Here is a 72,089-nt window from a genome sequence, read left to right on the forward strand (position 1 = left end):
TCTGCATAGCAGTGAAAGCTGATCCCATGTCTTCTAATAATGTCTCCCATAGGTAGCATGTAAATTGTAAACAGTAAAGGGCCTAAAACTGATCCTTGAGGCACCCCATACTTTACTGGGCAGATTTGTGAAGGCTGTCCATTAAGATTTACAAACTGGTAGCGGTCAGTTAAGTATGACTTAAACCATTGTAGAGCCTGTCCCTGGACACCTGTAGACTTTAAACGATTTATGAGGATATTGTGGTCAATGGTATCAAATGCCGCACTAAGATCGAGTAAAACTAATAGCGAGACGCACCCTCGGTCAGCAGCTAAGAGTAAATCGTTGGTTATTTTCACTAAGGCGGTTTCTGTACTGTGGTGAGCCCTGAAACCTGACTGAAACACTTCAAAAATATTGTTCGTCTGCAGATAAGAGCATAATTGAGTGGAAACAACTTTTTCTAGTATTTTAGACATAAATGGAAGATTTGAAATAGGCCTATAGTTAGCTAAGTTGTTGGTGTCTAGTTGCGGTTTCTTAATAATAGGCTTAATAACAGCTAGCTTGTAAGAGTTTGGAACATGGCCTATAGATAAAGAAGAGTTGATAATGTTAAGAAGAGGTTCTCCTATAGCAGGTAGCAGCTCTTTCAGTAATTTTGTTGGAATTGAGTCCAGCATACACGTAGCTGGTTTAGAGCTATTTATAATTTTTACTAACTCTTCATGTTCTATGATTTTGAAGCAGTGTAGGTTATTATTATGATTTAATGAAATATTTACAGGATTTGGAGTATAAGCCGGTGCAGAAAGTTTGGCATCTCCTATTTTCTGTCTAAAGCCTTCTATTTTATTACTGAAAAAATTCATGAAGTCATCACTACTAATTTGCGGTGGAGTAGTTTGTTCCAAGGATGACCGATTATTTGCTAATTTAGAGATGGTGTTAAATAAAAATCTAGGATTGTTATGATTATTTTCTATCAGTTTGCGCAGGTGCTCGGTCCTGGCAGATTTTAGAGCCCTCCTATAGCTGGACATACTGTCTTTGTACGCAATTCTAAAGACCTCTAAATTAGTTTTTTTCCATTTACGTTCCAGGGCGCGGGTTGCTGTTTTGAGCGCACGAGTATGACTATTATACCATGGTATAGTTTTAATCTCTCTAGCCTTTTTTAATTTGATGGGTGCCACAGTATTTAGTGTGCTAGTAAAGATGGCATCCATACTGCTGGTTACTACATCAAGATCATTTGAGTTTGCGGGTGCATTACGAAATAGAGAGAGATCAGGTAAGTTATTTATAAATTCATCTTTAGTTGACGGAACAATAGTTCTACTAGGGCGGAGTATTGGAGCGGGTTTGCTGATTTCAGGTAAACATAGCTTATATAGTAAGAGGTAGTGATCTGTAATATCATCACTTTGTGGTATAATGTCTACGTCAATAACCTCGATTCCATAAGACAGAATTAGATCTAATGTATGCTTTAAGCGATGGGTTGGACCCACAACGTTTTGCTTTATCCCAAGTGAGTGTATTAAATCCATAAACGCGAGCCCTAATGTATCATTAGCGTCATCTATGTGGATGTTAAAGTCACCTACAATTAGCATTTTATCAGTTTTGACTAGTAAGTCAGAAATAAAATCAGAAAATTCTTTTAGAAATTTGACATAGGGTCCTGGGGGTCTATATATGGTGATTAAAGCGAGAGATAACATAGGTTTTTGTATAGTATCTGGAAGCTGAACATTAAGCGATAATACTTCAAATGAGCTAAACATAAGTCCGTTTCTCTGTTTAATATTAAGGAAATCACTAAAGATTGATGCAACTCCACCACCACGACCAGTTTGACGAGCCTCATGTTTATATAAGAATCCTGGAGGAGTTGCTTCATTTAAGCTAATATAGTCATTTTGTTTCAGCCAGGTTTCAGTGAGACAGAGTGCATTAAGATTGTTTTCTGTTATTATTTCATTAATGATAAGTTTCATTTTCATTAATTTCATTAATTTCATTAATGATTTTGTTACTTGACCTAATTAACCCTGATAATGTATACTAAAATAAAAGAATATATCATGCCAAAATATTGACTAGGCTGAAAGCATATATTCTTTTGAAGAGAAAACTATGAGTGAAAAAGCTTTAAGGAAAGGTGGTTTGAGAATAGTAGGAAAAATGGAGCTAGAAAACCACAGACAGCGATATAAATGAGAGAGGGCTGGATTGAATAATTACCCATCCCTACAGCACCCTGCAGACAGATGTCCTGTAGTAGAAAATATTCAGGAAACTCATCAGGTTTGGCATTCAGATGAAGGTTTCTTCTCTCTAATTACTTTAAACCCCTGCCCAACTTCCTGTTCTGAGAAGCTTCACAGAGACTGCCAGTGTGGCGACTGCTTTCGTTTGAATATTTGCTAATTGTGCAGCTCTCCAGCAGTTCACATGAGCAGATTCGCAGTGAGAGATATACGTTACCTCCAATTAGAGGTATATTGGTGCCCAAATGCGTATGCATCTACACTGTTCGTTTGTGTTTGTGAAGAAAACCTAGTCGACCTGATCTCAGCGAACTGTCTGTGTCACTTAATGACTGTCATGGGACACTCTGCTGTGTCTCATATCTGTCACTAGATCTGTCTTACTGTCTAACCCTGTCCCAAAGCTGATGCTTGATAGTTTGCAGGGCTCAACATTAAGCCTTGTCATTCACTTAACCAAGGACAAGTAAATCGGTCATTACTTTCTTTAACTGGAAAATGACATTTGTTGCATAAATTTAATTGCTTCTGAAACGATATTCTCTACAATTTTCTATATGAATACTTAAATCAACATATTTGAGGTGTATTTATCTTCTTGAAAACGAATGAAAATAATGAGATTTTGAGGGTTTCATTTTAATGATTCATTAATATGTGTGATTAACTCAAGAAGCATGATTTAAGTGTTTCATCGTATAGAATCATTGACTCACCTGATTCATTTAAAAACAGAGATTCACTGTTTAGAAAAAAGATTATTTAACAATATAGAACAAAAATAGACAGTTAAAATACACTCACTGGCCACTTTATTAGGTACTAGTACCGGGTTGGACCCTTTTTGCCTTCAAAATTGCCTTAATCCTTCGTGGCATAGATTCAACAAGGTACTGGAAATATTCCTCACAAATTTTTTGATCCATATTGACATGATAGCATCAAGCAGCTGCTTCAGATTTGTCTGCTGCATATTCATGATGCCAAGCTCTCGTTGCACCACATCCCAAAGGTGCTCTATTGCATTGAGATCTGGTCTGGTCATTCTCCTCTGACCTCTGTCATCAACATTTGGCATTTGTGGCCACAGAACTGCCAAGTACTGGATATTTTCTCTTTTTCAGACTATTCTCTGTAAACCCCAGAGATGGTTGTGCGTGAAAATTCCAGTAGATCAGGAGTTTCTGAAATACTCAGACCAGCTCGTCTGCCACCAACAACCACACTACGTTCAAAGTCACTTTAATAACCTTTCTTCCCCATTCTGATGCTCTGTTTGAACTGTAGCAGATCTTCTTGACCCTGTCTACTTGCCTAAATGCGTCAAGTTGCTGCTATGTGATCGACTGATTAAACATTTGCGTCCACGTGCAGTTGGACCAAATAATGCAGCCATTGAGTGTATATGTCACTTAATAATAGGTACTCATTTATAAGAAAAATTGTATCCCTGTCAATTTTGCAAATGTGTCAATAATCTTTAAATAGCCCCATCAAAAAATACTCTTGTCCCCGACTAACATTAATGTCGGGCCCTGGTTTAAGCCACTGGCGCCAGTTTGACTGGGTGGACCAGTGCATTCTAGGTTTAGCTTTTCTTTCTGAAAATGAATCTAAATAAATCAGTGTAAATTGAGGCTGATAGGGAATCTTACCAGTAAACAGTAATTTAGCTGACAATAATATTACAAACAGCTACCTATACTCTTATTATTGGGACCTTAACTCTAGAGCAGCCTGGGAATAGTCATAGGTGTTGAGTTGCTGTTTGAGTTTAATTTTTTGGTTACTAGTCTATATCAGTAATTACTGTGCACAACATTCAAGACCTTGAGCTGAGGTTTTACTCCAAAATGTTTATTTTTCTACAGAATGCACATAATATTTTGTAGAATGTTAATAACTGTAACAGTTCTGCCCGCTATTGGCTTTCAATCAAAGCTATTGGCTTTGTATGTACAGGGGGATTTTGCTAATTATTTTATTAGAAATGTGTCCATACTTTATGGTTTAAATGATCATTATCTGACATACTGAACATTTAGACCTATTTAACGATCACTTTGCTTGGGCTTCCTTAGGTGACCTGAAGTAGTTGAACACTAATGCATGTACATACTATATGTGTGTGTAGTGTTTACCTCTTTTAACTGCTAATGTTGTTCAGAATGGCATACTGATTATTTTGTCAACATCAAAGATCTCTCTAGAGTCGCTCTGATGCTGAGATACAGATGTTTCATCTCAAAATTATGAAACCACACAACATGCATCTCTCTCTCTCTCTCTCTCTCTCTCTCTCTCTCTCTCTCTCTCTCTCTCTCTCTCTCTCTCTTTCTCTCTCTCTCCCCTCTTATCCCCTAAACAAATATCATTTGGTGACATTCTCTTCTCTCCCCGGGTTCAAGTAAGCATTAAGCCGTTTTCATTTGTAATTAATTTTTGTGAGGCGCTGAATGCTGTGGGATTACAACTCCCCACTGCTGCTCTTTGTTAAAGAGTCTGATTATTCAGTACAACCACCACACAGAGAGAGTGAGAGACCGTTTATACAGGTACACACAACAGAGCTGGAGTACAGATTGGACCAAGACCAAGACTAGACCCCAAATTTAGACCCCAAGCCCCAGATCTGTCAGTTCAAGAACCAAGGAGGAAAATATTGAATTAATGAGCAATGCATTTTAAAGACAAAGATTAATTGCCTTTTCCCTAAATTTTTTTTCATCAAGAAAGCCAAGAAGAAAGGTTTAGACAGTCATGTCAGCATTTACACACCCTTATGTCTTTTTAAACTAGTGTGACTTTGTTTCTTCTATGGAACAGAACGCACTATATTTTATGTAATGTCTTCTGTCTTTGCTCATACGTTACTTTTTTTAAAGGGCACCTATGATGAAAATAAACTTTTGTAAGCTGTTTAGACAAAACTGTGTGTATGTATAGTGTGTCCACAGTCATATTGGAGAGATACAAACACCATAATATCTCTTTTTTTTAAATTTCCTGATGTTAAAATAGGATCCAAATGCCTCCCATTTTGTGGCCCACCGCGATCTGACGTAGGAGTGTGGTTTGCCTGCTACCGTATTGATTAACAGCCACGTATTAACATGTCTCTGTAGTCAGGAGTACAATCATATCAACAAGACAGGACGTGCGCAAAGCAACTGGGATTAAAAAACTCAAATTAAAATTTGGGATTAAAAATCAAGAATGAGTTTTACAAGTTTAAATCATTTTTAAAACGGTGCGTGTTTGTAATAAATACAGTAAAATTGTGGTAATTCATCACCACAGCAGCATAGTGCTAGCACAATTAAAAAAGAAGACTTAAATCAGGTTTATTTTTGTACATTAACAAAGTATGCCCATATAGCAGTGTATATTAACGTATATTCTGTTACATTTGTCATACAAAAACAGTGCAAAACTAAATATGTGTTTGTTTGCACGCAAAATTTATAATGACATTGTGTGTGACTCATCGTTGCAGAAAGGCTTGAATTAACTTAACAACAAATACATCACGTAACAGTCGGGAAAGTTCTTACTGTAGTAAGAGAGATCTGATTCATTCTTGTCTTGTCTAAACTTTGCTGTTTAATTACATGAAGGCTACACGAACTGACAAGCATGTGGGAATGGTGGGCGGGGAGAACCAGCTCATTTGTAGCTGATCCTACTTTGTGGAATGCTTTGCCCCTCTGTATTTGGTCTATTACATCTCTGTCTGTTTTTAAATCTAAGTTGAAAACTTACCTTTTTGGCATTTTATCAGTGAAAATTGTTTGTTTTTAGCTATAATAACTTTTAGTGAGATTTGTTTGTTTTTAGCTATATTAAATGTTAGTGAAAATTGTTTGTTTTAGCTATAATTTTATACTTGTTCTTTGTAATTTATTGTTCAGCACATTGTCCAACCTTTGGTTGTGTTTAATAGTGCTATATAAATAAAATTAACATTGACATTGACATTTGCATTATAGGCACAGGCGACAAAAACAGCTACAACATTTAAGCAGCTCAAATTCCCCAGATTTAAAAAGCTATAATAAATAGTCTGAGTGATAGGTTTTTTGAGCTAAAACTTTACAGACACATTTTGGAGACACGAAAAACTTAAATTTAATCTTGAAAAAGTGGGTAAAATAGGTGCGTTTTAAAGGGTGTTAAATGTTGTTATTAGTTCCTTCATTGAATGTGAATGGATTCCATAATTTTCAAACTGCAACAGGGACATAATGCTAATATTGAGGCCCACTTCCAATTTTACCCCTTAGCCCTTCCCCTTACCCCTACCCCTCGTTTTGCGCATTCATGCCAGGGGGGAGGGGTGTCCCAATTCTCTTGAAGGCGTAAGGCTAAGGGGAAGGGGTAAATACTACTAAGGGGTAATTTTACTACAAACGAACACGTTTTAATATAATCATAACAGCGTTCTTGTTTAACCGTCATGCTTTAAAAATAACCGCTAAAATAAAATTTTGTGATCTATAATCCATAATCATAACCCCTGTATAGCATTTCCACAACATTCTGACACTCAATGTCCCTTGAATACCCTGTCAGTAATGTCTAGTGGCTGGGAATGGCCTTTTTACAGTGTCTGCTATATTGTTAATGTTGTTTTTTGGTGTGTTTACATAGACGAATATGGCCACTGTGTTAAACACACAGTATTACAATCTTATTGCTTATAGATCATTATGATAACATAAGATATGCCTTCAGTGATTTCCTGAAGAAAAATTCCAAAAAAAAAGCACAACTTTAATTACTGCAGCAGTCGTGATCGTCTGATCTCATATTAAGCAACAGATCGTGATGACATATGATGACGTGTGTAGGTGCTGTAGTGCTGTCCTAATTCTTAGGGGTAAATTTTGAAGCCCTTTCCCTTAACCCTCGGTTGTAAGGGCTAAGGGAAAGGGGCAGGGGTACAAAAATAGAATTGGGATTGAGCCTAAATTGAATGTTGACTTGTGTGTTATGTTTCGTAAAGAAGATTTCTGTACAAATCAAAATCAGACATAGTCTTGAAATTAAATTAAATAAAAATAAAAACATTTGTAATGTGCTTAAATGTGAAAGGACACAATGGAAATAAAATGGGAAGTCGCAGCTTTGTCTCTGCTGTGATTGTTAAAATGCTATGCAGAATAGCCTACAGTATGTCCCGTAATGTTCAAGAATTAAGTCAGTAAATGAAGAGCAGGTGGTCTTTAATGGCCTTTGAACACATTCAACTACAAACACATTAAACCCAAAGCACATTTGTGTAGTCTCAGTACCACATGACGCAAATGCACATGCAAATTCACAGACACAAGTGCATGAAATACAATGGGATGCACATGCAATAGACGGTGTCTGTTCTGAAAAAAGAAAGCAGCCCTGAATTATGCCGTTTAAACGTGAATCATTACTCATTCTCTTTCTGATTTTCACTGTTCACACTCTTTGATCCCAGAACAACACATGGAGCAGCTTTGATATGCATGACTCTTGCTTGGGTTCAGAGGTTACGCTACTGCTTCAGCCTGCCAATTAGAGTATTACCGCCTCTCTGGAACCTCATCTCCTCCTCCTTTTTATCTCCTTAATATTAATTGCCTTCCCTGTGTCATAAATGTCAGCTGAAGAGCACAGAAACCCATAAAAACATGCTTTACCTGTGGCTCCAGTGGGCGGCTGTTGGGTGACGGTGGATGAGGCATGTCTCTGCTGATATGCTTAATTACTGCTTAACTCGTGTAGGCATAGGGGATAATGTGCAGGTCATCGCTCTCCGAGTCCTTCAGTCAGACAAAGAGGGACATTATAGCATCACAGGCTCTGAATTACAGCCCACTTTATCAGTCAGGACTCCCCTCTCGCACTGGTCTCATCAGTTGAGAGCCGCCACATCAAATACGCACACACAAAGTCTCTCACAGGCTGACATTGTTTGCCATTTGCGCACAACCAAACCCATATTCTGTCGCCCAGGGTTCCCTGTTATTCATGCGGCAGCCCATAATCACGTCCCTTTGCACCGTAAGGCATCAATTAAGGCATTATTTATTACCAGTGGTTCTGGTCTAATTCGGCCGTTCAGAATTAGCTCTGATTTCCCTTGACCTTGCCCGCATGTGCCATCTCTTTTTCTGCCTAAATGTAGATAAACGAGTGTGTTCAGTGCCCAAACCAGGAGAGGGCCAGTAGGACAGACTGATCATTAAGCTGAATTTAGTCATTAAACGGTAGTGTTACATCAGTTCACTTTGGTTTACATTGCTGCAATAATTCACAGCAGGCGAACTTAATTTCCCATGCGTTGTACATGGAAAAAAAATAAATCCACTGTATTTTAGAAGGGATATTAGACTTTGCTTTGGCTGTGAAGTAATCATTTAACAGACTCTCAACATATCTGTAAAACAGTGTGTACTTTGTACATGAATAATTTCTGGAACAAAACCAGGAAATAAAAGTTACCGTGACCGATGTTCACCACACAATTTCAGTTTCCCGGAACATGACATCTTTAAACGGCTTCAACTTTCTGAACAGTGTTTTATTTTGTGTCATATAACCATATACTGTAAAAGATATGGACGTAGTATCTGTGACGTCACCTATAGGTTTCTGAACAGCTTAAATGAAGCTACAAGTAGGCGTAGCCAATCATTACCATTCTGTTCGCACGTCATTGCACCAACCGGGGGATACCAAAGCGGCAGAGCTACAGATGCCTGCTTGCATTTTGCTTAGACAGGCTTTTCTTCTGGGAGAAATTAATACTTCATTACCTGTGGCTCGTTTATGTTCTGACCACAAGTACTTGGTTGTACACTATATAAATTAAGTGTTTGGTCTTTTAAAAGCACTGTTGTAATACATTGAGCCAGTAAGCATTGTACTTATGACGTCTTTCCATAGGAGGAAAATGCTAATTACTTACAAACACTTCAAGTATGGTCTGTGTTAGTAAATGCAAGGCTATTTATGAAATGCAGGCATAACACTGTATGACAACTTTTCAAATTACTGTTCTAGAGCCTAGAGCTAATCAATCTTTCAGATTCTGTAGTGCATTCAAGTTCTAAAGAAAAATATAAATGATAATTTATCTTAAGTAAAACAAATACATTCATAGATATGGTATATAATTTCACTCATCTAGGAAATGGAGGCCACGTAAATGGTTTGTGAGCACAATCAAGTGCACACAGCATGCCATATCATCTGATAATTGTAGGAGATAAATCTAAAAGGCAATTGACTGTGTAAAGTCACATAAAACAAAACAAGTTCCTAATAGCATAGAAGGTCAAGGTGCTCCAGGATTGGCCAGCCCAGTTACTAGACATGAACAATAATGAGCATGTCTTTGGTAAGATGGAGCAGGCATCGAAGATGAATCCAAAGAATCTTGATGAACTCGGGGGGTCCTAAAAAAAAGCTTTCTTTGCCATTCCAGATGACTTCATGAAGTCAATAAGTTATCCGAGTCGTTGCAAAGATGTATGGATGCAGTGGTCCAAGATCATGGGAGTCACGCACAATATTAATTCTTTTTCCACTGCACCATGAATTTATATTCTATACTGTACATTATTTCTGTTAAGTGACAAGAATTTTGTCTAAGCAAAGTCAAACCTTACTGTCCTAATAAATATTTTATTTTGGTAAAATAAGCGTAATCTAGAGGCCTTTGCCTTTTTATATAAGCCACTTCTGATAGTAAATGATCAACTAGAAGTCAAGTTATTATTTGTTGTTCCTAAAACTTGGATAGGCAACAAGACTTTTGTCAGGTAGTGTATAGTCTCAAGTTTTATTTTTCATTTTATATTTATTTTGTACTTTAGTATCTCAAAAAGCATTTCAGTTTGGTAAGTACTTGTGACAAAACGATTCTGGCTGTTGAAAATAAACAGAAGAACGAAAGCACTGGCATTTTTTTTTCACATTTCTGTTGTACTGAACCCCTATCAAACCGTGACCCGCAAAACCCCAAAAAGTACGCAGTATACCCTGATTTCTGTGTGCTATTAAGCTTAAAAATACTTGTCTCTCTGTCCATCTTTGTAAATGCACTGTATTTAAAAAAAAAAGTTATATGTTGTTTTTATTTTATGGTGATATTTTTTTAAATTATGTACTCTACAATTGTTCACAGAATTTTGGAGCAGAAAATCTTTTTCCAGATATAGGCTTTCCTGTTTCTACCGCAAAGCAAAATCATGCTATTTTCCATGCTAATGCACCTTCAGCCATTCACAAGGTGCCATTTCCAGCTCTATGGCACCAGGATACAGTCAGACGGATGGTCTAATCAGTCCTAATACTTCTATAGATTAAATGGCGTGCAGAGGGGGAAATTACATGTCGCCGATTGCATTGTGTAGAGCGCTGATTGGTGCGGGACGGGCTCCATTGCAACTAATGGGACGGCTGTGTGCGTATGAACTCATTAGACTGATCAAGTGCCCTCATCGGCTGTCACGTTCAGTAGAGTCTCCTGACAAAACTTCAGGAGAAGAGTGAGGAAAGACTGGAGGAAAGTGAAGAGATGAAAAGAAAGCGAGCTTCTCTCCAGCCCTTCAGTGCAAATGCAAATCCAGCAAATGATCTCTAAAGTCAGAAAAGCACAATTTTTTTTTATTATTATTTGAAGAGAGGAATGAGAGTGTCATTCTTAGATGGCACAGTCTGGACGTGAGGGTGTTTTTATGAGGAGGTATGAAACTGATGAAAGGAACATGGCATTCAGATTTCTGCCTCAGCATGTATTTGCTTCATAGACGCTCAGGGGATGAACTGATTGCAGTGTTTTGAGAATATTAATTGAAAGTTTTCAGTTATTGGCCAGAGAGATGAAAGATTAGATTGTAGGTTTTTTTTTAAGAGTTAAATTGACTGTTGCATTTTGAGACTGACCTGCTATAGAACACATGTGGAGTCATGTTAAACATATGTTTTACAGCATAATTATTTTATTCTCAACCTGATTCAATTAGTTTAATGTTACAAAAATATTATCTATTTATCCATCCATCCATCAATCCATTCAATTGTCTGTTTGTTTGTTCATCCTTCTATTGGCTACTTGTCTGTTTGTATGTCAACCCATCCATCCGTCTACTTGTCTGTCTGTATTTCAATCCATCCATCCATCTACTTGTCTGTTTGTTTGTCCATCCATCCATCCATCCACCCATCCATCCATCTACCTGTCTGTCTGTCAGTCCATCTCTCCATCCATCTACTTGTCTGTTTGTTTGTCTAACTCTTCATCCATTTACTTGTCTGTTTGTTTGTCCATAGACCCACCACCCATTCATCATTCACCACCATATATCATCCATATCCATCCATCCCTTTGTCCATCTATCTATCCATAAATATTCATAGATATCCATCCATCTGTCTATCCATCTATCCATCCATCCATTGATAATTGTAGATATCCATCCATTCATAACCATCCATCCATATATCCATTTATCTATCCATAGATATTCATAAATATCCATCTGTCTTCGCATTTATCCATATATATATCCACCCATCTACTTATCCATTTATCCATCTATCCATAGATATTCATAAATGTTCATCTATCAGTCCATTTATCCATCTATAGATTTATATATGTCCATCTATTTATCTATCTATATATCCATCCATATCCATTATTCATCCATTTATCCATCTGTCTATAGATATTCGTAGATGTCCATCCATCCATTTATCTGTCTATTCATTTATCCATCTATCTATCCATAGATATTCATAGATATTCAATTATCTATCCATTTATCTATCTGTCTATTCATAAATATTCAGAGACATCCAATCATCTATCCATTTATCCATCTATCTATAGATATTCATAGATATCCGTCCATCCATCCATCCATCCATCCCTATATATTCATAGATATCCATCCATTTATCCATCTATCTATCCATAAATATTAAATATCCATCTATATCCAGCCATCTATCAATTGTCAATCTATCTATTCATAGATATTCATACATATCCATCTATCTTACCATCTATCTATCCATTTATCCATAAATCTATCCATAGATATTCATAGATATCATCCATTCATCCATCCATCCATATATATTCATATATATCCATATCCATCTTTTTTTTTTTTTTTTGGCCACGGATACATTTTCACCTTTTCATTAATTGTACCTTAAAACTAAACTAAATAAAACTAATTTAAAATAATTTTTAACTGTAAAAAGCTTTTTTTTTAAAAAAACACAAACAAATGACTATATATGGAACTATACATGTTATTTTAAAGAAATCAATGCTTGAAATATATGTATAATTTGTATATAGCTTTTTCAGTCAAAAAAAAACATAACCTAAAAAAAAGGTTTTATATGCTAGAACCTGACTGGGAACCACATCTTGTTTATTCTTTCTCCTCCTCCTCCTCCTCTTTCTCTCTTCCTTAAAAAGTTTGGAAATTCAGCTTCTTCTCAGTGGAGGGTGAAGTCATGTAGCTGTGCTCGTGTTTTAACTCTCATTAAGACACACAGACCTCGTCCTCACACTAATGAGAGACATGCTGCCTCTTCATATCAACAGGGTCAGTTTGAGGCAGAAAGAGAAGAGAATAAAGATATTAAGCAGTATGGAGCCAAACACGCTCTTATGGAGAAAAAGAACGGATTTTATTTTAAGAACGGTAACAGCAAATGGGACGAGCAGGAAATGAAGGCGAAAGAGGAAGAGCCAGAGAGACTAATGAAAGTGGCCTGAAGCAGAGGGCAGAGAGCGGCACACAGAGACAAACGACTGCACATTCACATGAGGCAGTAATGAGAACTCACACACACACACACACTCTCTCTCTCTCTCTCCTGTACTGTACATTACAGACACTGTTCATCTCAAACCTCTCATTTACTCTATATGACACAATGAACTAGATTCTCTTCCATCTCCGCGAGCTAGAACTAAATCACAGACCTTCACTAACATTCCTGAAGCACATTACTTTCAGTTGTTTACTAATGTGAATGCTGGGTTTTTAGAAGGTCCTGTTGTTTTCAACATTGATAATGGGGCATCAAATTAGCATTTTTTTTTTATGATTTCTGAGAGACTGTGTGGCACTGCAACCTGTGTGACTCACATGGGCAATGCAAAATCTTGGTAGGGCTGCATTTTTTGTGTGTAATATATAGTTATATTTAATATATTTTAAATTAGCTATTTATTTTTATTTTTTACAATTTTTGTTTTAAAATGTTGTTCTTTGTCTTAAATTAGGCAAGTGTGCAAAAAGTATTTTAGCACATCTGGAATGCCCTTTAATGGAGTAGGGCCTTTCTGCAGACTGCATAACAGAGGCATAACATAAAGGGGACCTAACTTGAATTTAGGAGACCCACATGTCAAAACTATGTTGTCGGCAAGATGGCGCAGTACCCCAACCAGTTATTAACGTCTACACCTACTCCACACCTAAAACCAACCGTCACAGTTATTAATGTCTAATTTACCCACCCCAACCCTTAACTTAACCATCATTCTTAATAACGTATACACCTACCCCAACCCTAAACCCAACCATCATTTTTAATTACATATACACCTACCCCAACCCTTAACCCAACCATCACAGTGATTAACGTCTACACCTTCCCCAAACCTAGCCCTAACCTTCACAGTTATTGATATCTGCACCCTCCACAAACCTAAACCTAACCATCACAGTTGTTAACATGACATCTACACCTTCCCTAATCTTAAACCCAACCATCACAGTTATTAACTTCTACACCTACCCCAACCCTAAACCCAACCATCATTCTTATCAACATATACACCTGCCCCAACCCTAAACCCAACTATCACAGTTATTAACGTCTACAGTCCGCAGACAGATACACTTGCTTTTAAGGGACTGTAAACAATGTATAGTTTATTTATTTATTTATTTTTTAATCATTAAAAAACTGGGAAAAAGGATTATAATCATTTCTTTTTTTTGAAAAGAAATCTACCATTTCACTGAAGTAAACGAATAAAAACGAGGAAGAACTTGATATGAAATACATTTTTTCTCAAAAACATGCTTTCTGCAACCTCAGTTTGCCCAGCTCTAAGTCTCATTCAATGTCTTAAATTAGGCAAATCTTGTAAAAGTATTGTAGCACATCAGTGAATGCCCTTTTAGGGGTGATATATACAATGTATTTTTTTTTTTTTTTTTTTTTTTTTTGAGTGAAGAAGTTTGGGAAATCTAACCTCAAATTAATTAATCAATATAATCAAAATTAATCAATATAAAACTTTATCCTTCAAAAAATAATTACAAATCTACCATTCTACCAATCTACCAAGTGGAGAAAAAAAAAAAGAAAGAAAACGCAGAACTTGTTTGCCCAAGTCTCATTCAATTCCTCAAATAAGACAAATGTATGTAAAGTGTTAGCACATCTGGGAATGCTCTTCTTAGGAACAATAAACAATGTATAGTTTTTTTGTGTTTGTTTTTTGAAAATTAGTGAAGAAAATTAATCTTGAATTAATTATTAGTAATCGTTTTTTGTTTTTCATTCCAACAAATAAATCACAAATCTACCATTTTATTGAGATAAAATAAATGAAAATGAAGAAGAACTCATTATGTAATACATTTTTCTCATAAAGAAAACTCAAAAAGAGATTAGAGAGCATTTACCCATACAGAATCTTACTACATCCTCCAGTTTCTCTGATCTTTAGTGCACTTTGCACAATTTCTTTAGCATTTCTTTAATGTTTTTGTGTTAATGACTGATATTTTCAATGAAAAATAGAGTAATGATGCTGAAAATTCTAAAATGTGTTAAAACAGAAAACTGTTTATTTAAAATAGCAATAACATTTTTAAAACTGTATTTTGGATAATGTAAATACAGTCCATATGAGTATCAGACTAAAAACCTCAAACTTCTGAACTATTTTAGTTTATTTTACTTATGTCTTCTTCATTTTCTGTAAATAATAAATTATTAATTCAATGTCTTGCTGTAAGAGACTTATTTTTTATGTGATCAAATTTCCCCCCTCAGGCCAAAAATGTGTATTTTATTTCTAAATTAGGCCAAATTGTCTGCCTAAATTCCTGAAAATCTTAAACTCACAGACAAACTATTGCAGTCTCACACCCTTTCATTCCGTCATGCAGAAATAATTCACGTCGTCTACAGATAATTCACATTTATTTAGCTATCATAGTCTTCCAGCTGTATGTAAACGATGTGATGTGTTGAAGATGCCTTTACAAGCTGTTATAAGCAGATACAAAAAGAGCTGCGCTTGAGCATATCCACTGAGAAGTTTGTTTGATGAAGAAACCATCACGTCTGTAGGCTCCTTTATTGTAGTATTTTTGCTTTGCTGTGGAAGTTTATCGCTGGCTCTTTTCTTCTCTCTCTCTTTCGCTCGTTCTCCATCCTTTCTTGTTTGTAGAGATTGTCCTTGTTTAAAGCACTCATACATCACTCTGTCGCTCGCTGCTGCGCTGAAGTCTTGCTGAGGCTCTGTTTGTAATGCTGGAGTGGTTTTTTGCGCTGTGCTTGTAATATATGCTGTCATCAGTGAGCCGAGCCGCTGCAGTAATCGCCACTGATATGATGATAAAACAGCTCAGTTCAGAACCAACAACAAAAACTTGCAGGCGCACAGGTCAAAGCAAGGTCAGCTGAAAATGGAAATCATTATTATTGTTATTTGTTATTCTTTATTTATTCATTTATTTTTCTCTGTATGAAAACGTATACATCCCTATGCTAATTTTCTGCTCTAAGGTCTAAATGGTGTGCAGTCCTTTACCTGAAGATTTTTGCTCCAGCACATTCATCTCGAAGTTTCAACTATGTGTGAAAATCAAGAAAAGATTAAGTTACAAGTAAAACTCAGTGGTTCTTATTTTAAAATTTATTTAGATATTTATATAGTTAGTACAATACTGATGATAAATCTCAGAAAATGATTTCTAGGGTTGTTCTGACAGCGACACTAGTATCGGTAATACTGGCCAAGAGTGCAAAAATTCTAGCATTGGTATCGGCTAGTATTTAAAACTATAAATCTTTCCGATAATATCTTTTAAAATGAGACTTATTTGATTCAATTCAATTCATGTTGATTTATATAGCGCTTTTTACAATGTAGATTGTGTCAAAGCAGCTTAACATGGTTCTAGTAAAATCCAGATTTCAGAGTTGAAGTTCGCTTTAGTTTAGTTCAATTCAGTGTGGTTTAAATTTCACTACTGAAAGTTCAAACACTGAAGAGCAAATCCACCAAAGCCCAGCTCCACAAGTCCTGATCCAAGCAAGCCAGTGGCAGGGAAAAAAAAAACTTCATCAATTGACAAAGTGAAGGAAAAAAAAAATGCCCGCTAGCTTTGCCTAACACTTAACACACCATTTTATTTTTAAAAAATGTTTGCGGATTTTACTTTTAAAAATAAGTTATTTTTTTCTGAATTATTCATATTCATTTTTTATATTTCTTTATTTTATGCACTGATTTTTATACAGTTCCTGTAAAACGAATAGATTTTTTTTTTCAGTTTACTGTGATAGATTTGTGGCTGAACTTGTTTCAGTAAAGTAGTAAAGTGTCCGATAATGAAAATACTGTATTTCACAGTATATACAGTGAACACAAAAGTTGTGTGTCATGTATTTTATTAATTGACCTTCATTCATTATTAATCATTATTACATGGTTTTCTGGAATACTTGATTTTAGTTGATCAATCACGAATTCAGGCACTACGTCATCTTCCCAAATTTTATATATATATATATATATATATATATATATATATATATATATATATATATATATATATATATATATATATATATATATATATATATATATATATATATGTAGCTGAACTCAGAATTATTAGCCCCTTTTTGATTTTTTGATTTATTTTTTGAAGTATTTCTCAAATAAAAGGAAATTTTCACAGTATGTCTGATAATATTTTTTCTTCTGGGAAAAGTCTTATTTGTTGTATTTTGGCTAGAATAAAAGCAGAATTGTAATTTTTTAAAAACTATTTTAAGGTCAAAATTATCAGCCCTTTTAAGCTATATCTTTTTCAATGGTCTACAGAACAAACCATCATTACACAATTCTTTGCCCAATTACCCTAGCCTGCCTAGTTAACCTAATTAACCCAGTAAAGCCTTTAAATGTCACTATAAGCTGAATTACAGTATTTTGAAAAATATCTAGTAAAATTTTATTTACTGTCATCATTATTGAGTTATTAATACCATTATGTTTATAAATGTGTTGGAAAAATCTCCTCTTCATTAAACTGAAGTTGGGGGAAAAATAAACAGTGGAGCTAATAATTATGACCTCAACTGTGTGTACATTTCCTACTAGCATTTTTTTTAAAGCTGCATTTATGATATTCACCAAATGTGATTTTTATTTTCAAAGAGAATTTAGTGCATTTTCAAATTGTGTGTGCATGTGTGTGTAAACACATTTATAACTTTATCCAGGGTAATGTGGACAAACCACTTCTCTGTGACAGGAATAGTTGGATAGTTGAAGCTAGTTCTATAAATCTTTTTACATGTGAAATGAGTTGTACTTGACTTGTGTTTCATACTCAAGAGACTCAGAAGTTCTGTAACTCTTTTAGGAAGATAAGCAAATCTTACTAAATTCTACAAATTAGATCATATAATTTCATTAGAATTATCCACTAAATCAAAAAGAATTGCCATGAGATAGCACTGGCAATATAACTAGAACACAGCTTGCTATAAAATCCCACCAATGGTAGGGATGCTTTGTCTCTCAGTTGATGTATGGTCAGTGGCAGGGAAAGAGTTCATATGAACATATGAACTCATTTTGCGATTTGTAGATATTTAAAATAAAATCTTTTTTTAAGACTTAATGTGATGTCCAACCAAGACTCCTGGTATTTCTTGTAGTAAGAGAGTGATGGTCAGAGGTCATGTCTGTATGTTGTTCAGGTAGATGTGCAGGGTTAGTCAAGCAGTGCAGAGCATTAAGTCAGTGTGACAGCTTCCCACCATCACACATCTAAGATTTAATGCTGGAAAACCTAGAAGAGGTAGAACAGGGTAAGAGGTGAGCCAGCGTTCACATGTGGGCTTTCTGATGTCTGATGTGTTGTCATGCTGTTTTACTTCTCATTTTCCTCTCTCATTTCTTTGATGACTTCAGTGCCCGGCCTCAAAGAGCTGCCAACTGAAGATACAGTCTAGTTAGCCAATCTCTCTCTCTGGACTTGCATACAAACCACACTGAAATGATTTTTAAGCACAAATTGTGTAAACAAAGTCAGAGCACAGATGTACCAACAGGCATTTGGCTGGCAGCTCAGATGCCACATGAAAATGACCAAACATCCACATTCTCCATAGTAAATTTAACAAATATTGACCTTCATAGTTTATATTTTACAATTCTGTTTGTTTTTAGCTTTAAATAAAAAAAAAGCAGTGCTGATGAGACTTCAGTGTTTGATCGCTTATGGTTTTGAGCATTTCAGAATTGGAAAAAGTGAGCAGGATATATTACAGAAATACAGTTGAAGTCAGAATTATAAGCCCTCCTAGATTATTAGCCCCCAATTTCTGAATAATGGAAAGAAGATTTTTTTCCAACACATTTCTAATCATAATAGTTTTAATAACTCATTTCTGATAACTGATTTCTTTTCTCTTTCCCATGATGACAATACATAATATTTGACTAGATTTCTTTTCAAGAAACTAGTATTCAGTGCAACTTAACGGCTTAACTAGATTAATTAGGCAATTTAGGGTAATTAGGCAAATTATTGTATAACAATGGTTTGTTCTGTAAACTATCAAAAAATATATATAAGGGGGCTAATAATATTGACCTTAAACTGGTTGTTAAAAATTAAAACCTGTTTTTATTCTACCCAAAATAAAACAAATAAGACTTTCTCCAGAAGAAGAAAAAATATTATAGGAAATAATGTGAAAAATTGCTTGTAAATTTTGTAAACGTACCAAATACATTTTGGTAAATATATATAATTTTTTTTACAGTAGATCTAATAATTCTGACTTTAAATGTGTATATATATTGAAGCATTTTGAATACACTATACCAGTGTTTCTCAACTGGTGGGTCGCAACCCAAAAGTGGGTCGTGGAAACATTTTCAGTGGGTCGCAAAGTGTGTGGTAAAAAAAAAAAAAAACAACAAAAGTTTATTTTTTAACTTTTGACTTTTATTTGAATGAAAACCCTACCGTTTGACTTGTGAAATTTCATTCAATTATAGCAACAAATACGTCAAAGAGCAAGTACGAACCTGAATATGTAAAGTATGGACTGTAATATTTCTGTAATTTTATACATTTTGTTAAATGACACCAATAAAATATTGTTTATTTGTAAGTCTTGGTGATTTTCTTATGATTTATCGGTCACTACTTGTGTATGTTAACAAATAAATACAAATTAATTATAATTCCTAAAATTGTATTATAGTTCCTAAAAATTTGGGTCGCGACTTTATGATGTAAAAATGTGCGTCCCATGGCCAAACCAGTTGAGAACCCCTGAACTATTCATGTGTTTGTTTCAATATACCTGTGCTGTTGTGTATTTATGTGTGGGTTATGATTGTATTTAATAATTACACCGGTAGAAGTTCAGTGTCCCTTGTGGAAATATACATTTATATAATCCAGTTTCACATTAACAGTGATATTTATTTAACTGAAACGTTCAATTCTTGGGTTTTTAGAATTGTCATTTCATTGAAAACTATCGCAGGCCAAGTCTAGGAGACTTTTAAACCTTTGTCTTCATGCACTTTCTGATTACCAGGCAGGTTTTTGTGAATTCATTCAGGCTAAAGAAAGTCTTTTGTTGATAAAATTGTGTGGTCAGTAGCTGGGCAGGTTTCTTACGCCTTTACATGTGCTTGTGCACTATTACTGTATGTCAATGAGATCAGGGCTGGAAAATGCAGTTTATCTTGCTGACTTCAATACTTCATTCACATGCTTTGTTCAGACATGTCCACCTCCTAAAAACATATTATAGACAGGACATCTTTGTCTCAGATTAGACTTGCAATTGTCTTGCAAGAGACTCCTGTAGGCCTGTACTTGTGGACTTCTTGAAAACGCTGTATGACTGCAGACTGACCAACACGTCTCAATGAAGACATTCTGCTTGATTAAGTCTTCTGGACTGGGTTCTCATTTATTTATTTTACAACAACACCCTGTCAGAAATACTGGAAGTCTTGATACTGAATTTTGGGTGAGAGTTTTATTAAAGCATCTATAAGGGGAACTTTTCTTTTAGATCTTGTAATGCATATTCATTATCAGCGCAGCTGCTTTGTTTACAGCACTAACCAAGCAAACTCCTGCTGTTCTATAAGCTCCATGGACTAACAAAGAGTGATTTTGCATTTTTATTCAGCCTGTCTACTGTTTTTGGGTTGTATTTTTATTCTTGTTTAGTTTCAGAAAGTTTATATATATATATATATATATATATATATATATATATATATATGTGTGTGTGTGTGTATATATATATATATATATAAATATATATATATATATATTTTTTTTTTTTTTTTTAAATAAATAAATAAATGTAAAAAAATGGAATCAAACAATTCAAGAATCGATCATGAAAAAGCAGTGCTAACCGCTAACTTGTATAAACGTTTTACCTGTTTTTTTCTCTCTCCTATCCTTCCTGCAGAAAACATGAAGGCATCTCTGCAAAGGTCACGGTCGCGGCAGAATATCAATTTAAACTCGACACGAGCACCCACTGCCAAGGAGCCTCATTACGAGAGCGAACCCCATCCGTCTGCAGCCCACAAGCCGACCCACCGGCCTGAGAGAGAGAAAGAAAAAGCCAAAGAGCGAGAGAAGGAAAAAGAGCAAACTCCCATGCTTTGCTCATCCAATGGTGACAGCGACGTCGAGGCCTTGCTCGCCCGCCTGCGTGCCCTATGATGACATCACCTCTTGGGTTTGACCTCTGTAGTCGCTGCGGTGACACGGACACAAAAACGAAACACAAAGCTCACAGTCACCTTTTGCTAATAAATGCCGGCAGGTTATGAGCACACACACACACACACACACACACACACACACACACATATATATATGAAAAGTCTTAACAATTAACCTTTCCCATCCGTCTCCTCTGCCCTTTTACCTCCAACAACAGACTTGTTGTCCACAGAAGTGCGAGTCTTTGTGCCGGTCAGGGCCAGGATGAAGGTCTGCCGCTGTTTTTTTTTTTTTTTTTTTTTTTTTTATTAAGCAGCTAATTACCAGACAGTTTAGCATGACCTTTGGGCTAAGCGCTCGACTTTTTTATGTCATAAACAGTACAGTTATTACTCTTTAAAACGGCTTTGCTGCTCTTTAAAGAGCTCTGATGTGCATATTTTCACTTGAGCAGTTCAGATGTGTCATATATAATTCATATTTTCTGTATCCAGACACATTTTACTCCATATTTTTTTAGCTTCTTTTGCAATATATCTAATTCCTTAAAGGTTTGTTCACTCTAAAATGAATCTTTCATTCATTCGTCCTCTTCTTTTGTTCCAATTCCTGAAGATATGTACTCATCTTCAGAACTTGAGAGACCATCCATTTAAATTCTATGCACTACTGGAAGTTTAATATGATTATTTGATTAATTCCAGGCTTTTACAATCATCAACTAGCTATAGTATTCAAATTCGGTCACTGTAAACGATGTGAGAACCAATGTCCTTTGTCACATGTTACATTTTAGCTTCCTGAAGAACTAACGAGGAGATCTCTCATACACAAAGCAGGTTCTGCTTCTGTTTACGTTAAGTCATCAGAGTATATATGTGGATAAAAACCTGAATTAAATCACATAGAGTTCATATAGAGTTCATCATTTAAAGTGAATACAGACTTTTAGACATTTATATTTTGTTGAAAATCTACATTTGTATTCTGAATATGAACAAAAGTCGTTATCACTTTATTTTGATGTTCCCTTTCATGCATTTTGTTGAACTGAAGTTACGTTGCATCTGCATGCCAACTAATTCTCATTAGATTATAAGTAGACTGTGAGGTTGAGGTTAGGGTTAGTGCAAGTTGACATGTACTTGCAAAGTGTCTTATAGTCAGTCTGTTGAAGGAGCTGTATCAGCAGATATGAAGCAGACAGTCTACTTATACTCAAATGAGAATTAATTGGCATGTAGTTGCATTTGCATTGCAGCTTCTAGTCAACACAATGTGCAATAGGGACCATCAAAAAAAGCCTTCCCAAAAGTCTGTTTGGAACGATATGAAGGAAAGCAATTGATGACAATTAAAATAGGGGTATAGTAACTATAAAATGATGATTATTATCAAAATGAATAACTGTCTTCAGTGTGAATCTCCTTGTTTGTATTCATATATATCTAATCAGATTAATCAAAGAGAAAAAAAGTTTTATTATGCATGAAAATGTTTATAATTAATCATTATTATTAATGTATCATTAATTTGTTCTATTTTTGAAATAAAAATTGAATGTATTAGTTGAGTTGCGTCCCCTCTAGAGTGACGGTACTATGCAAGAGCAGCACTTCTGTATTATAAGAGCCACTGACAGCAGATTCCCATTGGCCAGGAGTATCTGTACTACATAGCAAACCTCAGTAATAATAGTGCACAGTTCTCTAACGCACATTTGTTCTCAGACCTGCTGCTTTTCCAAACAGTTCATCCTTTATTTGTTTTTGTTTGTGATTTCTTTTGTGTTTGTGTCTTTGAGTGCATTTTTTTATTTCTCATTATATAATTGGCGAGTTTTCACATTTATCCTCATGATGTTTTCTGTTCTGCCATTCCTGATATGATTTTCCTCTTTATTGCTCTCAATCAGCCGTGACATCAGAATGAGATTACCTGTGAAATCACATCTCTCTCTCTCTTTCTTGCTCTCTCATTCTCCTCGGACTTACTGCACTCGCATCACCTTTCTGATTCTTTCAAACATCATTCGTCTTATTGGATAGACATTATTAACTTGACATTCTTTGGTGAAATGTTTCAAATAAAATAAGGAAATGCGAAGTACTCTTAGTTTGGCTTTGGAACAGACAAATGTCACTTCTTTTTTTTTTTAAACTCCCTTTACTCTCTCGGTTTGGCTCATTAAAAGGGTGCATATGTTGTTGCACATCCTCTTGTTCATTCAGAAATCTCATTTTCTGCACGGTTACCTGAGAGGCGGCTGAGGTTAGGAAAGGGAGGACGGTGCCTCCTGGAGAGATGAAAGCCTTTGCTACCCACAATCACAGCGTTTATTGAATTGTAAATAATAATTAATGCTGTTTCCAAAAGGCGTACGTTCCAATTTAATTAATCCAGTGAAAATGGGGAAGGCGGTTTTGGCCTCTTCACAGCGCCAGGGCACCGGTATGCATTTGGATTTTTTTTTGGAAATGCTGGATGCACAAAATAAAACACTAATAGCAGAATAACTTGTTGCCTTTTGTGTTTTTAACCAGCGTCATACTGTAATCAAATGAAAATTTTGAAAATAAAATAAAAATACAGCCATATTATTTATAAGCTAACTAAGCTCTTATCTAATAACTATTTAAATGTTTTTTTTTTTTTTTTCTTTTGCCAATACCGAATTTAGAACTAAATATTTATAGCAAAAATTCTGGTTCACCACAATAGATGGTCCCCCACACACACACTTTTTCTGCTCCCTTTTTTTGTGGTGCTGGTTGTTGTTGTTTTCCACAGAGCTCTGGATTGGCATGGCGGTGAAGATCCATGGGTAATTGACAGGACATGTCAAGCAGTGACAGCAGTTGCCCAGTGTGACTTGGTAGACTCTATTTTTAACCTTTATTTTATTTATACATTTGTTTTATTATTTTTGTATTTTTCCCCTATCTTATTTGTACACTGACATTTCAAAAAGGTAAATAAAATAATTACTAGTCCTGGATTTGAATAAAAAAAAAAAAATGTATTCAAAAGTATTTGTTTTATTCTATAAAGGTCTGATGTATTCTAAATTGCAATATATATTTATAATTTATTTCGCTTTTAATGCAGGCCCGTAGCTTGGGTGTTGGGGGGTGTGGTTTGAAAGACCCACCCCTCAGACAAAGGTCCACAACTTGTCCTATATAGGAGCTGATTTGTTCTATTTTGACTGCTATGCCATCATAAATTGTGAAAATAACCCTCTGTAAAAGGCTTTAAGACCAAGCGGAAGCAGAGTTCAACATCCAGCTGTGCAAGATAACATACAATCTGACTTATAATCAGATTAAATAGACTACAGTTTTAAATTTAAAAACATAAGAATTTTTTTTCTTATGATATGTGATGTAATTTGTATTTAAGTTTTTTTTCATATTTCTTTATTCTAAATGTTCAGTAATTATTTTTTACATACAAAATTGTGGTTATGAAGACTATTCAACAAGCTAATCCAGCAAACATAGTGCTTAAAGTGTTACTTAAAAATAGGATTTAAATTTCATAATTAAATAGAAAATGAAGCGAATAACTCCAAAAAGTTCTTTTTGCCTGGCTACCTGCCTGTAATCTCTTCAAAAAAACGACAATTGGTCATAATGGTGGTTTTCACTTATTGTGATTGAAAATATAAAGGTTATTCCTCCAGATTTTGATTTGGTCAAGAAGGTAAAATATAGTTTTGTGTTGTACCATGTAGTACCAGAAATACCATCAGTATTTTAGAAGATTACATAAACTCACAAGACATGATTAAAAGCTAAAAAAAATAAGTGTGTTTTCAGTGACTTCTGAAATGACTCCTAAGTAGGAGATTTTCTTAAGGAGAGTGGAAGACTGTTACAAAGTCTTGGAGCTGCTACTGAAAAAGCTCCATCACCTTGACATTTCAAGCGTGATCGTGGAACTCTCAAATAGAGTCAATATTTAAAGCAGATGCATCTCAGGAGTTGATGTATATTAATTAGCTCAGAAATATACTCAGGGGCCAGACCATGGAGGGATTTAAAAAAAATACAACAATACTTTGTACTGAATTCTCAACTGGATCAATAATCAGTGTAGGGAAACCAGTTCATTTGTGATATGCTTTCCTTTTTCTGTGCCAGTTAAAAACCTGGCAGCTGAGTTCTGGATCAGCTGCAGACGAGAGAGAGAGAGGCCTGACTCCCACCCAGTTGCAATAATCCAGACTAGAAGAGATGAAGGCGTTAATAACCTTCTCCAAGTCACTGAAAGAAAGGACAGACTTCAACTTGGCAATAGATCAAAAATAGAAAAACTATTTAACAACAGCATTAATTTGCCAATCAAATTTAAGCTCAGTCAGAAATAACACCAAGACTTTTTACATAGGAATGTATGGAAGTAATGACAGATTGTCATTAGAATCTGAACCAGCATATAGATAGTAATTTATGCCATGCTTTTCAAAATAAAAAATAAAAATACAGGACCCAGTATCAAGCCCTGTGAAACCCTACACAATAGTTGTATGGCAGAAGAACAAGAGTAGCCCAAACCGACTGAGATGGTTCTATTCTTCAGATAAGAGGAAAACCAATCCAGGGCTAGACCCTGGATACCAGCGTGTTCTCTTATCCGATCAACGGGTAGCAGAGTTATTCTAATAAGTTCAATTTTAGTTTCATCAGACCAGAGAATGTTGTTTTTTATGGTCTAAAAGTCCTTCAGAGGCCTTTTGGCAATTCCTGCTCGTCTCTTATGTGCCCTTTAAGGAGTGGCTTTCGTCTGTTGGTGAATTGCTGCACAGATGGTTGTCCTTCTGTAAATTTCTCCTCTCTCCACAAAAGAACGCTGGAGCTCAGACAAAGTGACCATCGGGTTATTGATCACCTCCCTGACCAAGCCCCTTCTCACCTGATCACTTAGCTTAGATGGCCGGTCAGCTCTAGGAAGAGTCCTCCACTTATGGATGATGGAGGCCACTGTGCTCATTGGAACTTTCAGAGCAGCAGCAATTTTTTGTGTAACCTTTCCTAGCCTTGTGCCTCAAGACAATACTGTCTCAGAGATACAGACATTTCCTTTGTCTTTATGCTTGGTTTGTTCTTTGACATGCTTTGTCAACCCTGGGACCTTATGTAGACAGGTGTATTCCTTTTCAAATTATGTCCAATCAACTGAATTTACCACAGGTGAACTCCAACTAAGCTGCTGAAACATCTCAAAAATGGAAACAATGTACCTGAGCTCAGTTTAGAGCTTCACGACAAAGGCTGTGAATACTTGTGTACATGTGACTTTTCTGCTTTTTCATTTGAAAAAAATAAATAAATAAATAAAAAATTCACATTGTCATTATGGGGTATTGTGTGTAAAATGTAAAGGAAATAACTGAATTTAATCCATATATATATATATATATATATATATATATATATATATATATATATATATATATATATATATATATATATATATGAATGTATGTATGTATATATATATGTGTATATATATATATATATATATATATATATATATATATATATATATATATATATATGAATATATATATATGTATATATATATATATATATATATATATATATATATATATGTATATATATATATATGTATATATATATGTGTGTGTATATATATATATATATATATATATATATATATATATATGTATATATATGTGTATATATATATGTATGTGTATATATATATATATATATATATATATATATATATTTATGTGTGTGTGTGTGTGTGTGTGTGTGTGTGTGTGTGTAACATTCACTGCTACATTACAAAATGTTACCTCAGAACAAGTACCCTTATTAGGCTGCATACTGTTTTACCTACATTAGGAAATGTTTACACTTAAGTAAGAAGTTCTCACTATTAACAGGCTTATTAACTACTCACTATTAAAATATTTGCTGTTTATTAGTATATATAAAACATACATTTCCAATACCTAAACCCAACTACTACCTAGTTATTAAAAAAGCAAAGCACTTATTGAATTACCTTATTAAGCTAAAAAAATTTGTTAATGATGTCCTTCTCTAATTGTAGCCTAAAAATTAAGTTTTGCGTGCTAATGATGCATTAATACGCTTCCCCAAGTTTTTACCTCTCTATATTTCGCAGCTGATCTCAGGCTTTCATGAACCTACCACAGGTTGCTTTCATCAAACGGATCACATAAAGGATAACATCGCCCAGTGGTCGAATGGAATGAGTCTGAAAAGAGACCATATAGGTATTCTTCGAAGCCAATAACCCAGAAAACAACATAATTGACAATAATCCCCTCACCTAATTTCCATTTAAATACCCTGTATGCATGCGAGCACACTTCCCGTGGCTCTAAATGGACCCCACAGTTAGCAGAGGATAAAAGCCCATCATAACAACGGGTCGTGACAGTGCGGTTGAATTGCCCTTTAAGACGGAATGAAATCATATCGGTTTGCATCCGTGTCCAAAAGCCGCACCTGTCACACGTCCGCCTTACGAGGAACACCGATTCCTCTCTTCACGCTTTTTATTTGCGTTTAGTCATCCGAAACATCAGGCTCTCGGCGGGCAGGATCACAGCTCCGATCAGCACCACGGACAGCTCCAGCAAAGGCAATGCTAATGAAGCACGGCCTTCCTGGTTCCCTCAGTAGCAGCATCAGACACAGACTCACTCTAAATGATCCACCGCCGCCGCGAGCGTAACCCCGAGAGAGGATGTTCAGGGCTTCTGTGTCCCATGTTCTTTGCTCTCTGCCTCTTTATTTTTTTATCAACTGCCTCATTCTCTCTCGCTCGTCTGCGCTCTTCCTACTCCGAAAAGACAGGAACACAAGAAATCACCCTAGCTCGTCTGGGTGCCTTTTCTCTGCTTAATAGGACAAACCGGAGAGGCAGAGGATATCAAATTCACTGTGTAGTCTTGCCCGAGTATATGACATCGTTAAATCACTCCATCTATTATTTTATTTGCTGTTCATTTGTTTGTTCTGATGGTGTTTTTTTCTTCTGTGTTTAATTCTGTGTATTTTTCATTTGTTCTTAGTTTTTTGTTTGTCTACCATTCTATCTATTGTTTTTCATTTGTTTGTTCTTCATCTTATGTAGCTTTCGTTTGGTCGTTACATTATGAATTCATTCTATTCATCTATTTTCTATGCATTTGTTTGTTCATTCTGGCGTTCTTTTATCCATCATTTGTTCATTCTATCAGTTTGTCTGTTGTGTGTTCATTTGTTTGTTTGTTGTCTAAAATCTATTCATGTTGTCATTTGTTCATTTGCTGTTCTTCTATGGTTTATTTTGTTGATCTGGTCTATCATTCGATCACTCGTTTCTTTCATTAATTGTTTGTTCTCTTGTTCAGTCTGTTTTGTAAATTTCATTCATTGTTCCTGTCTAGTTATTCAGTCTGTCTTTCTGTCTACAGTCTCTGTCTGTCTCTTTATCTGTTTGTTTGCCTGTCCAACCACCTAACTGTCTGTCTGTCCGCCCACCTAACTGTCTGTCTGTCTATCTATCTATCTATCTATCTATCTATCTATCTATCTATCTATCTATCTATCTATCTATCTATCTATCTGTCTGTCTGTCTGTCTGTCTGTCTGTCTGTCTGTCTGTCTGTCTGTCTGTCTATCAGTCAGTTTGTCTGTCTCTTTATCTGTTTGTTTGCCTGCCCACCCGTCTGTCTGTCTATCTATCTATCTATCTATCTATCTATCTATCTATCTATCTATCTATCTATCTATCTATCTATCTATGGATCGATCGGTCTGTCTGTCTGTCTGTCTGTCTGTCTGTCTGTCTGTCTGTCCGTCTGTCTGTCCGTCTGTCTATTTATCTACAGTATTTGTCTGTTTATCCATCCATCATCTGTCTGTCTGTCTGTCTGTCTGTCTGTCTGTCTGTCTGTCCGTCTGTCTATTTATCTACAGTATTTGTCTGTTTATCCATCCATCATCTGTCTGTCTGTCTTTCTGTCTGTCTATCTGTCCGTTTGTCTGTCTGTCTGTCAATCTATCTATCTATCTATCTGTCTGTCTGTCCGTCTGTCTATCTATCTACAGTATTTGTCTGTTTATCCATCCATCGTCTGTCTGTCTATCTGTCTGTCTGTCTGTCTGTCTGTCTGTTTGTCTACAGTCTCTGTCTGTCTCTTTATCTGTTTGTTTGCCTGGCCACCCACCTAACTGTCTGTCTGTCTGTCTATCAGTCAGTTTGTCTGTCTCTTTATCTGTTTGTTTGCCTGCCCACCCGTCTGTCTGTCTATCTATCTATCTATCTATGGATCGATCAATCGATCGGTCGTTCTGTCTGTCTGTCTGTCTGTCCGTCTGTCTATTTATCTACAGTATTTGTCTGTTTATCCATCCATCATCTGTCTGTCTGTCTGTCTGTCTGTCCGTCTGTCTATTTATCTACAGTATTTGTCTGTTTATCCATCCATCATCTGTCTGTCTGTCTGTCTGTCTGTCTGTCCGTCTGTCTATTTATCTACAGTATTTGTCTGTTTATCCATCCATCATCTGTCTGTCTGTCTGTCTGTCTGTCTGTCCGTCTGTCTATTTATCTACAGTATTTGTCTGTTTATCCATCCATCATCTGTCTGGCTGTCTTTCTGTCTGTCTATCTGTCCGTCTGTCTGTCTGTCTGTCTGTCTGTCAATCTATCTATCTGTCTGTCTGTCCGTCTGTCTATCTATCTACAGTATTTGTCTGTTTATCCATCCATCGTCTGTCTGTCTGTCTATCTGTCTGTCTGTCTGTTTGTCTACAGTCTCTGTCTGTCTCTTTATCTGTTTGTTTGCCTGGCCACCCACCTTACTGTCTGTCTGTCTGTCTGTCTGTCTATCAGTCAGTTTGTCTGTCTCTTTATCTGTTTGTTTGCCTGCCCACCCGTCTGTCTGTCTATCTATCTATCTATCTATGGATCGATCGATCGATCAGTCGTTCTGTCTGTCTGTCTGTCTGTCTGTCTGTCTGTCTGTCTGTCTGTCTGTCCGTCTGTCTATTTATCTACAGTATTTGTCTGTTTATCCATCCATCATCTGTCTGTCTGTCTGTCTGTCTGTCTGTCTGTCTGTCTGTCTGTCCGTCTGTCTATTTATCTACAGTATTTGTCTGTTTATCCATCCATCATCTGTCTGTCTGTCTTTCTGTCTGTCTATCTGTCCGTCTGTCTGTCTGTCTGTCAATCTATCTATCTGTCTGTCTGTCCGTCTTTCTATCTATCTACAGTATTTGTCTGTTTATCCATCCATCGTCTGTCTGTCTGTCTGTCTGTTTGTCTACAGTCTCTGTCTGTCTCTTTATCTGTTTGTTTGCCTGGCCACCCACCTTACTGTCTGTCTGTCTGTCTGTCTGTCTGTCTATCAGTCAGTTTGTCTGTCTCTTTATCTGTTTGTTTGCCTGCCCACCCGTCTGTCTGTCTATCTATCTATCTATCTATGGATCGATCGATCGATCAGTCGTTCTGTCTGTCTGTCTGTCTGTCTGTCTGTCTGTCTTTCTGTCTGTCCGTCTGTCTATTTATCTACAGTATTTGTCTGTTTATCCATCCATCATCTGTCTGTCTGTCTGTCTGTCTGTCCGTCTGTCTATTTATCTACAGTATTTGTCTGTTTATCCATCCATCATCTGTCTGTCTGTCTTTCTGTCTGTCTATCTGTCCGTCTGTCTGTCTGTCTGTCAATCTATCTATCTGTCTGTCTGTCCGTCTGTCTATCTATCTACAGTATTTGTCTGTTTATCCATCCATCGTCTGTCTGTCTGTCTATCTGTCTGTCTGTCTGTTTGTCTACAGTCTCTGTCTGTCTCTTTATCTGTTTGTTTGCCTGGCCACCCACCTAACTGTCTGTCTGTCTGTCTGTCTGTCTGTCTATCAGTCTGTCTTTCTGTCTGTCTGTCTGTCTATCTATCAGTCTGTCTTTCTGTCTGTCTGTCTGTCTATCTATCAGTTTGTCTGTCTGTCTGTCTCTTTATCTGTTTGTTTGCCTGTCCATCTGTCTGTCTGTCTATCTACAGTATTTGTCTGTTTATCCATCCATCATCTGTCTGTCTGTCTGTCTGTCTGTCTACAGTCTCTGTCTGTCTCTTTATCTGTTTGTTTGCCTGTCCACCCACCTAACTGTCTATCTGTCCACCCACCTAACTTTCTGTCTGTCTATCTATCAGTCTGTCTGTCTGTCACTTTATCTGTTTGTTTGCCTGTCCACCTGTCTGTCTGTCTGTCTGTCTGTCCATCTATCTATCTACAGTATTTGTCTGTTTATCCATCCATCATCTGTCTGTCTGTCTGTCTATCTATCTATATACAGTATCTGTCTTTATCCATCCATCCATCCATCCATCCATCATGTCTATCTATCTGTGTCTGTCTAAGTGTGTCTATTTATTTATCTATCTGCCTATCTGTCTGTCCATTTATCTGTCTGTCTGTCCGTCCACCTACCTACTTATTTGTCTGTCTAGTTCTTCTAAGCATCACTGTATCTACACGCATGTAAATACTATAGCAATTTATTATAGTTATTGTTTATAACCCATACAAATATACTTGAATTAATCTCATGTGGTTATTCTATTTGCTTTGGCAATACAACAAATATAGTAATGTAAACAAATGACCAAATGCTGTAGTAGGTTTCCTACAATTACAGGGTATATTATTAAAGAGTCATGACCGAGATATTGCTTCTATTCCTGTAAATGTCCTGAAGACATTGTTTGTCCTGCTGTGAGGTCAACTTAAGAACAAAGGTCAAGTGAATGAGGTTAAAGGTGCCTGCCAGCTGACACACTTGTTCATGTTGAGAAGTGCGTGTGTGCCATTGCATAACTATTTTTTAAATCGTGCTTCCAATGGCTCAACATAACTATGATACATACTGTAGTGTATGTGTGTGCTTTTCCAACAATGATCTCTGTCTTTCATTCTCTTCGCTGTCTGGGTTGTTGGATGTGAATCTATTTGACAGACGGTCCTCAATAACAATGTGAAGGTCTGGCTGTTCTCTAACTGTAGCAACCAAGACGAACGCAGACTGTCCAACTAGAGAAAGAGAAACAGACATCTGTTGGTTTTTGAACATGCATTGATGCATCTCAAGCTGCCATCGCAAAGCCTTTCCTCCAGGCAATAACAAAAAACGAGATCAGGGGAAGATGCGGTTTCTTTATTGAACAGTTGTGCGGTTGTGTGTATAATTTAAAGGGAAACAAAGCATATTGTGTGGCAGATTGCAGTCTGCTCTGGCTTAATTGGAGATGGGGAGAGTGAGGCAGATGTGAGTTAAGACTGTTAAACTCTGATTACCAGGACGCATCTTCACCTCACACACTCTTCTAGCTTACTCCAAAATATTGATCAAATACAAACATCACAAGGTTTGAATACACAATTATATTACAGGTTATTGCTCTCTTTGGATAACTTGTGACAAGCATCTGTCAGTGTATCCACCCATCTTTTTTTGTGTATCCATCAATCCATCATCCTGTTTGTCCTTCTATTCATAAATCATCATGTCTTTGAAAATCTGTCTGTCCATTCATCCATTGTCTGTCTGTCTTTTTTGTCTGTTCATTCCTTACTCAGTCTATGGTTCATCCACTTATCCAAGTGTCTTGCCGTCTAAATATCATTTCATCCATTTGTCTGTCTGCCTATTTATTGTTGTCTGCTCATCCATCCATTCACTGTACAACTGTATGTTTTATTTAGTATTTCTCAGCATTTTAATACTTGATCTTTTACATAACCTTTATTTTGAAACTGAAATTGCACACACACACACACACTAACTTATTGGAATTACTTTAAGCTTAACTTCAGTACATTGACATTAAAATTGCAATGAAGAAGGGGGATAAATGTGGGAAAATGGTTCAGTCTAGACTCAAGAAGACTTGATTTGTGTTCTGTATCAATCAACAGATAAAATGAGAAATTATGCTTGTTTATTGGCTGAGAGTAGTATATTGTCTGTTCTTTCTTTCCTTGCCTAGTGAGAAAACATGTTTAATTACTGCGGGGCGCAGTGCGGTCGCCTCTTCATCTGCTACCATAACAAGAACTTCAATCCAGGAAACCTGTTGAAATTACTCCCGACAAAACGAAGTAGCTCACCTCTCTCCATTCGGCAGATTAAGAGAGACTGCCTTTCAGAGTGGACTCCTGCTGGAGACTCCCTTTTCTCCATTACACGTACACTCCCTCCCCTTCTTAATCGTCAAGCGTCCATCGAATACATGTCCCTGGAAACAAAACTCACTTTCTAATAATACTCCGAGTCCTTCTAGGTTTGGAAGAGGTCTTTTATCGGCTATTGTAACAAGTCTGCAGGGAGTTTTGTTCATGTGGGAGCCAAAGGCAGACAGAAGGCTTGGCACTTTTTGCCATATCTCTATCTCCACGCTCTGCCAGACATCCTGAGCAAGTGTGCTGCACTGATCTTCTTCCTCTCTCGGCGAGTCTCCTTTTTCGCTATTTGCGTCTGTTGTCCCAAATCTTTTCTCACAGATATTCCACCCTAGAATTGATCAGCACTCTGACCTTCTCTCTATCTGGGGTTTTTGTCTCACTTATCACTTTCACTTCAAGCCTTGCGGATCCTTTTCACCAAAAATGGAAAGAGCTTGCACCTTCTCTTGTTCCTTCTCACCCTTTTTCTAGACTCCAGAAGAGGTTTTCACCTTGAATTGGCACTTTTGTCCATTCCTAGTGTCCTTGCGGTAAAGGGGTGACCAAATCCATTGTGGGCTTCGGCCAGCTGAGTCACCAGCTCCAATGTGATTGCGTTGGATTCGTGATAATCCCGCACCTACACTTCTCTCAACTGTTCCAGGTCTATTTCTATCTCAAGGACAAGCCCTTTGAGAGAAGATGGCCTCAATCGCTGATAGAGGCCGTAAGAAAAGCTTTCTCTTTTTTGGGCTTTCAGGCAATGAACGAAGTTTAAGGAAGCAAACTCTAAACTCCCTTTTAACCTGAATGCCCATTATTGGCTAATGCAAATGCAGAGAAAATCCCCAGTCTTGGTTCTGGGAAAATCTCTTCAGATGTTCCTCTGCATGAAAACAAAGGTAATTTGGACCTTACAAAGTGTCCTCAAAGGACTAGCCGTCTTCAAATGTGGTTAAAAGAAACTCGAAGGTGAAAATGAGTGCAAATAGAGTGAGTTCTAGAAAGTGTCGCACTGTCTGCGAACTGTTAAGACCACCTCGGAAAGCACAGCATATAAATAGACTGGACTGTGTCCGGCGTGTGAGTCAGTGGCTGTCAGCAAAGCTCAAGTCTGAGGCTGGATGTTGGGGGGAGGAGGGGGGTTGTCCTTTTCTATGCTTTTTCCTGACAGAAAGATAATCATGTTCCTGCAGGACACAGACCGCGAGAAGGGGTTTCTGTGCAGTTAGGGGTGCTGGCAGGGAAATTCAGGGTGGGTTTTTTTGCCCTCAAAGCCCTGACTCTGCAAGGTCACCTCACCATGATGATGTGCAGGAAGGACGATGCCCGGAGCGCGTGTGATGGAACCAGGCCAACGAGCCGCCACGTGCTGCCAGCATGACAGACAGAGCACAACATCACAAGGTCCTGGAAGAAACTGACAGTTAACAGCCTTACATGCTAACGCTCTCGCTCTTTGTATAATTGATGTGCTTCTTTGCCTTTATTTATAGGGTGAGGAGAAACAGGAACATTGAAAGAGATGAACTTGGAAGAAGTGTGATCACCATTTCACTTTATACTTGTATACAGTAAGCTTTTAAACTGTAAAGAGTGTTTATTTGAAAAGATATTGTGTGCTTGGTGCGTTGTCTTTGGTGCAGATCTTTTGGTATATTTGCCGGGATTATAATGTACAGTGTTTTGCAGAAAAGACTTTAAAGGCATTATAAAGGGGTTATATTGATGTGTTTTCTGTTTTATGTAGCAGTTTGTTTGTGTATTAGATCTGCAAAAGTTACAAAGCTCAAAATCGCCCACAAAAGAACTGTGTTTGTCTGTCTGAAAGAGAAGGCTGATCCACACTTGATTCAATTCTCTTTCACATATCTACAAAACAACTTATAACTCATTTCAAGACAGCAGCCAGTTTATGTAATAATAATAAAAATTTAATCATATTAAATTAATTTCTTATTTTTTAAGTACATATTTTTCAATTTGTATGTTTATTTGTTTGTTTACCTCTTTTGAAACAATTAGCCTTTATGCTCTTCAGAACACATCATGATCTGCCACTATTTTAAAGGGCCATGAACCCCCGTCCTCCCTCTCAGCTGTGTGTTTTCACACCTCTAGTTTGAAAAAGGTCAGGAAAGTGGGTTTGTTTAAAGTCCAGCTTTGTTTAGGAGGGAGTGGCAAAAGAGGAAAGGGTTTGCATGAAAAGGGGAGTTTTATAAAGTGCACTACAGCTGTCTTTCACAGCAGCAACACAAACACAGATGACGGGGAAAACAGACAACGATTTGGAGAGTAACATTTATCTAAGAGCTGTGTGGATGTGGAGGATTTTTAGTTCATAATATTGTAGTTATTACTGCAAACTTAGAAACTAAATCATTTTAACTAAGGCATGTCTTCAAAAACTGAAAGAATACTGCTGAGGATATGAACTAACTTTACCATCTGAATAAACATAAACAAAGAACATTGCATACTTGACAAATCCAAGTCAGGACAATCAATACTAACTGGAACCACATCTTTTTTTAAGAGAGACGAGTGGCAAATGCGGATTTCAGCATTTCCAAATTTGAAAAACTCTTTTGCTTAAAAAATGTTCCTTACAAATATAGTTTTGTTGCATGTTAGCAGACCACTGTAATCCTTAATACTTTGGTCCACGTGCTGTGCTCTCATCGCAAGGAAATGGAAACAAAACCTTTGTTGCACAACATTTATAAACGCAACACTGACGATCCATGTCTCCAAACAATTCTTCTAATTTGAATTATGGTTGCCAACACAATGTGGCATCTCTCTGAACACTGTAAAAGGTTAAGTCTTCGAAGCTATCATGCATATTAATGAAGTTGCATCTCGTCCACAATAGAGCATGCTGATTGGTTCGAACCAAGTCTTTCTCATGAACTAATGCTGAAAACTCAACGGTGTCGATTTGTACCAGCTGGTACAGAGAGCCAATCTCCACGCTGGAATTTACGCAATAATCTCATCGCTGTGACCTTGCTTCAAAATCAATTTTTAAACCGGAAGAACGAATTTGCTCTCAACAACGCAAAAACAACCAATTTTTCAGCATACATATATGTGTCCTAAAAGTGTTTTTAGATCACATATATGACTGTCAATATCTCAAAAAATGTGTTTTGGTGTTTCGTGACTCTTTAAGATAACATCTGAAGGCACATTTACTACATATAAAACTATCTTCAACCAAAAAAGGCTAAAGATCTCTTCTGACAATTTGGCTACATGAGATTATTCAGTTTTGTTAATTCCAGATTGGTTGTAACATGCGAACAGCATATTGTCTGCATTCAAATCTACACACACGCACACACAAACTGTGTTTTTGCTCACTAGAGGTAACAGTGCATAATTCTAAATGACTTTAATGAATGATCTGTGTGGTATTTGGAGCTAAAACTTCACAGAAACATTTCAGAGACTTCTTAGCAAACAATTTTGTGTTTAATAGACGTCTAATAGACTAAAACAAGGCTAAACTTGGGCTGTCAGTGAAAATAATAGACATATAAAAATAGCACTTAACTAGTCTAGACAGATTAGACAGACTTTGTGTAGTCATTGGTTTCTGTTAATTTTATATCTAGTCTAGACAGATTAGACAGACTTTATGTGCAGTCATTTGTTTCTGTGTATTTTATAACTAGTCTAGTTTTGGCCTATTCTTAGACGTCTATTAGATTGTCACTGACAGCTCAAGTTTAACTTTGTTTTCAGCCAAGACGACTATCTTTAGACATCTATTAGACATTAAAAAAAAAAAAGCTTGCTGGGTTACATCCTGCAAAGTGACATTATATGACCTTATTTAAAGTTCCTTGTAACCACTTAATGTATTGATGTTTTGTTTAGTGAAAAAAATTCCAGTCCGTTTATTGTTGTTGAATCTACTGTACCAAAAAAGTATAATGATGATTTATAAAGCTGGAGAGAATGAGTGAAAGATGTGTGTTTGGAGCAGAGAGCAAGTACAAAGTGGCATCCTTTGATCTCCATGGCAGCAGTGGCAGCGACAGGGCGGGCAGAGCCATGTGGAGACTCTTCCGGGATTCATTATCCTGTTTGTGAGTGTTTTAATGATGGGGAAGGTCCCTGCCCTCACCAACAGTCTCAACACATTCTCTAATTACTGAGCGAGATCTCTTCAAACCGTTTCCTTCATTTTAGACTTTTCATGGCAATTACTTTTGGCTATGAAGGTAATATGCAAACAATCAGCGCTCATGAAACAACAACAAAAATTGCCTGATAAACTCTAGAGATGACTGTTCCGCTAAAGCGCGCTGTCATTGTGTTCTTCATTTAGTGTTGTAAGGGGGATCGTTCCACATTATTATATCGTATTTTAATTAAACTGTCCAGGGATCATGTTCCAGGCCAAAGAATGAATATGGCAGATCATCTACAATGATAAATACCTCGCATCAGTTGTAAAGTGATTATTCAATCAATGTTGGCGAATGCCTTGTTTAATACCGGAGCTATGGAATTAGGAGCATGTCAATTCGCTTGTTCTTTTAAATGTTACAAAATGGGAAAATGTAATTATCTCTTAGGCCAGCGGCTTTTTTTCACCCCTCTATTTAGCCAGGATAAATTTCTGAAACGTATCTTACATTATATAACGCAAAACTCCTAATCTTTGATGATTTTTTAAAAATGATTTTTTCCAGTCAGCCCAAATTATTTATTAAGTAAATGTTTTAATGTAAATATTTCAATTCAATTCAATTCAGCTTTATTTGTATAGCGCTTTTACAATGTAGATTGTGTCAAAGCAGCTTCACATAAATGGTCATAGTAACTGGAACAGTGTGGTTCAGGTTTTAGTGTTTAAGTTCAGTTCAGTTTAGCTCAGTTCAGTGTGATTTAATCATTACTGAGAGTTCAAACACTGAAGAGCAAATTCATCGATGTGTAGCTCTACCAATCCTGAACCATGCGAGGCAGTGGCGACAGCGGAGAGGGAAAAAAAACTTCACCTGATGGGAGTGAAGAAAAAAAAAAACCTTGAGAGAACCAGACTCAGTTGGGCAGTAATTTATTAATTTAGCAACTCTGAAATCCCATTTTTGGGAAACTTCGATTTGATAGCACCATTTAACAGAGAGAGAGAAATAGAGATGTTTTCATATTTTTATAGAACAAAAAAGAATATTATGTAAATGAGAAAAGGCTTTCTTGTGTTCGTTTCGTTCAGTATACAGACCCATAGCCAGCCTGGTGAAACAGGTGGACCTTTTTACTGTTATTTTCTATTTAATGGTGAGATTTACTGCATTTTAATGTCATTTTAAGCTCTATCTTTAGCTTAATCAGCTTGTCGGGTGGTCATCATAATCACACTGTTTGATCTACCAAAGATATTTCCAAAAGATTTAGAATAAAATAACGTGAATAAATATTTCTTTTGTTACTACAAATGTAATGCATCATATATCATCAGAAAAAAATAGGAATATGTTAAAGTTTTACATTTAAAAACTGTAGCCTTTAGTCATTTATCAGGCAAAGAACTGGCCAGCACATTCAACTTTCCTCAGTCAGAATTTGCCCATTTAATTAATAAAAAATCTAACCTATATTTATTTAAACTATATAATAATAATACTTATGTAGATCTTCATGATTTTTTAGCCTCTCTTGTAAAAAGTACTTTGAAAATTCATGGATTACAATGATAGCCAAAGTAGTATTTAAATTAATTTTATTATGGGCTGCTTTTGGTGCTTCACACCTTTTTATTGGTCATTTTTTCTTTCAAGAATTAGGTCCAAGATTTAAAAAAAAAGTTACTTGAAAAATGTTTTCCCTATTTAAAGAGTACAGTAGTAAAATATGGCTTCTCTTACATCAGATTGTATGTTTTCTTGCAGCTGCATGTTAAACTTATAAAAAATAATTGTTAGCATTGGCCTAAAATTTATATTTATAAAATATAATATACAAAATATATTATAAAAAATGTATAATTCAAAAGTAATAATAAGTTTAATAAGTAATAAGTAATGTTTAGTAAGAAAGAGATCTCGAGGTGTTTTTTTTATTTAACTTGTAATGAATGTTATTTTACTCCCTTTTTTATGAATTATGGAATACAGGACATGCAAAGACTGCAAAACATTGTTAACTCTACTGACTGGACAAACTCTGAGCTCCTGAATGAGAGTATGAAGTAAGGAGAGGCCTTTTGTAATTTGATATCGCACCACGAATGAAAAGGAAAACTTCAGTTTGGAAAAAGCAGTTACGTCAACCGCGACATGCAACACAGGCAGCCAGGGTTGCCAAGTGTCTGCAAAGCAATAGATTTGCGGTTCTATTCCAATCTTGCCTCCTATCTTAAGTGCTAAATTCATTTTCACGCTCCATCATAACATCACAACTCACGGGACAACTTTTCACCTCGAGAAATCTCATCGTGATTTAGTCTTACGAGATCTCGTCACAACCCCAGGCAGATCATTTTATCTTCTCATGCACCTTATAAGATAAATTATTAGCATTTTAGGCTTTATTTACTGTATTTATTTCTGTCATGATTTGGCAACACTAATGTGGCAAGACCTACAGGAAGATGTTCAACACACTGCACATAGTTTTTGTAAATATGATCTAAGTTTTGGGTTGTTCTTTGTCTTTTTCAATGCAGTAAATTACAGAAATGTGTGTGAAGAGGACCGGAGTAAGCACTAATATCTAGATTTAGCTGCAGTGTGTGCATGGCCTATATTGATGTCGCACAGTTTTGTTTTATATCAATGATCTCACCAGGGTTATATCACAGAATCTGACAAGAAACGAAATGTAGAAGACAGAAAATGAAAAAAATCCTGTCTGCTTCTAGTTCCAGCAGATCAGGATATTCTTTCGGATGAATTGGCACCGTGTTAAGCAAGCCTGGACGCGTCTCTGAACATGGTGTCGAATATAGGTACGTGTCTCGCTCTACCCTCCCTCATTTCCTTCACTTCTCTCTCTCTCTCTTCGTGTCTTCTGAGATGACGGTGTGATGTAATGTGGAGAAGAAATAGTGTTGACTCTTTGACCTTGTGTTAAAGCTTCAGACTGAGAATGAGAGAGCTTGTAAAAAAAGAAAAAAGAGGTTGTATTACCTCACTGTTTTCTACTGCGCTGTCTCATGCACATCTTGTAGGATGGAATGAGTGTACATCTACTCATCGTGTTAGTCTAATTAACTTGCGTTTAACCTCTGCATAAGACATCTTCACAGTTAATACTGATGAAAGACTTTTCATACTCATCAAAAGTGACTGAGATACATCTCTCAGTATGGTCAATACTGTTTTCAGACTGAGCGGCTGCAAATGAGAGGCTCAATGGAAGGGCTCGGAGATAAATCGAAGATGTTTTTCATGCCTATTTTTGTCAGAAAGCCCCTACTACTCAATAGGTACTGCACTTGAATTTAAACTTAGAAAACGTTAGAAACGTTAGAAAAATACAATCTTTACAGTATGAATGTGAGTAGTATGATTGGAATTTGGATGTACTGTACTACATCTGCCATTGTGTCATGATCACGTGACCTACCCTTTTGAGTTGTCACTTCACTCCCATTCCTAAATTCTTTCACGGGGCATTATGGGATAGCGCACTTTAGAATCTCGCAGGATGTAGTAGGTCACACGGGTATTTTTCGCATACTGATTTTCGATTTCTATGAATTCAGAGATACTACTTGACTCGCATACTGATTTGGGCATACTATATATTATGGAAGTATACGATTTTGGACACAGCCAGCCACTGTAGGCACCTCAACTGAAACCCCACCTCTGCTTTCATTTGATTGGAAAATTAAAAAGACACTACTGACGTAACACACTTTTCTGCTCAGAATTGACTCGCGCAGGGCGCATAAGCAGCACACAAATTACTCGCAGCCATTAGTAAAGCATTCAAAAAAGGTCCCTATCAGTTCAAAAAATACGTTCTGTGTGATCGGCCCCACCTTTTTTTGAATGTTTTACTAATGGCCACGAGCATTGTGCGCGCTGCTTATGTGCCCTGCACGCCTCGCGTTTTAACCTCCTGCTGTGCCTTGCGTTTTTGCTGTTGCGCGCTGTGCGCTCGTAGTTAAAAAAAAAAGTCTTCTTAAAAATGTTTTATTGTATTTGCTGAACATTTCCAGTCAAATCCATAACAGGTCTTACAATATAACACATTTTAGCATAACATGTGTAAACAAAGTAACATAAAACAAAAAAAAAAGAAGGAGAGAAAGAAAAAATAAAACAAAGAACAAGAACGGGTATACAACATTTACCATAGGGAAGAGGAGTTTAGCTTTTTGAGTATATTCATAGTTCTGGTTGCTGGTTTGAGTATCAAAATAAATTTTTAAATCAGACTTAAAATGGAAGATGTTAGCCTTCCTCTCTGACCATTTACATTTGTGTATATTAAACGTGCCCAATAATATCAACAGATTTACCATAAACAGTTAAAAAAAAGTCAACTCTGAGTGGAAAAATTATGTTACGTCAGTCACGTCTTTTTCATTCTCCAATCAAATGAAAGCAGGTTTCCGTTGAGGCGCCTGCAGTGTTTATGTTGCTGAGACAACTATGGAGACTTTGAAGTTTGAGGAGAGAAGTGGTTGCTGTTTGGAGTTATCCAGTGCTGTATGACTTTACAAATCTTGAATATTACAATATTCTTATATTTTAAAATTATATTTAGATCAACAGCAACACCAATTGACATAAAAATGTCAAAAACAAAAGTCCGTAAGATGCACCTCACGATTTTGGAACGTAAAATTGTGTTTGGTGTGATCAGCAATTTGATGTGGTTTTGACAGCAAGCTAGGTTGTTTCTCAATATGCGTTCCTGTCTGTACTTGTGTTCTTGTGTCCTTGTGAAATGTCATCAACTGTCACTGAAGTACTGTTCCAAATCAAAGTTCACATCTTGCCAAGCACAGATAAAATTCCCGGATGTGTACTTGCTCTGCCCCTTTTGCCAAGGATGCATAGAGAGCTGACTTGTGCGAACTTGCAAAGCACCGCTATCCCAGAATGCATTGCAGCGTAACCAGTGAAAGCTAATGGTGTAGGGGAAAACCTGCACAGTTTTAAAAATACTCCTCTGTTGTGTCACAAAATAAAGTTTTAAGAGTTTTTCAGACGAGAACGCAGTTGTTTTAAACTTGAATTGGCAGTTTATTTCTAAAGATAGCGTGTCTTTGGCGATGTGCCTCTGACCCCCAGCCTGTCAGCGGGAGCGTTGTCATCACCTCCCTCGCCGAGAGCAGCTTTACATGGGCCAGTCCATCACGGATGTACCGCTGGAGCGCATCTCTCCATTGTAGTTAAAACATGATATTTAATACATCTTGTGCATATCTAACGAACAGTCTTTGGTTTTTTAAATCTTTTATTTGTTCTCAGGTGTATTTTTTACATTTATTTGTTACATTTTATAATTGTCTTTAATTGTTTTACGCTGTTTGTCTTTGTTTACCAAATTGCTTAATGTTATCTTTATTTCTTATTACGTCTTGTACTTTATACTTGTATAATTACCATTGTAGTTTATTAAATCTGATAATGGAAGACACGAGTCTGTGTATAATAACCCATTTCACTTCACATTTATGGTTGTTTACGTTTATATTTTCTTAAATAAAAAATGTTCATTTATATAATTAATATACTATTAATTAAAGGCCCATGTTTTATATAATTAAATCAATTTATTGTTAATGTACAGTGAAACCGATGAATCCATTGTGAGGTAAGTGACGTTAAAAAGTACAGTGCCGTTCCATTTGAAGAAGTACTTAACTTGTGTCCTCGCGTCCTCTGTATTTCATTCTTCCAAGGTTGAACTTATCAAGTCTAAACTTCCAAGGACGCAAGTCTGAACTTTTCGTATTTGGTATTGAGAAACAGCCCTAGTTTACATGCATTGTAGGAATGCAAAATGTGGTGTAAGTTTATCATTTGAAATTGAATCTTTTTGATGAATATAACTTTAGTACTTTTTCAAACTTTTAATACATTTTGTCATTATTTTGTGGTCATAAGAGCATCTATGTGTGAAAGTGAATTTGGCGTCAAGGTTTTTGACTTCAAATTGATGTTGTTTTGACATGAAGGTACCCGCTGGGATGACAAAAGTTTTCTCATATAAAACACTGAGTTCCACCAGTGTTTTTTGCCTGACAGAAATCATAGGACCCTAGAGCAAAGATTTTGTTTCTGTCTTTTTTTTTTTTTTTTTTTTTTGTATGGAAAAGAGATGCATATTCTTTAAAACGTATCATTTTGTATTCCACAGAACAACAGAGATTGAATTGGAGAGCATTTTTATTTTTGCCTAACTCTCACTTATGCCTTTAATCAGAAGTGTTTCCATTTCAAAGATTCGTTTCCCAGCCACATTCATTCTAACACAGGGCATCTGAATGCTGTTGTTTACACCCTGCAAAAAACATGTCACTGCTATTAGAGTCGCACAAACCTGAAGAGTTTGAAATATCTTGGTACTTGTGTAGCCTTGCTGCATTATATTTATTAAACAACTGAAAAGTGACATATAAAAAAAAAAAAAAAACAGTGCAGAGAGAAACTTCTCATTAGCAGAGCATGGAGAAGAAAGCCATGCTGTGTTTTATTCCTGCAAGCAGAAGCCGAGCAACAGTTCAGAGAACGAAACAAGTCCTCGGAAGCTGTTGTTTGCCACCGGTTATGGCTCCGACATCTAAATAACAGTCACTTTGACAAACTGCAAATCAAATCACAGCAGCACCTCCTCCACTTGCCCCAAAGTTATAGATACTCTTTTAATATTTAACAGACGTAATTCGCCAAGAGCCCTGGATTAGTGAAAACGCACAGAGAGAGTATCGACACGCCACTCAAAAGCAAGAGTAGACACGTAAAATCAAAACACACATTGCAGATTTCCTTCTCAAACATGCACAGAGAAACAGTTGCTTAATGAGGAGGAATTAAGATGGAGAGGAAAGAGCAGGCCATGGGGCTAGTTTTAGAAAAACAAGTCTCAAAGATGTCTGATCTAATTTATAAACCCCGAGTGTCATTTTCCAAATCCTCTCGCTCACTTTCTCTATGTAAAACAAGAGATGAATAAACAAATCTGCCTCATTAATATGCATAACCATACATGTCTACGGCAGTCAACATTGCTTTGTAACAGGAGAGTATTTTCAGCTGTCTGGTAAATGCACTATCAGCACTACAGCATAGTTGATGCTTTTGAAATATTGCTTACCACACGGTTATTACAAGGGTTTCATCCGGCATTAGAACATACGAAACATGTCGTATTCACTACAGCACATAATCTCTGCATTCAAGGCTGTGGTATTCACATTTTCTCGAGTTAAGCAGATATTTCTTTGCAGTCTGGAATTCTCATTTAGTTTTTTATGTTTTAACAGGTTGTATACATCTTGACACGCACCCGTGCATGAGCATTCATGCTTCAGTAGAGGATCGCTGGTGAGGAGTTAATGCTACAATGAGCTTCTAATTACCCCTGGATCGCAATGCTAAGGTGAGGTGGAAAAACAAGAGAAGGAAACGTGTATGCTAATTATATTCCTAGTGATGCAAAGCAGTTGCATTGACAGCGAATCAAAGATCGCTTTGCCGTTCAGGCTTTGTTGGACAGCTAATTGCTCCTCTCTCATTAGTCATAGTGCAATTAGCCTGTGATTCAGTCTCTGTTATGAGCACAAGGACACATTGCTACCTGTGTCCAGTGGTACATGCAATACATACCAACACAATACTTCTGTGCTCATGCAGTTTACATGGCCTCATGCTAATGACTCATTTGATGCACTGTGTAATATAGCTGAATGTCAGTGTAAATGTTCTGCAAAGTAGCAAAGTGCACATCAATAGTTATTGTCCTCTGAAAGAGTAAGCCTTCAGTTACATTTACCAATGGGAATGATCCAGCCAGATCAAGTCTTAGTATTTCAAATACTAAAATATTAAATTGATGTAGTAGCTAGTAGAAGACGAGTTGTTTTAAAGATACACTCAATGCATTTAGACATTTAGTCATGGTCAAGATGATCTGCTGCAGTTCAAAATGAGCATCAGAAAAGGGTTGAAGGGTGCTTTAAGTGACTTTGAACGTGGTTGTTGGTGCCAGACAGGCCTGTCTGAGTATTTCAGAAACTGCTGATCTACTGAGATTTTTATGCACAACCATCTCTAGGGTTTACAGAGAATGGTCTGAAAAAGAGAACATATCCAGTGAGCAGCACTTCTGTGGGCGCAAATGTCTTGTTGATGTCAGAGGAGAATGGTCAGACTGGTTTAAGCAGATAGAAAGGCAACAGTAACTCAAATAACCACTTGTTACAACCAAGGTATGCAGAAGAGAATCTCCAAGTGCACAACATGTCCAACCTTGAGGCGGATGGGCTACAGCTGCAGAAGATCACACCGGGTGCCACTTTTGTCAGCTACAAACAGGAAACTAAGGCTACAATTCACTCAGGCTCACCAAAGTTGGACAATAGAGGATTGGAAAAACGTTGTCAGGTCTGACGAGTTTCGATTTCTGCTGCGACATTCAATTGGTAAGGTCAGAATTAGGTGTCAACAACATGAAAGCATGAATTCATCCTGCCTTGTATCAACGGTTCAGGCTGGTGGTGGTGGTGTAATGGTGTGGGAGATATTTTCTTGGCACACTTTATGACTATTAGAAGTTTAGAAGGCCCAAAGCCAGGGGGTGGGAAGGGGGCAAAGGCGTTGGGTGGTTTAGAAGGCCCATAGCTGGGGGGTGAGGAGGGGGTATGGGCGTTGGGTGGTTTAGAGGGTTCACCCCCACTGCCCAGGAATTTGGATCCTATTATGAGCTCATTTGTCCACTTTTTGACAGTATGCCTTCATAAATTGTGAAAATAACCGATAGAGGAAGGCTCTATAGTTGTAAATTAATTAAATGGGCAAATTTTGACTGAGGAAATGAGCTGGCCCAGTTTGTTATTTGCCTTTAGGCTACAGTTTTTGATTTAAAACAAGTTTTAACAAATGCTTATTTGTTTTATCTTCGTCTTTTTAAATGATGGATGATAAATAATTTGTATTTTATGAAAGAAAATGTAATTCAAAATTGTAATCTCATTATTTCTAAAACTGTAATAACTTAGTTTAAATGCACATATATAAATAAGCACTTCGTGGTAAAATAGTATGGCAAGCACTTTAACAAAATTTTAGGAAATATTATTGTTGCAACAAAACTAGCTAGTGCTTAAAATGTCACCAAAATGCAGTATTTGAACCTCGTAATTCAATAGAAAATAAGGCAAATAACTGCAAAAAGGTCAATTTCTGGAGTAAAAAGAACCAGCCCTTTCAATAGACTGGCTATAGGTCTGTACTGTGTTGCAGTATAGTAAAACTCGGCTTTTTCTCTTTCTTTTCTAGTAGTGTATGATTTGTCTGCTTCATTTCATTCAGTTGGGTAGCTAAAACCCAGATGGTGTATTTTAGCAAGTCATTTCAATGAACTGGTTGGGAAAAAATAGATTTGCAGATTAATGTGAGTCATCATCAGTCAGTGGTGCTCACAAACAGCCCCTAGCATCATTTTACTTGTTCCTTTAGTAGCGAAATATTAATGGAGTTGAATAATGCTGCTTTCAGACTCATTTTGAGCAGGATTTGTTCTGTTCACTGTAAATGGATGTGTTAAAGTTCGATACGCTCCGTTCTTTTTTATTATTTGTTTTTTTTTCTCTCCCTCCACTTGACAGTGTTCTTTCTTGCAAATGCGGGTCCTGGTTTCCCACAGTGAATTTAACTGTGTTTGTTTCTGTTCGTATAAGCACCATTTTGGGCGGAAGTATCATTCACGTTTTGTACTCATAGTTTGTACTGAAAAAATGTTGGCGTATACACAATTTTAGCTTAGAAATTGCTAGTAAATTTAGCATTTTCATGTGAAAAAAAACAGATATTTACAGTTAAGTGAACCCTCCTGAAATGACACATGCACTTACAGCGGGGAAAATAAGTTTTGAACATGTCATGTTTTTTTCTTGGGAATAATATTTCTAAAGGAGCTGTTGACTTTGATTGAGCTGTTGATTTTGGTAATAACCCAAAAAATACAAACATAAAATAAAAATAAAAAAAAACTCTGAAAAATTTGTTATATGTAATAATGAAATGACACAAGGAGAAAGTACTGAGCTACTGAAATAAATCTAATACTTTATATAGAAGCTGATTTGGTCATGGCAGTTTAAAGATCTTGATGGTTCTATGCATCTTGTCTATAAGATCTTTATTTTGGATTTAATAGTGGATTCGAGTCAGCTTGATTTTTTTTTTTTCTTCTCCAAAAGCATTTGGGAGTTTGGTTGGCTGTGATTTGGATCATTGTCTTGCTGAAATGTCCACCTTGGTTTCATCTTCTTCATTCTGGTAATGTAGATGTTCAACTGAAGCAGCTTAGTTTACAATGATGAAGGGCAGAGTTTTGCTTAAGAACTACTGAGAGAATTCAGCTGTTGTCTAAGCTTTCACTAATGTTACACTTCCCTTTCTTCATGTGTTCAATACTTTTCCCCTGCATTATTTCATTTTATTACGCATAACCTAATTTATAAACTAATTACAGTATATTTGTTTTCTTTGCATATATGAACTTCTTTGGTTGTTACCAACGTCCAGGGAAAATTACAAGTCAACAACACCTTTATACAACTGTATACAACTGTTATGTAATGCACTGAACTGAACCGAAAAACTAGTTGTTAATGATGTGTTCAAATATGCATTTGAGCTGTCTTTTTTCTTTAATATTGTGCTTCATATTATACAGGACTCATTTAGTATACTTCAATATTTTGTTATACAAGGATAACAATGAATATGATTAATCAATGAATTTAAAATGTAGTATTTTTGTTTTAACAGTAACATAAGTTTGGACGTAATTCCAGATTTGCAGGTTGTTTTTGGGGACAACATAAGAAGGAGGTTTTTCATAACTAAAATGCACTAAATTCAATTTAATTCCCCATCCTGTTGTTTGTGTTTAAACTGCTAATAAAAACTATCTAATACAAAAGTGATTAAATAGTTTGTAATGCAGAGTTTTGTTAATTAAAATGTGACAAGGAAATAACAGCGCAAGTAATAATGTTGTCACAATCAAGATGTTTTCTTTTTAAGTGAATTATTAAGCTCATAGGGGTTCAGCTGACAAAAACAGTTGGGAAGCCCAGCGTTCCCTAAATGCTTCTCAATCTACATTAATAATGATAAAAGTCTCAGTATGAGATACTTGACGGGCAGGAATTAAGAAATAAGTTATGGGCTTAAAGTGACAGCAACTTGGGAAAACAATAATCATCATCTCCCAACAACCTCATACAGGCCATGTCCACAATAATACCATTTTTGTTTAAAAACCCACATTTTTTTTCTCGAAAATGCGCATAAACAAAACACATGTGCATAACTGAGTAGGAAATACTTTTTATTTGATAAGAAAAAATATGCATAAACTTTGATGGAAACACTTTTACTGCACAAAGTCCAGTATGCGCAATAAAGTGATTTTGTTATAAGTGATCATGTGATGACATAAATGTGTGGGAATGGACAAACCAACAGGCTGAGCACATTGTAAAACATCTGTTTTGGTCATTCTAAAACACCTTAACCATTTCACTATTGGTGTTATTATATTATTAATTACCTCCAGAACCTACTGTTGACCCACTTCCCTAAACCCAACCGACAGTTTTCAAAAGCATTTCAAAAAAAGAAAAGTCCTCGCCACATTTTTACCACGTTTTTAAATTTTATCACATTCTCACTCTGTTATTTGCTTGTTTATTTTTTATTTTTTGGCTCTTTTTTATATATTTTATTCTTTTTTATATATATTTTTTATATATTATAGTAGTATTTTTATATAGTAGATATTTACACTGACTTAGGAATTGTCTGAGTGGTGAATCATGAATTTAACTGAATGTGGAACCAACCGCAAGCAATCATAAGCATGTGATCCTTTAGTTTCTAAGTAAACTTCACAAAGTGACGATTTGGTTCTCTTTGACTCATTGAATGGAAACGTTAGTTTATTTGCACATCTTTTTATGCAATATTCTAGTCATAAATTTAAGTACTAAATTTAAGCATGGCTAGTGAGACAGCGTTTTAAGTAAACAAAAACGTATATTTTTGCAAACGCAGTCCAAAGTGGATAAAATAAAAAATTCTATTTTCATGCTGCAGAGTGAACTGTGTATAAAGAGAGGCTTTCCAAAATGAAAATGTTATTCATGTGATGCATATATATATATATATATATATATATATATATATATATATATATATATATATATATATATATATATATATATGGACACCAATACATTTTTATAACGATGATTAAAACAATACTCTGATTAAGAGTCTACCATGTAAACATGATTTTTGATGACCTTTGATGACCTTAATTATTTGCACATCTTTTTATGCAATATTCTAGTCATAAATTTAAGTACTAAATTTAAACATGACTAGTGAGACAGCATTTTAAGGAAACAAAAATGTATATTTATGCAAACACAGTCCAAAGTGGATAAAATAAAAAATTCTATTATTATGCTGCAGAGTGAACTGTGTATAAAGAGAGGCTTTCCAAAATGAAAATGTTATTCATGTGATGCATATATATATATATATATATATATATATATATATATATATATATATATATATATATATATATATATATATATATATATATATATGTATATGTATATATATATGGACACCAATACATTTTTAATACGATGATTAAAACAATACTCTGATTAAGAGTCTACCATGTAAACATGATTTTTAATGACCTTAATCTGACTAAAGTCATAAATAAACTAAACAGAAATGTAATTCAGACATGTGGAGTATGCCGATTTTAGTCACATTATTGAAGCGCAATACAGATGTGTAACCACCACAACCAAACTATTACCGTCATGTAGGATTTTCAGCGCATTTTGCGACAGGATAGTTTATACACACGTGGCTGTTTTGACTATTCTCTGCACCTACCAAGTCAGTGACGGACCACAGACACCTGGACCGCAAAATGCTGAAAATTTTTTTTCCATCATACTGCCTGCAGAATCAAATTCCATTAAAACAACACTCAGCAGTTCATACTCGCATCCAATATCTTGTCTGTCACAGGGGGAATGCATTAAATGTTCCTAAATGTAAATGAAAGTGCCAAACTGCAGTTAAAGTTGACAACTTGAAAATGAAACATCCAAAATTACATGAAACTATGGAGGAAATGTGAATAGCATGGTGACGCAAGGACGTTAATCCAAATTGTGCTATAACATGAAAAGCAGGATCATGAAAGCAACATTCAAAACGCAACTCATGTAAAAACCTTAATCATATTGATATCTTATTCAGATTAGGGTAAACAATTCGATTACTGATGTCCATGTAAACTCAGCCAGTGTGTTGATAAACATGATTTACTCTGAAGATCAATTAATCAGCCTAATTAATGAAAAATAATCACATTGACTTTGTAAAGACTATCAATTAAAATAAAAGTAATGAAAAGGCTGGCCACGTTAATTTCCATGAGATTCCCGTTTTTCAGAGGAGCCTTTGTCTCTGAGAAGTTAATAAAAAGTGTCTGATTTTCAGTGATGATGATGGAGACACAGAGAGGATGAATGCTGTCAGGAAATGCAGAATAAGTGATTGGTGAGGATGGAAAAGGAAGTCAAAACAAACTTAATATAGTAGGCGCTAATGGGGGGTGGAATTCAGCTCAGACTAATGAACGATTCATTTCAGCAGCGCTCGCGAAAAGAACAAAGCTGCTCCAGTTTGGGAGGAAGTGTCTTCATGAGCCGTTGACAATTTCACGTCGTTTTGGATTACAAGTGTTCTTTTATTTTGAGCCGTGCAGCAATAGGGACTAATTGTCACTCTGTCACTCAATAAGTTTCTTTTTGTCCCTATAAAAATGGTTTTACGCTGCTTTTACTGTTTTGCGGTGTGCAGTGAATTTATGTGCGGACACTGAAATCCTCATTCTTCTTTCTATTGCGCTATTGAGTTTAAACAGAGCATGCTACACCTTTTTAGGGGCCTGAAACACATGGTGATGTTGGAGAGTTTATAAAGAAAACGTCCTTGTGTGTGCAAGATGCAAAAAGTGTGGTGAGGCAAAATTACAGTCTAATACGTGGCTTATAATAAACTAATAATCAAATATTACCAACACCAAGCTCATTCTGAAAACGTAGTCTCACGAATGTTTCTGGAGACTGCGATTTATGTAGTCGGGGGTACGTATGGCTGCATTTAATTTTTTAAGCGAACGCTAGGGGTGGAATGACACCGTTTCTTTTTGCGGTCGCCGGCTGACCGCTTACCTTAGTGTGGAGGGCTTTCCCACCCCAACCAGTTTGTCCGGTTAACTCGTTGTATACGTCGGCGGAGTTGAGATGCAGAGAGGAGCTGACCACGATGACGATGATGACCGGGTTTGAATCCAGGGAAGAGCGGTTCAAGAAATCAGCTAAAACAAAAACAGAATCCGAAAACTAAAGTGAACGAGTTCATAATAGGGTGAGAATGTGGTTAAATCCGAAAATGTGGTAAAAATCAGACGAGGGCTTTTCTTTTTCTGGACGGCTTTTGTAAATCGTTGGTTGGGTTTAGGAAAGTAAGCGGGCAGGGGGGTCAATCGGTAAAACTGGTTGGGAAAAAAAACATATAAATTTTTACAGTATGTGTGATATATATATATATATATATATATATATATATATATATATATATATATATATATATATATATATATATATATATATATATATATATATATTATCACACATACTGTAAAAATGTCCTTGTGTTTTAGTAGTACACACATGTTATGTCAAAACAAACTTTTATTTTTGATGTGATTAATAGTAATTAATTTTTGCCAAAATGTATCATTATTCAAATATAATGAAATTCAAAATATAATATAATGTCATAAATATTCTAATTTCCCTCCTCAGTTATGAATATATTTTGCACACTTATTATATTGTTCTCCTGGTATTCATCTTTTTGGACCTTGTGGGGACTTTTTTTGTTTTGTTATTTGGTTCATATAAAGAAAACATTCATTCATTCATTTATTTTTCTTCGGCTTGGTTCCTTTATTAATCAGGAGTCGCCGCAGCAGAATGAACCACCAACTTATCCAGCAAAGGTTTTACACGATGGATGCTCTTCCAGCCACAACCCAGCACTAGGAATCATCCATACACTCTCATTCACACATACACAACGGCCACTTTAGTTTATTCAATTCACCTATAGTGCATGTCTTTGGACTCAGGGGGAAACCGAGCACCTGGAGAAAACCCACACGAACACTGGGAGAACATGCAAACTCCACACAGAAATGCTTTTTTTGCTGTGAGGCAACAGTGTTAACCACTGCACCACCGCACCGCACATGAAGAAAACATTTCACACATTACAAATGTAATCAAGTAGTGTAAAAAGCTATTTGATAAAGTGAGTAACCCTGACCTTAAATGAAAAAAATTAAGTAAACTTATTGGAACTTGGGTCTGTTAAGCTGATTTCATTTCATTTTTATAATTATGCACATAGTTCATTTGCATAATAGTTGTAAGGCAAAAGATTTACTCACTTTTTTTTTTAAAATAAAATTAACTAATTGTTTTTGTAATGTGTATGTTTCAAATAAACTAATGGAATATACAGTTTGTACAGTTTCTGTGAGAAAATAAACATGTAAAATGTGTGTGTTTGCTCTTCCAGGAAAGCAAGAGGAGTTGTTTACGAGTCTTTCAACCTAATTGAGCAGACCTGACCGCCCCTCATCTGCCCAAAAACGCATCTTGTCGAGTGACATTACTGTACATATGGTCAGTCTGTCCTGAGGCTGTGTGTGTTTGTGTGTGTGTCTGTGTGTGTGTCTGTGTGTGTGTCTGTGTGTATGTGCAGACAAGCATATCTAGAGCTGTCATCATCCTGTAGAATTCATGCACACACACAAACACACACAGATCAAACATACATTCACAACCACAAAGCTCACATAAGATGATTTTGGCTGACATTCACAGACGCATCTCATCTGGCCTTGAAATGAGTCTTGGGTAAAGGTGCAAAGATGTCACCCAAACACATGTAAACACACACACACACACACACACACACACACACACACACACACAGACTTACCACTGAGACTGCAGTTGATGTTGTTTATGGTTGTGTGTCTTATTTCCGACAGATGTACAGCAGAGATTTGAGCAACTGGGTCATTTGCTAAATGTTGGACGTTGGCAATGGACTGCAGGGAATGTAGGAGCGCTGATTATCATCTCGCTATGAATTTATAATTTCACATTTATAAGGAGGTATTAATATTTATGTGCTATGCATGTAAGCGGAACGTCCTTGCTATTATTTATGATTCACAATATAGTTTTTTTTTATATATTCAGTCTGGCTTTGCTAAAGGGTGAATATGCTGTTCTTTATGTAAAATAATCTATTATAATATGACATTTGTACATTTTTCACAACTGTTAAGATGACTACATTAAATCTATATGTGGCTTGATCTGGTAAAATGAGGATTGCACGGCTAAAGTGTTACATAAATTACAGATTTCTTTATGAAGAATGAAGTCAATAATTACATTTAACATTTCTTAATGTTTTTCATTAAAGTTATTAGTAGTATACTGTTATTTTTGTAAGTAATCTGGGACTAAATTATCCATGTGAGTGCTTCTGAAAAATTCAGGTTTCTCATTACAAGAATAAATCACATTATATTGTATAATATAATTACACAAAGGCATGCTTAATATTAAGTTTTAGTCAAAACAATACCAAATCATTTAAACAAATCAACATTTGGTGGAATATCCCAGATTGTCTTTTTTTTGCGATCATAAAACGTTCATTCATTCACTTTCCTTTGACTTAGTCTCTTATTTGTCAGAGGATCGCCACAGCGGAATGAACCTCCACCTTTTCCAGCATAGGTTTTACACAGCGGATGCTTTTCTAGTCGCAACCCAGCAGTGAGAAACACCCATACACACTCACATGAACACACACACACACACACACACACACACACACACACACACACACACACACACACACACACACACACACACACACACACACTATGGCCAGTTTAGTTCATCCAATTCAACTATGGCACATGTCTTTGGACTGTGTGGGAAACCGGAGCATCTGGTGGAAACACAAACAAAGTAAGAACATGCAAACTCCACATAAAGAAATGCCAATTGATCCAGCCTGAACTTAAACCAGTGACTTTCTTGCTGTAAACCGACAGTGCTAAAGACTGAGCCACTGTGCCACCTAGATCATAACATAATGAAATGTCTTATTTTGACCAGTTGCCATGAAAAAAAAGCCTCTAAATGATTTTGTCTGACATCAGAAAGAAATGTTATCTGAACTTTTTAGAATAAAACAAGTAGTAACACTTTACTCAAACTCATATCTAATCATTACAGAAAACCTGATCGTTTTCAAGCGGCATCTTGCTATTTGCATTTATTATAGCCACCGTAAAATATGTTATTATGTAAAATAATTATTTATTTTATATATTTTGCATAAACACACACACACACACCACACACACACACCACACACACACACACACACACACACACACACACACACACACACAATAAGAAAGCCACCAGATTTCTTTTGAAACTATATCTGTTAAGACAAATTCAGATCTAGTATTTTTTTTTTATTAGTAGTAGTAACAACCGTAGTGAAAATTGCAATAACAGGGTATCCGCGAGGTCTTAAATTTTAAAAACAAAATTTTAGGCTTTAGAGTCTTAAATTTACTGAAATATTGTGTTGTAGGTCTTAATTTTAACAGTTGTTGAAGTTACCCAATTAGGCTGTCACCCATCTAATCACCAACAATCTATCTAAATAACTATTTATAATTATTATAATTTAGATTTATAACAAGTTTTTTTTTTATTGCAGAGATGTTTATTTCACAACAGCTGTTAGACACTTTGCAGCAAACTTGTTGAATTAAATTCCCTAATCAAGAAAAAGAAAACTTAAATCAATTAACCAATTCCTCATGATAGTAACAACAATATATACCTGTACATAATCTTCCATTTACACAAAAACTATTTGCAGAAGAAAGCGAGTGGACAATATTTATAAATAGACATGAAACTTATGGTTTTATAACTGATTCGTATCAGGTTAAATGAGTCATTCGCCATTCATTTGCACCTAAAACAAACAAATATATAATTTGATTATTTGTGTTGTTTTCTTCATTAAAAATATACTTTTACCAATGTAAAGCGTGTCCTTTAAAAAATAAAAAAAGAAACACTATGTTGAAAAAAGTCAACTAGAGTATTCTTGATTTGAAACCTTCAAATATGTGGTTAAGGATTAACTATGTTAGCTTTTTTCCAATTCCATTGGTCCAACCAGGCCATTAAAGATAATCCTTAGTGTTTAGCCCCGTATATATGTCTAAAATATTATTCATTGTGGTCTTAAAATGTTTTAAAAAGTCTTAAGTTTGAATCAAAGAAACTTGCAGAAACCCTGATTAACTGTCATATATTAAATATTACACAATAACTGCTGCACGGTGGCACAGTAGTTAGCACGATCTCTTCCAGCAAGAAGGTCGCTGGTTCGAGCCTCAGCTGGGTCAGTTGGAATGTCTGTGTGAAGTTTGCATGTTCTCCCCGTGTTTGTGTAGGGTTCCTCCGGGTGCTCCAGTTTTCCCCACAGTCCAAACAAATGCGCTATATGAGAATTGGGTTAGCTAAATTGTCCATAGTGTATGTGTGTGAATGTGTATTGATGTTTCCCAGTAATGGGTTGCAGCTGGATGGGTATCCACTGCGTAAAACATATGCTGGATAAGTTGGCGGTTCTTTCCGCTGTGGCGACCCCAGATTAATAAAGGGACTAAGCTGAAAAGAAAATGAATGAATGAATAAGAGGGAAAAAACATAATTATGAGACTCACTGTCAATATATAAAGTAATATCACTTGTATACACTCACTGGCCACTTTATTAGGTACACCTTACTAGTACTGATGTTGGACCTCTTTTGCTTTCAGAACTGCCTTAATCTTTCATGACATAGATTCAACAAGGTACTGGAAATATTCCTCAGAGATTTTGGTTTACATTGGCATGATGGCATCAAAGAGTTCCTGCAGATTTGTCAGCTGCACATCCATGATACGAATTTTCCGTTCCACCACATCCCAAAGGTGCTCTATTGGATTGAGATCTGGTGACTGTGGAGGTCATTTGAGTACAGTGAACTCATTGTCATGTTCAAGAAACCAGTCTGAGATGATTTACGCTTTATAACATAATGCGTAAACCTGCTGGAAGTAGCCATTAGAAGATGGGTACACTGTGGTCATAAAGAGATGGACATGGTCAGAAACAATACTCAGGTAGGCTGTGGCGTTGACATGATGCTCAATTATTACTAATGGGCCCAGAGAAAAAGAAAATATCTCCCACACCATTACCCCACCACCACCAGCCTGAACCTTTGAGACAAGGCAGGATGGATCCATCCTTTCATGTTGTTGATACCAAATTCTGACCTTACCATCTAAATGTCGCAGCAGAAATTGAGACTCATCAGAACAGGCAACATTTTTCCAATCTTCCATTGTCCAATATGGTGAGCCTGAGCGAATTGTAGCCTCAGTTTCCTGTTCTAAGCAGACAGGAGCAGTACCTGGTGTCTCTTTTTCATACCGTTTTCTGTAAACCCTAGAGATGGTTGTGCGTGAAAATCCCAGTTGATCCGTAGCTTCTGAAATACTCAGACCAGCCCATCTGGGACTAACAACCATGGTCAAAGTCACTTAAATCACCTTTCTTCCCCATTCTGATGCTCTTGACCATGCCTTTATGCATAAATGCATTGAGTTTCTGCAATATTGAACAGGTGTACCTAAAAAAAAATGGCCGGTGAGTGTACAGTATTATGATGTGAAATAATAACCATAAATGCACTTTACATTTTGTTACTATACATTTCCCATTGAAATTAAGGTAAAAGCATAATTATGAGAATCACTGTCAATATATAAATTAATATTAGTAATATCAGAAAATAAACACACACACACACACACAATATGAAAGCCACCAGAATCCTTTTGAAACTACATCTGTTCTAAGCCAAATTCAGATGAAACAGATGTTCTGTTCAGCGCACAGAAGTGATGGTCTGTTGTTCTATAAACCCCCCTCAGGAATCAGCTCAAACTTCTTTCAGCACTTGACATTACTTTCTGTTATCCTGTTACTGTTCAACATCAAGAAGAAAAAATGAAACGGCGCACTCAGACAGACAGAGGGGTGATGGGTCTGCTCGGTTATTGTGGGGATAAAGTGATTCCTGATTTGTATTTTTATTTTTGTATATATGATTTTTGCTTACAGTTGGAGAGCTTCTGTCTCAGACAAATCACTAAACCAACAGATAAGAGCGAGAGAAGCGAATCAGATCCTGCTGGAGAGCCAAAACCCTCCTGAACCAACACTGCCAGATAATATGAGGTGCAATAAGAGAAAAAAGTCTATGTGTGTGTGTCCAGACATGCTTTATCTTAACTGAAATCAGTGCTGTAGCCAGAATCTGTCCTCTGGCTGGAGATGATGGTGTGGTGGAGGCTCTCTGCTATAAAGTGTAAGTATCTGTGGATTTGTTTGTGTATCTCAGAGCTCACAGAAGCAGAGGAGAGAGTTTGTTTGTCTGCGCACACACAGCAGGTCAACAGCAGCTGAGTTTCAGCAGACCTCAGATCAGGTTGGATTAACTAGTTTCAGACTGAACACCTACAGTCTGGATGTGCTTCTAACTGGCTTTTTACCTCAGGAATTGTGTTTTACTTTGGACATCAAGCTGCAACACTGTGTATTGTATTGTTTTAATTGTACTTTTACATTTGTTTGGATTTATTCATGATTTCTGAAGAGAAGAGAATGTCTCACTTGTCCATTTTTACATTTGTTGGGTTAGATTTCACTGAAATAACCAATTTTTTATCTACTAATCCTTCATTTGTATTTATTTGCTCTTAAAGGTCAACATTCTCCGCTGCTGGCAGCTAGCTCTCCGCACCTTTCACATGGTCGCCATCTGAAGCTAGGCAGGGCTGCACCCGGTCATTACTTGGACGGGAGACCACCTGGGAAAGGTTGGTTGCTGACGGAAGTGGTGTTAGTGAGACCAGAAGGGGGCACTTAACCTGCGGTCTGTGTGGGTCCTAATGCCTTTCACAAAAGAGTAGGGGTAACCCTGGCCAGAATGTCCCCACATGGCCTCCTCACCATCTCCATATCATAATTGGCTTCATCACTCCTCTTCACCAATCAGCTTATGTGTGGTGTGCGGTCTGGTGCATTATGGCTGCTGTTGTGCCATTCAGGTGGATGCTGCACACTGGTGGTGGATGAAGACCCCAAAACTGTGTAAAGCAATATGAGTGTCTAGAAAATCGATATACAGTTAAAGTCAGAATTATTTGCCCCCCCTGTTTATTTTTGTCCCCAATTTCTGCTAAACGCAGTTAGGCAGTTTTTTTTAAACACATTTCTAAGCATAATAGTTTTAATAACTCGTTTCTAATAACTGATTTTTTTTTATCTTTACCATGATGACAGCACAGTTGGTGGTTTATTCCACTGTGGCAGCCCCTGAAATAGAGATTAAGCCAAAGGAAAATGAATGGACTTCAATGGCGAACAATATATTTGATGTCGAATATTCCTTTTATCTATGGAATTAGAATTTGTTCTTTTTACAGTAGTTAGTGTTGATTGCAAGTAAAGTTTGACAGAAATTTAAGGTTCTTTCAGTTGATGTTTAGGTACATAAATCAATGTTGAGAGATTTTCATGTTAAGTGTTTTGAGAATGTCCCCTAAATGCTGCACATACAATTACCACATTAAAAAACAACACGTTTTTACTCAAAAATCATTTGAAATAAACCCTTCCTGTGAGATAATTCCGTAGTAATTATTAGACAAACGTAGTCAAAGACTGCAGTTAAACCTTATGTTTATAATACGACAATATAGGCATTTCCTGAGTTTCTTTATTGTGATATATTTGTAGTTTCCACGTGAGAGCGCCCTCTGGCCTGAAATAGAGGTTTACCTCTGATCAAACAACTGTCTTACCCTGACAAGATAACTCTTGGTCGCATTTGCGATTCCATTTGGATTAATCACCCATCTCTAGCTGCTTTACTGACGCTTTTCTGAGAGTTATCTTTGAAACAGCTCATACTGTATCTTCTAAGGGTATTGAGTTTTAAACCCTAATTTGCAAAGTCAAACGTTTTCTCATTTTCTTCACAAAGTCAAAGGGATACAGCAAAATAATATGCAAATTTTTCTAAGAAGCACCTCTGTGAGGTGTTTTTCTTTATAAATATGTCATTCACCTACCATCTCCTTGTTCTCGCCTTTCTTCTCTGCTTCCTCTGTTCTCCTCTGATTATACGCTTTGAGCTGCTAACCGTTGTGTTTCTCTCGCTGTCTCTAGGTTACATGTGGTCAGTGTGTTTATCAGTGTTTGTCCAGACCTCTGGCCTCTCTGCTTCTTAAACACAGAGCTGCAGTCTCCTTCTGATGCCTCGCGAATACTAATCCCCAGTCTCATGTCAACGCTACTGCCTGATAGGGTGGGCGGGAACAGAGAAACCACACCCCCTTTGCAAATGTGAGTGTCGGATACCTCCCGCCCACTGAGATAAAGACCAGTGAAGGCGGAGCTGAACACTGAGGTGAGTGTCTATCACAATGGCCTCAATCACATTGTGAAAGACTCTACAGCAATGTGTCCTTCACTAGCCCATTTACTGCACATTTAACTACTGCCATTTAAAAGCGGCTCATTCTTTGCTGCGCTTTATTAATATGCATGCCTTCAAGTCTCTCTGAATATTTTAGGTCTCCAATTGCGATGGATGTTGAAATGAACATGTTAATGGATGCAATTAGAATGGTCAGACTGCTTTGTTCTCCCAACTTTTAATCACATGACCTACAAATGTAGAGAATGATTTTTTAAAAACCATTTTTCAGACTAAGGATGTCACAGATAAATGTATTTTACTGATACTTCTTAGAGAGTTTTGTTTAGCATTTTGTAATAAATAGTTTATAGCACATGTAATTCTCAATTAAATGGTCACAAACTATATAGATTTAATTATCAAAGCTCAGTAAGTCTGAAAATATAAAATCAAGATTAAAATCAAATGCTGTGTTATTTTATTATTATTGTGTATTAGTTATAATTATAAAAATATTTATTGAATCTTTTATATTACTAATTATTAGTAAATTATTATTTATTTATTATTAATAGTAGTAAAGATACAATTGCAATATATCAAATACTAACAATCACATGTTGTGCATAATTGTTCAAGTAAAATAATTATAAATTATTTAGTAATAATAGTGCATTTGAAAAAACAGATTTATTAAACAGATATATTCATTAAAATAATATTTTGGGAACAGAACATCTTTAAAAATGGAAAAAAATTACAAACTGCAACAATAGAATAGCTCTTGTTTTTTGCTATTTTTTTTACATTTTATTTTATTTTCCCCTAAAAAACACATTTTTGAACCTTTATAGTAAGTTATTTTGTTAGATTAACTAAACTAATATACAGTAAATGCACAAATATAATATTGTAAAGAATCCATCGGAAAATATTAATTTAAATGAGAGATTTGTGGAGGGGAGCTAGGGGTGTACTCATATATGCTTTATATACTCTGTATATAAAGAAATAAGTAACATTTAATAAAGTAAATAATAGTAAATGCAGATTACATTTTGTTAAAATGCGTTTTAATTTTGAGACTGACTGTCAATATATAAAGTAAAATCACTTATATAAGCAGTTATTAAGCCATGGTCACACTGCACTGTACACACCTTAGATCCATTCATACTGTATATATGCAAATGCGACAAACCAGAAATATAAGCTTGTGCAACAAGTTTCACAGTTCGCTGCATTGCAAAGTTAGAGTTTAGATTCTCTGCCCAAGCCCTGATATTTCCTACCACTATCTTTGGGCCGGGCCGGGCCACGCTGGGCCGTAGTTTTTTTTTTTTTGTAATTTCTTTAACTTAATTAGCCTAATTGAGTGGAAAGCTATGCCATAATTAGAAATATGATACGAATATTTTAACGAAGTCAGCCTAAGCAACATGTGTGGGTCTACAAAGTTCTGCTCTGCACAGTACAGCTTGGCCCCATCTTCACACCTGTGCATGCTTTGCTTGCGCATGCGGTGTGAAAAGAACTTCGAGGATGAAGAGACACATGTCAATAAGCAGGCTTGCCATGGCAGGAAAAAGGATGATAGTCAGCCTTCAATGTCTTCTTTAGTTACAATGCAATCTTACATGGATCATGGATCCAAACAAACAATGCAGCTTTCATGCTTTATCCTTCTTAGATTATTAATAAGATAAATCTCAACTAATTTCTGTAATTTAAACAATTCAGAATTGTAGTTAAGATTGTCTTTTATAATGGCCTATGTATTAAAAATAGTCAGGCTTAAGTTGTGCTCTGGCTCATAATTACAGTTAAAAGCCTCTTTCACACAGTGATAGCGGTAAACATTATAACAACGACTTTACTGGTATATTCAAAAAAGCGCTGTTCACACAAGCGTGGACGTTCCTAGTCATTATCTGACTAACATCAAGCAGCTAAACGTGTCTTGAAAAATATTCAAAGGCTTTTATTTTCATAAACAGCCCGGATGTGAATGTGTTTAAATGCAATAGTATCTGGATGCAGCCTTTATGATTCAAGCTGAGAATGCATCATTTAGCGATGCAGTGTCAGACACAATGCGGTCAAGTGGAGCGAGTGACGTCACTTTGAGGGGTAGGTTTAGGAGTGGGGTTAGGTGAGCCCTTTAAAAAGCATGCTCTTTTTGGCAATTTTCCTTCTGAGTTCACACAGAGCAGCATTCTGGCAAATTACCGGTAATGTTACAACTTCTCTTTCTGGAAAATTGCCAGAACAAGTTTGCCGGTATTTTCAAAAAGGCTTTGTTCACACGTGATCCCTCTATGAAAAATTGCTGGTGATTTTACAGAAACGTCTCTACGTGTGAAAGGGGCTATTGTGTCGGACCGGGTCAGGGTCAGACACAATTAAAGTGCACGGGCTTGGGTAGGGTCAGGTTTCCATTTTAGGCCCAATCTAAGCTCTTCAATGAACTCTGACTTGGGAAATCACATTCAGGACTGCATGACACCAATCAAAAATCAAACCCTGACCTCTCTGTACAGAAACTTAAATTATGGACCAATAGCTCGCTTTTTAAAATGTCTGATCATCTTGTTTAATCCCGTCCCTTTTCACAGCACCGTACGACAGAATTTCTAGTGTGACCGCAGCACTATCTTTAAAATAAATAATAATATATGTGCATTACACCATGTTATTATACATTTTCCTTTAAAAATGAATGGGAAAAACATAATTAGTAGATTCACTGTCCTTAAATATAATAATCAGCTAACAAAACCATCAAATATGCACATTATCATACAGAACAAATGCATGATAACCCATGAAGCAGGTTGAGAGTTTGGCAAGCATGCTGCATTCTTTCTGTGCTGCATTCAGACACATATATATCGATGTGTTTTCCATGCGGCAGCTGATTTTCCTCAGATTTGGATGCGTGCTGGCCATCTGTTTACTGGTAATTAAGCATTTAACTTTTGGCAGGAAAAGCGTTAATATCATCACTGTGTTGTCTTTTCTGGGGTTGAATAAGTAGATTTGTTTGGAGGTAATGATACTTCCCAGTTCAGTGTGTGTTAGTGAGTTGCTCCATTTGACTCAGCTGCTTTGTGTGTGTGTTCGTGTTCATTCCTATAATAGTTTTCCGGCCAAGTGGAACCGTTTCCCATTGGGAGGCCTTCCAGAGAAGGTAGAATCCAACCCCTTAATCTGCCATATTATTGAATTAAAGGCTTACCAGCGCAGTGTAACCATGTCAATTATTCTTTTTATCAATGGTGTGTTCGTTCCCATTTTCAATTAAGGTAGATCGCTTGCTTAAAACGAAAGAACGAAGGAACCTGATAGAAGTGCGGAGGCGCTCAGGGGACAAAAGCGAAAGAAAGAGAGACGCAAAAAAGGAGGTGTCGGAAACCTGCAGGAGTGAATGGAGGGATTACACAGTTCAGTGTCTCAATGCTTTAGTTTTCTTAGGGGTTCTTGCGGTGGAGAGAAGAATGATTAAATTTCATTCATCTTATTGAGTGTGGAGATGGACGAAGAGTCTGAAATGAATGCCAGCAATGAATGTAAATGGCTAATTTCAGGTAAGCAGACCAAAATATTTCTCTCTCTCACCAAAATAATTACATCTCAATCTGTTACATCTGGTGTATTGAGGGTTAATATGCAAATGAATGAACTTGTCAGTTTTTCTGTTATATTTAGCTCATCAGCAGTTGCATTGAATCTGTTTTTATACATTGTTTTGGGCATTACAGCCAATCCTACGCTTTCCATTGAGCTCGGTAACCATCAGAATTGGTCAATTCTCTCACCTTAAACAATAAAATGCTTAATCAATATAACAAAAAGACTTCACAATCTAGACAGCTTTAGTGATTATAACAAGAATGTTTTAGCAGTGACTTGTCTATGTTTGCCAGATTAATATGTGCCATTTCTAAAACACCTTTAAATGTATTTCACAAAACCAATATTTATCATCTTTGTTTAAATATTAAAGACAAGATTACGTTTTTGGTAAAAAATTGATATACTTTACACAGTGTGCTATCTACATTTATTTATTTATTTTTGTATATGTGTGCCTATATGAGCAACATCTCACATCTGGTTAATTATGCATTGATGTAGTAATTGGTAGATTGATGAAGGAATTGGTAATGAGGATTTGACATAAAAGATGACACCGATACAATTAATAAGGTACTAATGAAAAACTGTCCATACCAAGGTAATTCTGAAAATTAATTGCTACAACAAAGTGCAGATACCAAGAGATTAATTTTGCTGCTTTATAGGTTTTCCCAAAGAGTTGTGTATGTCATGTATTTTATTAATTGACTTTTCATTATTAATCATTATTACATGGTTTTCTGGAATACTTGATTTTAATTGATCAATCACGAGTTCAGGCACTACGTCATCTTCCCAAATTATATATATTTCTATAATATCAACCTGTTATCAACCTGTAAAGCTATTTTCCCATATTTCTCTCATATTTTTTAATCTTTCTATTATGAAGGGTGGCAAAAGACATCAAAGAGCCAATCCTCTCTATACACAACCCATACCACCAAACCACCAGGGGACGCCCCTTACTTTTCAATGTGAATCTGTTCTGTGCTTTGAATTTTATTTAGGTATGAAAACACTTTGAAATAAATATAAAAACGACGGGGTTCCCTTCCTTTCTATTACAGGTGCCGTCGGCCCTCCACCGTAATCCTCAAAACAGTCAGTTCATGGAGGGACCTTATTTTTACAACCCAATGTTTACAGGTATGGTTTATGCTAATCTTTCACATCACTGTTCTTTACTGTTTGGCACCATCTTGTGACTGAATAATTGGTAGGTTAGTGTATGCTGCATTCAGCCATTTTTCTTTCTGTAAGCTTTACATTTAATTAAATATAATATAATGTAATAATAATATATAGTAAATATAATAATATAGCTCAGATTTGTGTCAGTTTGGTTAGTTGTGTGACAATAATAAAAAATAAGTGGAATAATCCAGGTGGATTATTACTCAGAATTAATCCCTTCAGTCCCTGCGCTTTGAGTCTGCTGATAAGCTGGTCCGGCTTTATTTGTTCTTTATTACCAACACTTTATTATTCCTTATTTATTATTTATGCTTTATTATTTCTAACCTATTGTAAACTCAGAAGTAATAATGAGCAATATTGATTGTCTCACTGGATAGATTTAATAAAATTACTGGAAAAAAAAAATAATAAAAAAAATATATATATATTTACACACACACACACACACACACACACACACACACACACACACACACACACACACACACACACACACACACACACACACAAATGCATAAAATTTGATTCCTGATAGCCTACAGACAGGAAGTCTAGTGAGTGGAGAATTTGGTCTTAGCTATGTTTCCACTGTATTTTAAAATATAACATAAAATTGCTTATTTGAAACACGCCATGATGCACATAATTTTGAACATGCGCATATAAATAAAAACACACTGAGTAGGACAAATTTGTTATCCGATAAGAGAAAATATGCATAAACCACAATGGAAATACAACAATGGTAACACAAATTCTAGCATGGTTATCAGGAAAAAAGTCATTTGATTTTGTTTTAACAGATCATGTGATAATAAAAACAGTTGCAACAAGACTGCATTAATGGACAAACCAGCTGATTGACCGCATTGTAAAACAAAATCCATCTTCAAAGTGGATGTCCTTTGAAAAAAAAAAAAAAGTAGGGGCATCCTGGCTTATTTTGCCCACTGGCCTCTGTCCATCATGGCCTCCTAAATATCCCCCAAAAATAATTGGCTTCATCACTTTCTCCTCTTCACTAATAAGCGGGTGTGTGGTGTGCAATATGGCTGTCGTTGCATCATCCAGGTGGATGTTGCACACTGGTGGTGGATGAGGAGATTCCCCCCAAAAATGTGTAAAGCGATTTGAATGTACAGAAAAGTGCTATATAAATGTAAGGAATTATTATTACTTTTATAATGGGGTTCAGTATTATCAGAACTGTCTTAAGTGTTTGCACTCCCAAAAATCGTCTCGTCCCTCCAAAAGCCACCGTGCCTTCATTACTTTTCGTCTTTGTCTTCTTAGGCCATTGTTCATGACCATTAGTGCCATCTTGTGACTCAATAATAAGTAGATTAGTGTTTGCTCCATACAGCCATTTTTAATTTCAGTAAGCTTTACTTTTAATTAAAATAATTACAAGTTTTTGTTTTACAGATCAAAGTTATGTCAATTTGTTTAGTTTTGTGCCAAGTAGCCATATAATCAGCAGGATGATGTACATCTAGGTGGTTGTGATTCAAAGTTTGATTCAGGCGCAAGAAATTTACTCAGAAATAGGGTGCTCAGTGGCTTCTCCTATCAAATTCTATTTGCCTTTTTGGTATTTCACTTTTTTTGTTCTCTTTGACTCAATGGGTGCAAACGCTGCAAACATATTCGTCTAATTTGCATCTTTGGCTGGAAATATGACTATTATTTGTTGATTTTGTTGTCGATGCTGTTGATTTAGTCTTGAACTCAACACCATCATCTGTTCCTTAGCTTTTTTTTTCCCGAGCTAAACGTCAAATGTCAGATTACTACGAGTCTGAATTTCTACAATCCTCCTCGTAGCGATGTCAGTGCTTTGATTATTCCCCATGCAAAGACCTTTATGTGCTCCTTATGAAGCTAAAACAACCATTACATGAAAGCTGTATTAAGACTGACATGCATGAAGCGCAGCAGCATCTGACAGTTATTTACAGCTCTTAAACAGCGCTGACAACAGATGAGGTTTTCATCTATCAGTGTAAACATCCAGAGGTGTTCAATGAGATACTAGTGCTTTCCTGCAAACATGCATTATCCATATCTCATACATCATAATGTGTAATCCTTATTAGCTTGGGACTTATGGCTGCGGGCCTTGGTAAATTCGCACTCGGCATTTGTTATTTCAACATTTGTTCAGACCCCTTCGTGAAAATGCACCATCAGGAATATTTGTGGTCACTGTCTGCTCAAAGTGTCTCTCGGGGAAGATTATGGCGGCTAATTTGCTTTTGTTTCCAGAACAGACTGTTGTATATGGATATTCAGCACTTATTTCGCATGAGTTAAAGCTGTGCACTTAAAGTTTTACTCATGCCAGAAACTATTTAAAAGTTCTAGTCAGTCAGATCTTTAAATGAAAGTAAGTTTGTTCATCTAGGCTGCATTTATTAGATTTTAAAATGCAGCAAAATCAGTAATATTGTGATTATATTATTACAATTTTAATAGGTTGTTTTCTATTTGAAAATATTTTAGAATTAATTAATTAAAATATTTATTGACTAGTTTTTGAAATGCAGGAAAATCTACAATATTATAATTATATTATTACAGTTTTAAAGGACTATAAAAAACTTTAAAGGGCTTTTGTATTTGAAAATATTTAGAAATTAATTAATTAAAACATTTAATATTTATTAGTTTATAAAATGCAGCAAAACCAGTAATATTGTAGATATATTAATACAATTTTAAGGGCTGTTTTTTATTTGACAATGGTTTAGAATTTAATTCATTAATATTTGTATCTATTAGTTTAAAAAATGCAGCAACATCCTTAATAGTGAATATATTATTAGAATTTTAATGGGAAAACATTTTAGAATTTGATTAAAACATTTATTTATTGGTTTTTAAAATGCAGAAAAATCTGAAATATTGTGATTTTATAATTACAGTTTTAAATGGCTACAAGGATCTTCAAAGGGTTTTTCTTTTTAAAAATATTTAGAATTAATGAATTAAAAAAATTATTTATTGGTTTTAAAAATGCAGCAAAATTAGTAATATTGTGGAAATATTATTACAATTTTAAGGCTTGTTTTTTATTTGAAAATGTTTTAGACTTTAATTCATTAATATGTTCATTTATTAGTTTTAAAAAATGCAGCAAAATCAGTTATACATTATTACAATTTTAATGGCAAAACATTTTAGAATTTAATTAATTAAAACATTTATTTATTGTTTTTAAATTCTTCTCGTGAGTGACATTCGCATCTACTCTGACTCTGCCTGACTGACCGACCAACCGATAACCCCACCCACCACCTTCCCCAGCCCCAACCAATAGTGTTTTCAAAGGCACCGGTTGACCAGCACTCACTGCCTTCCCTAAAGCCAACCGACCGTGTTTTGATAAGCAATCCAGTAGAAGAAAAGCCCTCACGGCCACCTTATTTTTCCACTTTTTCAGATCTTACTACGTTCTCATCTGTTATTTACTTGTTTATTTTATATTTTGCTTTTGTTTTTGTCTTACCTGCTTTCTGGAACTGTTCTTCCTGTTGTCCCAGTCAACTCCTCAAGACCGCCTATGTACATGGCAAGCTACTGTCAAACTGACAACAGCGGATAAACCGTCCACACATAGGTAGCACATAAAGAAACAGAAGCCTCGTAGCGTTAGCTTTAAAGACAAAATGCAGCCACACATACCTCTGGCTACATAATTCATGCTCTCTAGAGATGGGTACCCTCAGAGAGGGTGCTCTCTCAGAGAGGGTACGTTTTCACAATGAACCTGTAATGGCACAATGAATTACTGATTTTTGCTGCATTTTTAAAAATGAATTAATAAATGTTTTAATTAAATCTGTAATATTGTATGTTTTCACAATGAACCTGTGTTGGCACAATGAATAACTGATTTTTGCTGCATTTTTAAAAATGAATGAATAAATGTTTTAATTAAATCAGTAATAATGTACATATAGTAGTAAAATTTTAAAGGGCTTTTTTCTATTTAAAAATATTTTAAAAATTTTAAAACATGTATTTATTTATTAGTTTTAAAAATGCAGCAAAATCAATAGTATTGTGCACAAATTATTCGTTTTAATGGGCTGTTTTTATTTGAACCTAATAGAATTTATTTTAATTAATTAAACTAACATAAGAAAAATATATATTAAAATATATATATTTTTATTTTTTTAGCATCACTTCTTAAAGTATTAACTGATGTTTGTACAATGTAAAATACATAATAAAAAGTCATGACAAATACTTTTTTATGTTGTCACATTTCATTAACTTAATTTAGAAAGTTAATCAGGTTTCAATTTACATTTTTAAGTTGAAGCAAATTAAAATGACTTGTAAAGTTAAATTGATTCAACTTTTAAAAAAACTGAGCATTTTTTTACTGTATGAGAAATTCAGATTGCAACATTAATTAATGTGGATTGTAAACTGAAATCAATAATATACTGATATGATGCTCAATAAATTCATTCATTTTCTTTTAGTGTAGTCCCTGATTATCAGGGGTCACCACCGCAGAATAAACCACTAACTATTCCAGCACATGTTTTATGCATGGGATACCCTTCCAGCTGCAACCCTGTACTGAGAAACACCCATACACTCTTGCATTCTCCCACACACTCATACACTATGTCCAATTTAGTTCATCCAATTTCCCTATAGCGCTTGTCTTTGCACTGTGAGAGAAACTGGAGCACCTGGAGGAAACCCAAGCGAACACGAGCAGAACATGTAAACTCCACACAGAAATGCCAACTGGACCAGCCGGAATTTGAACCAACAATCTTCTTGTTGTAAGGCGACAGTGCTAACCACTAAGCCAAAATGCCGCCCAGCCTAATAATTTTTTTATTATTATTATTATCAATGTTAAAAGTAGCTTTGATTTTTTTTTTATTGATTTTTTGATTTTTTTTTATAATTTTTTTTTTCCCCAGGATAATTTAATAAATGAAAGGTTTCTTTCAGACCGTGATACATATTTGATACATGCAGGATTTGTTGATGAATAGAAAGTGCAAAATTGATTTAAATTAGAATGATCAAGAATGACATAATTCAGATAATTTTATGAATAACTCTTTTTGAATGCACCTTTCAATTAAATGCACCACCGCTGAATAAAATAAATCCCTTGAAAACACACTGACACCTAACCTTTGAATTATGATCTAGATAAAATCTTTCTGTATAAACCTTGCAATGACCCATCAAACCTACACAATATTATAAAAACACAAGCTCGCTATTGTTAGCATCGCAATACGACACCAGCTGTGGTTGAATTTGCGCATTATAAGGACAGCCCCTCATTCCTCTGGCCTTTTATTCAGCTCACTACAGTAACTAAGCAATTTAGCAAGGCTAAGAGGTCTGTTATTTTACACCTTGCTGCCGTTTTTCAGACTGAGATTTCAGCGTTAATGCTAGTTAGCACTTGTAAGTGACGAAGACCTTCAGAAAAGCAGAGGTCATCAATGCAATTTCACCACCTGGAATCTTCACCTTGATGATAACAATTCCATTCAATTTATAAACCCGGAGGAACTAAAAGTGTGCAGAAGTATTTCCAAAGACAGTCATTTTTAGCCAGCCTTGAAAACAGCGCTAAGCAGAACTCAAGTACTTGCCTTTTAGTGGGTTTTATTTATTTGTAGTGAGTAATCTTTTTCATATTTGGGCTTGTATATATCCAAAAATTATTGTTTATTTATTTGTTTCATGAAATTGCTTGGAATAGTTCACCCAACAATTAAGAATAATAATTAAGATAAAAAAAGCTGTTCATTTAGTCTCTCTCAGGCCATACAAAATGATGACTATTTGGGATTCATAGGTTGCAAGTCAGGCAGTTCATTCCGCTGTGGCTCTTTTTCTTTCTTTCTTTCTTTCTTTCTTTCTTTCTTTCTTTCTTTCTTTCTTTCTTTCTTTCTTTCTTTCTTTCTTTCTTTCTTTCTCTTCCACATAGAAAAATATCTTTGGCCCAGCTCTGGCCCATAAAATCAACTTTTGCTTGGCCCACATGCTGCAGTGAATTACGATACATGACTGGACCAAATCTGGCTTCTAGACAAGGGCCAAGCATTGACCATATCTTAGCCAAGTCTCAGCAAGTTATTAACCCATAGCTGAGCCTGAACTGGGCCAGATATGTTGGTGCGTCAAGACTGCAATGAAACTGCAGTCATGAAACTGAATCATTGTGCTTTAGGCATGCAGTGAGTGTGCTTTTTCGTCGAAGCAACCTGATTGGTAGACTTTTTTTGTTATTTTTTTTAAATAATAATAATAATTATATATATATATATATATATATATATATATATATATATATATATATATATATATATATATATATATATATATATATATATAAATAATTTTTTTTTAATAATAATTTTATATTTTTATAATTTAAATTTAAATAATAATATTTTAAATGTGGGTCAAGAAAGGCCAAACTAATATGGCCCACATATCAACTATTAACATATGGGCCTTAAAGAATAAAATCTTATTTATTTATTTTTTATTTTTTTATTTTTTAAATCTATTTATTTATTTATTTATTTATTTATTTGAAAAATAATTTATTTTAGACAATTAATTTGTGATTCAAATGTCTGATTAATAATTTATCAATACACATGTATTAAAAAGCATACTGTAATACTCAGTTATATTATAACATACCCAGTCTGAAATACATGCTCTGTAGTACA

This window comes from Danio rerio, chromosome 11, assembly GCF_049306965.1.
Source record: "Danio rerio strain Tuebingen ecotype United States chromosome 11, GRCz12tu, whole genome shotgun sequence".
Taxonomy (NCBI): domain Eukaryota; kingdom Metazoa; phylum Chordata; class Actinopteri; order Cypriniformes; family Danionidae; genus Danio; species Danio rerio.